This window comes from Urocampus carinirostris, chromosome 12, assembly GCF_059441175.1.
Source record: "Urocampus carinirostris isolate Australia breed hairy pipefish chromosome 12, RoL_Ucar_1.0, whole genome shotgun sequence".
Classification (NCBI taxonomy): Eukaryota; Metazoa; Chordata; class Actinopteri; order Syngnathiformes; family Syngnathidae; genus Urocampus; species Urocampus carinirostris.
The window spans coordinates 4,048,146-4,120,234 of NC_142360.1; the positions used below are offsets into that span (position 1 = coordinate 4,048,146).

The window sequence follows — 72,089 nt, forward strand, 5'->3', positions numbered from 1 at the left end:
GACCTCAGAACTGTGCCGCACACGCGCTAACCACTTCGCCGCTTTGCTGCCATATCCAGTCCGCCTGTGGTGAGAGGTAAGAGAATTCTCCCACCATGGTCCGCTGTGTGTCGTAAGAGCCGACTAAAGTGGAGGGAGCAAGGGGACTGGGGATCCTCTCCTCTCTATCTCCACTCCCTAAGAGACAGCAAGGCAAAGAAAGGGAGGCGGGAGACCGAAAGTTCTAGCAAACCCTAGTTATAGGGTCACTAAATGTGAGAGGATGTGGAAGTAAAGCGACTGAGTGGAAGAAAGAGGAGATCGGAAGGATGATGACTGAAAGGAAGGTTGATGTGTTAGCCTTGATGAAACAAAGATGAAAGGAAAGGGTGAATTACAGCTTGGAGGTATGTATGGTAGAAGGTCTGGAGTTATGGGTGGACATGCTATAGAAGGAGTGGCTGTGCTTGTGAGTGAGAAAGCAAAGGAAAAAACTGGTGGAGTGGAAAGAGATATCTTCTAGATTGATATGGGTGAGGTTGAAGTGGGGTGTAGAAGTATGGATGTTTATAAGTGCATATGGACCTGGTTCAGAAAGAAGCGCTGAGGAGAGAGAGGAGTTCTGGAAGGACTTGTCCGAATGTGTGGCAAGTGCGAAAGAAGGGTGGAAAGTGGTAATACTAGGTGACCTGAATGCTAGAGTGGGTGATGAAACGGTTGAAAATGTGGTAGATATGGAGTACCAGGAAGAAATGAGAGTGGGAAGAAATTGATTAAGTTATGTGTGGAAAAGGAGTTGGTGATTGGAAATACATTGTTCAAAAAGAGGGACGTGAATAAGTATACCTTTGTCAGAGTGGATAGTGGCAAGATGGTGGACAGAGCACTGATGGATTATGTAGTGGTTAAGAAAGGGATGTAAAGTAGATTGTTGGATGTGCATGTTTACAGAGGTGAAATGAGTGGTATGTCTGATCATTTTTATGTGGAAGGAAAACTGAGAATAGATGGAGAGTTGAATAAGGCAGAAAAGGAGAGTTTAAAGAGAGGATAAGGGAAGAGTATGAACAGATTAGTAGAAGAGAAATGGAGAGTGTGGAAATTGAATGGAAGTGGTTTAAAGAGGCAGTGTTGAGGAGTGCAAAAGAAGTGTGTAAAAGGTCGAGGTATTAGGAAAGGAAGCGAATGGTGGAATGATGAGGTATCAGAGGCTGAGGCAGAAAAGAGACGTGCCTTTGAGGAGTGTCTGCAAGATAAGAGTGGCGATGCGTATGAAAGATATAAAGTGAAGAAAAGGTTGGTAAAAGCGGCAGTGGAAGCAACGAAAAGGAAAGCAAATGATGAATGGTGTCGAAAGATAGGAGTGAACTTTGAGGAAAGGAGAAAAGTGTTCTGGAAAGAAGTGAAAAGAGTAAGAAACAGTGAGTCTGGAAAGGAAGAGAAAGTGAAAGATAAGGATGGTAGATTGCTGGTTAGCGGTAGTGCAGTCAGGACGAGATGGGCAGAGTTTTTTGAGGAGTTGCTAAAGGTGGAGTATGGGAGAGAAGTGAGAGTCGAGGTGATCGATGGTATGGAGAGAATGCCTATGTTGGGTGATTTAAATGTGAAGCTTGTGGAAACATGGGAGGTGCAAGAGGCAGTGAAAGAAATGAAAGGGGGGAAAGCACCTTGGTTGGATGGTTGTACTGCTGATTGCCTGAAAAAAGGTGGCACAGCTATGATTGACTGGTTAGTACGCTTGTTGAATGTATGCTTTTTAAGTGGTGTGGTTCCTGTTGATTGGTGTAGTGCATGTGTGATGCCATTGTATAAGGGTAAAGGTGATAAGTTTGAATGTAGCAATTCGAGATGCATCAGTTTGTTGTCTGTGCCGGGTGAGCTGTATGGAAGATTCTTGATTAAGAGAATGAGAGAAAGAATGACTGAGGTGGTGATGGAGGAGCAGAGTGGTTTCAGGAAAGGAAGAGGATGTGTGGATCAGGTGTTTGCAGTACGACAGGTGTGTGAGAAATATTTGGCAAAAGGTAAGGATGTTTATTTGGCTTTCATGGACTTGGAAAAGGCGTATGACAGAGTTGATAGAGAGGCGTTGTGGCAAGTGATGGTGATGTATGGAGTGGGTGGAAAGTTGTTGGAAGCATTGAAGAGTTTTTATATGAACAGCAGAGCATGTGTAAGAGTAAGGAGTGAGACAAGTGAGTGGTTCCCTGTGTTGACTGGTGTGAGACAGGGGCATGTGATGTCACCATGGCTGTTTAATGTGTACATGGATGGTGTGGTGAGAGAGGTGAATGCAAGAGTATTTGGCAGAGGTGTAGAGATGATGGACAAAAGTGGAACAGTGTGGCAGGTAAGTCAGTTGTTGTTTGCAGATGACACAGTGCTTGTGGCTGATTCTGAGGAAACATTGAGAAGTTTGGAAGAGTATGTGATAGGCGTAAGTTAAGTGTCAATGTTGGGAAGAGTAAGGTGATGAAGTATTCACGTGATGGAGTGGGCATGACGTTAGAAATCAGGTTGCATGGACATGTGCTGGAAGAAGTTGAAAGCTTTAGGTACTTGGGTTGTGATGTGGCTGCAGTTGGTGGAATGGAGTGCGAGTGAATCAAGGAAGCAAGGTTTTGGGTGCTCTGAGGAGAGTGATGAACAACAAGAATATGAGTATGGATGTTAAGAGGGGACCGTATGAGAGTGTGATTGTGCTGACTGTGTTGTATGGTGCAGAGACTTGGAGCCTGAACGCAGATTTAAGAAGGAATTTGAATGTTTTCAAGATAAAGTGTTTGAGGACTGTTAGGAGTGACAAGATTGGATAGATTGAGGAATGAAATTGTGAGAGAAGGAGCTGGAGTAGTCGTGGAACTGAGCAAGCGTGTTGATAAGAGAGTGCTCGGTTGGTTTGGACACATGGAGAGGATGGATGAGGAGCGAATGTTGAAGGGGATCTACAGAGCAGAAGTCAATGGAAGGAGACCAAGAGGGAGGCCGCGATTGACGTGGATGATGAGTGCACTGCAGGAAAGAGGTCTAAATATAATGGAAGCTAGAGCTCTTGTTGGTGATAGAAAAGAGTGGAGAGGTGTTGTGAATGGATAGTGGGATTGTGGACGCGTTCTTAAGGATGGGCTGGGCACCCGTATGATGCGGCAGGGGGTAAACCAGTGAAAGCTGTCGGGCCCTGCTGTTGAACAAAAGAGTGTGTTGTGTCACCCTGACCCGAGTGACATGGCCGCTTTCTGGTGTCCCATTTTATCGGGAGGGACGACAGCATGACCAACTTAGGTGCCGAGGTGCCTAACCTGTTTGGGCGTTTGGGCAATTGGTTTGGCCATAGTCCAAAAAATGTTGTGTGTGTTTTTTGCTCTTTTTTTTTTTCTTTTTTTTTCTTTTTTTTTTGTATGTTTGTCTTGCTGTCGGTCACCCCTCTTGAGGGATATGACCAAGGTAGATAGATAGATAGAACTTATTATCTTTTTTTTACCTTTTACTTTTTACTCTCCATCCCAAATAAAGGAACCGATATTCTTTTTTAATAAATCAATATTTTTTTACTTTTTTTTTTCGATAATACCTCAAAAGCATTTTAGAGTTAACAATTCTTTCTCTTATTTTTTTCTTGAGCCTCTCCATATAGCAAAAACAACACAGAATCGAAGATGCCCAAATATAGGCATTCCCTGCCCTCCTCCCTATTTATACATTCAATCGCTTTCAAAAAGTGTCATCTCTGATTGTTATTTACACTTTGATAACTGTGTGTGAGTTGGTATTAAATGAAAAATGCACTATTTTTTACATATTCCCGTCTCTGGATTATTTCTTCAAGTTTAAAAACAAGGAAGAAAAATTAGACTGGCGTATTCACCATCGAGTCCTTTATTGCATTGAAAATATTTTTTTTGTACATGCAAAATTGGCCTTCAGAAATCACACAATGCCGTGTTGCCATAGCGATTATATTGTCTTATCGTACAGCCACACACAGAGAGTATTATGTGGAGACTATCGCTAATCGCTAACCGCTAGGCACTGTTTAGGTATGCACAGTCCATAAATATAAAAATGTACCATAATCCAAAGTGTTTACAAAATAAATGTGCACGTTAAACAGGTGTTTTATTGCTGTGGTGGAAAAGTCAAGAGAAATGTTAGCTCATTTTTAGCAAGCTAGCTAGCTTTATCAACTGGGAAACATGAAAGTCACTTGGTTCAAACAAAAACATCAGTACACCATTAACAAACTAGCTATTTTAAACAACTAGGAAATAAAACAAAAAGGAGTGTTAGCTTACCATTAACAAGCTAGCTAGCTTTAGCAAGTGGCAAGAAACAGAAATGTTAGCTCACAGTTAACAAACTCCCTAGCTTCAGTAACTGAAGAGAGTATTTAAAAAAAATAATAGTAATAATTATTAAAAGAAATGTCATCTCGGCTCATTAATATCAAGTTAACTAGCTGAGCAACAGGAAAAAAGAACTGTGTTTTGGTTAAAAAAAACATAAATATTAGCTCACCATTATAAAGCTAGAGGACTATTAACAAGCTAGCTGCCTTTAGAATTCGAGAAAAATAATCATATTTTTGTTTGAAATAAGGAGGTCAGTTTACTTTCACCTGAGTATCTAGCTTTAGCGACTGGCAAGAAAACATAACAAACTATTTCGGTCCAAAATAAACAGAATGGTTAGCTTACCCTTAACAAACTAGCTTGCTTTAGCTACTAGGAAGAAAACGGTACAAACAGTAGTTTGGTTTCTCCATCCATTTTCTGCACCGCTTATCCTCAGTAGGGTCACGGGGGTGCTAGAGCTCATCCCAGCTATCTTTGGGCAAGGGGTCAGGGGACACCCTCAACTGGTTGCCAGCCAGTCGCAGGGCACACAGGGGCAGACTAGTCACTCGCTCATTCACACCTAAGGACAATTTGGGAGGAAACCGCAGTGCCCGAAGGAAACTCACGCAGGCACGGGGAGGATACGGTAGCTGGAATTGAAACCTGGGACTGCGTGCTAACTTGCCGTGCCAAATTGTTCGGTCTAAATCCAATTAAATGTCAGACCACTGCTAACGAGCTAGCTAGCTTTAGCAAGTGGGACGAACCGAAAACAAACTATATTTTGGTTCAGACCAACAAATACTTTTGGAGAGGATGTCGTTGGGCGTCGCCCCAAAACATAAACAAAGCCGAGATATGACGGAAAGTTATTTATTCAACACATTCATCAACATTCAAAGTCCGTCTGGGAGACAGTCGCCTTTTTATACTGTGTCCTCGTGGTTACTTAATGTTTTCTCTAACCAACGGTATTCTTTCTCGATATCAACAGTGTTTTTCGTTTACCTTGGTATTTCCTGTATCAACATTGTTTCATATCATCCAGATGTTTTCCATCAAGCCAACTTGCAGTTAATACACAACAATATCTTAGCTCACCGTTAACAAACTAGCTAGCTTTAGCAAATGGAAAGAATACAAAACAAAATAAACAGAAATGTTAACTCGCTATCAGCTTTAAAAAAATGTCATAGGGACGGAAAATTAAAACACTATATATAGTGGAGTTACATTTGTATTATTATTTTGTTATAATCTTAACCTAAATATTTTCATAAGATTACAAGAAAAAAACATTTTTACTAGTATATTTCAATATGTTCAAAAACGTACTGCATTGCAAATTTCTAGGGTTGATAAAAGTCCATTTTAAAGGGGGAGTAGAGTTTTTTTTTTAAATTATAAATACTGTAGTTAGCGTTTAAATAAAATGTTCAGAAGATTTTTGATTAATTTTACTACCGTCAAGTAATTAACGTAAAATGATAGAAAACCCGAATATTGCATTTAGTTACAATAATATAAGAGTGGCCAGGCTACACGAATTTGCGTTACAAGATTGTCGTTCTGTAAAAGTACAAATAGGCTCCAGCAGTAACAATTAATCGTGATTACAAAACTCAATCGTTTCTGACTAAAACGCGATCCGGAAGTCATGCAGTAGCGATCTCACATTCACCAACCGTGTTGATTGTATCCTAATATTGACTGACCTTTGAGCCGTGCTACGCTAACCCTGTAGGAAATCAAAAATCCCTTTTTTTTCCCTGTTTTCTTACTCGCTTGAACGTATTGCTAAGCGTATCACGAAAATACACTTGCGACTGCCATCTTAATATTCAGGCTTCAACAGACGGGAAGAATTTTTGTGTACAGTTCGACACAGCTATTTAATAAACCTTAAACTTCTAACTAGTGGGAAACCACAAAAATCTGTGCAGGGGCAGGTTGGACTAAGTTTTGAGGATTGGATTAATTTATGTGCTGAATCTCAAACGGTTTCACTCAGAGATGCACGATAATTATTCATTTCATATGGAAGTGGGAGCGCAACTTGGTTGTGTCTCCTCTATATCTCTTAGTAATGTGCTGGAGGCTAACGGCTAAATATGACGTAAGAATTATGAGCTCGATAGAAAAAGACCGGATTATCACAACGCAATAATCAATCCGCAGATATTACTTGTCAGAACAATTCTAAGCATTTTTGATCCTCTCCGGAAGATCTTTTTATTTTTTTTGTAGAAATACTATCACAACTTGGTCGTGTCTCCTCTTTACTTCTTCCTAATGGGTGAGGGGGCTTCAGGGAGCTACATTATGATTTTCATCCAATTGACACGACTTGTTACAAAAATTTTAAGCACTTTTCTATAAAGGTAGAAGCACTAATTGGTTGTGTCTCCTCCTGATCTCTTCCTAATGTCCCACACGCATCTGAGAGTAACTTTATGACGATCAGCTGACACTACTTGTTAGAAATATTTCGAGGATTTATGTTCCGAATTATGTTTTTATTTTTTATAGAAATAGCACGATTTGGTTGTGTCTCCTCTCTACCTTTTCATAAGGTTTGTGAGCCTTTGGAGAGCCTCAATGTGATATTCAATCAGCCAACTCTACTTACTAGAAAGATTCAAACAATTTATACTCTTCTTTATGACCTATTTTGATTTTTTTTAACAAAAGGAGTATCACCACTTGGTCGTGTCTCCCCCTTCTACCTTTTAATAAGGTTTGCGAGCCATTGGGGAGCCTCATTGTGGTATTAAATCAGCCAACACTACTTACTAGAAAGATTCGAACCACTTATGTTCTTCTATATGACATATTTAGATTTTTTTTTTTTAATAGGAGTACTACCACTTGGTCGTCTCTCCTCTCTACCTTTTTATAAGGTTTGCGAGCCTTTGGAGAGCTTTAATGTGATAGTCAATCAGCCAACACTACTTACTAAAAGAACCATTTATGTTATTCTTTATGGCATACTTTGATTCTCTGTAGAAGGACTAGCACCTCTTGGTCGTGTCTCCTCTACCTTTTCGCAATGCGCTCAAGGCATCCGACATCCACATAATGATCTTTAATAAGCCGACACTATTTATTAGAAAGATTTTGATCATTTATGGTCCTCATTAGTAAATATTTTAATTTTCTATATAAGTAGTAGCAAAACTGGTTTGTGTCTCCTCTCTACATCTTAATGATGTGCACGAAGCTCGAGCCACACTTTTATATTCGAACAGCCGAAATGACATCTTAGAAAGATGTTGAGCATTTATTGTCCTCATTAGGATTTCTTTTGATTCGTCTATAGAAGTTGTAGCACAACTTTGCCGTATCACCTCCCTACCTCTTCGTATTGTGCATGAGGCACTGAAGAGCTCGCCGTCAGCTGACTAAAAAATGCTAAGCATTTAGGTTCCTCCTTATATATTTTGATTTTCTATAAAATATAGCACGCAGTTAAAAGGAAAATTTAAGGTATCAGTCTTAAAAAGTAGGATTTTATCGGGTAGGACAAAATGGTTATCGTGCATCCCTAATTAAACTCTTAATACGTTTGATTCTTGCTATAATAATCAGGTAGCAAAAATAACATCAAAGACAATGGGCCATATTTTATTTGTACCTAGAACAAAGCGGAAACTAGTATAGGGTAGCAGAAATTTTGAAAGCTGGTTCCTCTTCTTAGTGTAATCCCCAGGCTAATAAAATTGGGTTATTAGACATATACTGTGAACGACTACACAGGAGGTGGGCGTGGTCTGCTAGGCTAACACTCTTTACTTTTACTTTGTGAGTCGGAACAACTCATGACAGAAGATTCTAATAAATACTGACCTATAGGCGTTCATCAAGTTCCCATTCACACAATCCAACCGAGGTTCTTTGTTCCTGGGAGTTCCTTACATCAAATATCTCCAATACTCCAAAAGGTTTGGATCGTGATCACAAATTGGAGGATAAACGAGATCGGACTTTAATCTGCTCAGTCTCGGGAAGGCTCACAATGGAGTCCTTTTTAGGTCGTACAAAGTCCCCTGCAGACGTCCCCAAACCGAACCCTGCCCCTGTCCCGTAGGCCCCTACTGACAGCTGATGGGGTAGGACGATCCTGTGCAGTACAGCACTGCAGACACCCGATTGGGTCTGCGCTGGTCCGATTGACGTGGATGAGACTTTCGCTGATGGGGGTGGACTTGGGACTCTAGGGTGCATCCCCTCATGCGGCAAGGAAGGCTGTGAAGCCGAGAGTGCCCTAGAGTCCTGGCTGAGGCTCTCCATTGGCAAGGAATGCATGCTTTTATGTGCGCTGAACTGGTGCCTCGGGCTCGGCGTGTGTTGTTGGACCAAAGACAATTGGGAACCCGTGGTAGAACCATGTTGAAACGACCTGGGACAGGACATGACCGGAACAAAAGCAGCAGAACCAAGGAGCTGTGACTGTAATGGCGAGCCGGGACTGGATACGTTCTGCAACACCTGTAATCCCCGCATCATTCTGGGAGACTGTGAAGCCCCACCACCTAGCGGGTTCATGGGCGGACAAAGGCTCATAGCCACAGCCTGCTGCAAGGTGCCGATGGCGGAACTTTGATAGGACCCAGACGGGGTCAAAACCTCGGTGTGCTGAGGCGGCGTTACGGACAGGGGTTGCGTTCGCGGCACGTCCACCTGCTGGACCATCTCGCGATCGTATTTGACGATCTCCTGGATCATCTCGTTCTCGCGATTGTTGAACACCCCGGAGTTGAGATCGTGCTGGACTTTGTGCATCAGGATAGAGTTCTTCTTGCCTGGAACGGGAAAGTAGTTAAGGTTATGTCACGTTAAATCACTGTTATTCGTAAAGCCCTTAATTCCAAAAAGTCTCAAAGAAATGTACTACCATTACAAATTACAGGTATATTTTGTAAAAATAAGGACTATTTTGGAGTATTGCAATTTTATTTAACTTCAGGGCACAATATATATTATTATATATTATAATCCGGGTTTCGTTAGTTCTAACTTCTTTGATCCTTTTCTCGTTCGCATTAGCTTTGTTTACATTCGTTATGTCTATTGGCTCTTCTCTCTTGGCGGTCTCATTCAGATTCTACACACGCAGCACACTCAGGATTCTGCTCTCGCTGCAGCCGCGGAGCTGCCCAAGGTGCCTGACTGCAAAACATAACTATATGACCAAAAGTGTGAAAAAAACGATAGAAAAGTTTCATGTATTTAAAGTGAGACTAAAGAGACAACATCAACAAACAAGTATGAAGAAATTAAATTAAATGATGAATGCCAAAGAGGTTGAGGATAATCCCGTGACAGGGCTCTTATGTTGATGGGATTCCCAATTGTTTATTTTTAAAGGGATCGGTCTTGGTTTCCTCATTTAACTAGAGTAAGACTGTAAGTAAGATTGAGTAACCTCTCTAAAATACCTGTCTGCTATTTGTCATATGAGATGCTGTTCTGCTATTGGTTCATGTCACGGCTTTTCAAAGATGCTGATATCAAATTAGCTGAACACCCCCCCACAATGCTCTTTTTCACTTTCTTTGATTAGTTCATAATGTAATGTCACAAACATTTGATTTGTTTAGCTATGGGTCCCAAGACTTGCAGTGATGCTAAAGGAAGAAGTAAGACGATGATAACTAAAGCACGATGGGAAAAAAAAGCATAAAATCTAGCCATAACCAACCGACAATCAATACTATTATTGAAAAAAGGTGGGAATTAAAGGAACAAATTCTTCTATAAGGGCGTGACAATCCTCACAAGTGAAAGTTTTGAAATCGGATTTAATTTGTATCCCAAGTCTCCTCCCCCCTGTGCATCCAGCCACTAACTTCACTGGACCAGCTGAAGTCACGTCATACCAAAGGTAAATTAAATAGAATTTTCCTTTGCATGTATATTTTTGGGGACATTCAATTATATACACATGAAACATACATATTAACCTTTTGATATTAAAAAGCGATAGTTATCGGTCACTATTTTTCTTTAGACATCAGTCGGCATTTTTAAGGGGAGAAAGCGGTAGTGTTGGTGAGTATGGTATATCACATTTAACCATTACTTACTGTATACCAGGGGTGGACAAACTACAGCCTGCAGGCCACATGCTGCCCATGCCTTTTTATCCGGTCAACCAAATGAAAATCGTTAGAATATAATGACAATACAAATAATTTTAAATAAAGTACTACGATTAAAAAAATATTTTGGTTGGCAACTTTTTCCCCTTGTGTCAACAAAAATACATTTCTACGATACTAAATATAAAATTTACGGCTTAAAGGGACCTAATATTTAATTTTGCTTTCATTCTTAAAAAAAATACTACAAACATACTACCACAATAACCTTACAATACAAAAATACTACTATAAAAATGCAACTACAATAATAATAATTTCGATGAAATACTACCAAAATAGTAATATGAAAATGATAAAGAAATACTACAACTACAACAGAAATAATATGACAAAATACTACAAAATTACAACTACAGTAATACTACTAAAATACCAAAGATATACTACCAGACTAGTACTATGGAAATACACAAATACTACTGCAGAAATACTACAAAAATAATACGATAAAAATATTACAAAAATACTACCAAGAAATACAACTGCAGTAGTGCTGCTAAACTAAATATCAAATTTAGTGCTTAAAAGAGGTCAAGTGACATTTATGTCTCAAAGGACTGTACAGGTTACAATGACACAATCCCCTGATCTGAAACCGACATGCCGGCAAGGTAAACCTCAAAACCTCAGTACGAGGAAAATGAGAAACCTTGAGAAGGGGCTTCACAAGTCGTAATCCCCCTATATCTATTACATATAAGTAGTTCTTACCAGATACTATTTTGCTTTTCGAATGTTTCTATCTGGGGTACCGGGGGTTCAGAACGCCTTAGCTAATTGCAGTTTCTTTCCTTACCCTGCTATATGACAATTTCATTATAAAACCCCTACTCTTGTTGTATCCTGGGGGTATACTGTGTTTTTTTTTTCTATTGGCAGGAACTCGAAGACACCGAGTACAGTTTTTTGATTTCACTCGTCAACGGCAGGAGCTTGTGAAGAAGATGACAACCATATGGATCCCCAATAAGCATCCGTGCTCACCGAAAGCTCGATTAGCCAAATCTTTGAAGCGTGCCTCCCGCCTCCAAAACAAGAATATCGGAATATCGTCAACTCGCGGGGACGCATCAATCGGCCGATTGTTTTCCCGGTCCCTTTGTTCCCGACGTCACGTTGCACGCGTGTCCCATAACACGGATTATCATCCTCGAGTGCACCTCAAAGGTGTTTTTGCGCGATCGGGGCTTTTAACGCGCTAACCTCGAACATTCCGGCTGACCGGTGACTGCATGCGTGGTTGCTATGGCAACTGGCAGGAGGCGAGCGCAGGCGGGGCTTTTGTAAATATGTCAAAGAGATATTCCGTTGAGAACACCGTTTTGTGGTATATGGACCCATGTGGGGGAGGGCAGTCACTAGAAACGGGTACTTAAAACGAAGTTAGTAATCGCAAAAACCTGGATCAGGGTTCCTTCAGCTTAAGGCAAGTAACATTGCAAGACTTTTTTTAATGCCTTGTGATATCATATTTTAGACCGAGACGGCAAAAAATAAATAAAACATTTAAAAAAAAAAGTGAAAAATTTGATGCTATCCTTAAGTAATATAAGTTTGGATCTGACCAGATGCTAACAGTTGATGCAAAGCAAAAGTAACAAAAGTATGAATCAATTATCGCGTACTGTATAAAACTAAGAAATCCGGTTGGGACCAACCAGATGCTAGAACGCTAAGCGTTGATGCTAAATAAAGACTGAATGAAGAAAGTTTGTAATGTGTTCCTTATAAAAGTACAAAATCCCATTGGAATCGACTAGATGCTAACATATATAATGGTTGATGCTACGCTAAAGTACTATGAGTGTTGGATAGAACAGATGCTAACATGCCATTGGTTGCTGGTAATCTAATAGAACATGAGTCAGAATTAATCTTGATCTGTATTGCGTACCGTATAATAGTAAGAAATCTGATTGAAGGAGAGCAGAGGCGTGTTCAGGAGAGTGAGCGATTGCTATCGCTAGCTATCGCTAGCTTCTGAACGGCCAATGATTATTGAGCGCTCGCGTGCCCGAGTAATCACGGGAGAAAGACCGCTTACTTTGATTTCCAACATGGCGTCGACAGTGCAGAAGATGGAGGATCTCACCCTGACGAGTGCTGTTGGCGATGTAATATATCGTCTTACATTGCCTGGTAATGTTTGTGAACAATGCAAGACAGGTATGACCCTTCCACTGCGTTTAGGATAACCTTAACTGTGTCAATATGCGAACTGTCGCTCATATAAGCCAACTCGCTCAAAGCAAGCTGTAGAACGAAATCCATTGTACTGTCGTCGGCCATTTTGGATCAGTAAGGCAATCACAGTGAGCGATTACAAAACGTTCAGCAGTGCGCGGCAAGCGATTAACAAGCGACTACATGTCTGATTACTCTCCTGAACACGCCTCTGATGCTAACGAGTAACGCTAACTTGAAGTGATACGAGTCTGGAATTGAGCAGATGCTAAATGTTAACTGTTGATGCTAATCTCAAGAAATGAATTTTCATCACAAATTGTGTTGTAGACTAGTATTTCCATATAAAGGTAAAAAAAATCCGATTGGAACTGACCACATGCTAACATGCTAAAGGTGTTAAGAAATACTTTGTAGTTCCTGATCAGAGCTTCCAGTTAGATATGAATCTCTAAAAAAAAAAAAAAAAAAACACGTATCGCGTTATTACTATGTAATTACTGGAAGTTAGGTTAAAATACGCCGGCACCACCCCCTCGGGGTATCGTACAAAAGTGACGTACCGATCCTGTCCAGTCTGTCGATGGCGACGGTCTCAAACGCTCTCCTCATCATGGGGTATTCCTCCAGGACTTCGTTGAAGTTATCCACTGAGAGCGAGTAGAGGCGGCAGTACGTGTCCGAGCGAACGCTAGCCGTCCGGCGACCGCGAGTCAGCAGGCAGATCTCTGGACGGCAAAAAAATCAGGGGTCCTTTCAAATGATAGCCCATGAAAATCTTAAATTTCATAGGTTCGATCTGTGACTGTGAAGCCGTATCGAGTAGGGCCTTGAATCGATACGATTAATCTGACGTTTTGACAATCAATTTTGTCCTCTCGATGAACAACTAATTGCACCACCTAGATAACTACCAAAGTACTTTTTACTGGAAAAAGTAAAAAAAAATTTTTTTTTTAAAAACTCTGACCCTTTATTATCAGTTTTGGGAATAATAACAATAACGTTCTTACTGTAGCATTATGGGGCAATTTTAAGTGAAATATTTTTACAGTTTTTTGATGGTTCAGTATACTTTAATTAAGACACACACACTAACACCACACAAACAAAAATAACTAAATTAGATGGCTGGTACCATGAATAAGTAAGGCAATTACTCCAAAACAAATTAAATCATCGATTTAGCAGCTGTTGCAAATTATTGATTTATCAGTCCAAAGGAAAAATGTGACAAACAAATGCGGAACTTGCGGTGTTGAAAACAATCAACTTATTTTGAGAACGGGGATTTCTGACATAGCATGTCAGAAATTAAATAATGCTTGCCCCTGCAGCAAAAAAGTCTGCTGCGTTTTCTTTTCTTGGTTTACCTCACGGGAAACAAAAGGCATCTTATTGGAAGAGTTGAGAAAGATGGCTGAGCAGAAGACGCAGACCTTCTTCGTGACATCGGCCCGCTCTGGTTTGTAGCCGTATGGAGTTTTTAGGAGAACAAAGGCATGTTCACCTCCTAAACCCCCCTTGCCCCCTGCCCAGAATCCCCATTTTGGTGTCTCCGGCTGGGTTACTGACCTCTACATTACGTAACGGCGATATTTTTTTCGCCGTTACAACGTTGTTACTGTTACTCACAGTCAAAGCGGTGCGTTACTTGACTTGACTTGACTTTAAAAAGCCATTTTACGCTCCCCTCAGAGTTGTTTACGTCACGTCTTTTCGGATCATGTCACCATTCAAAATAGCGACTACCATATAGATAGATAGCGATGACAAATATAGTATTTACTACGTGTTGAAAGAAAAGGCGAATGAGGGCTGAGTGATGCCTGGGTAACAGACTTGTGTCGTATGAGAACGAAACGGCTCTATGAGCCGGCTCTCAACCAATCAAGAGCCGGGTCTTTCTGTAACACTCAATATGTATTTTGGGGGGATTCTGTGTTGTAGACTTTAACTTTGTCTAGCACACAAAAGGTTTAAATTTGTTTTGTATTTTATCGTTTCTTTTTAGATTTATATTTATATTTTAGTTTTATCTCCTGCGTTTTTCAGTGTCAATGTGTTTATCCATCCATCCATTAGCTGCACCGCTTATCCTCAGTAGAGTAAAGAGCCGTTCGAAAAGTGAGCCGAGCCGAATAGTCAATTCTCTAAAAATGGTAGGAATTCCCATCCCTACAAGTTAACCATACCTGTCAACCTGTACCATTTTACCGTACAAAAGTATGTTTATTATGCATTTTAAGACGAGTACGACGTACAAGAAAATCTGTACGGAAAAACGCAAATTTGTCAATTATGGGGACAATCCGTTATACACCGACTAACACGAAACGGCAAATCAATCAAGTCAAACGAGTTCGCCGCGGTAGCCTCTATCTCGGTATGATGCTACTGTGTGAATGCGTCTGACGCCTCGGATTTCATGTGGTAGTTGTGTAGTGAAAGGAAGGCCGTCTCTTTCTAGAGAACCGGCTTTTTCGGCTCAACTCATTAAAGAGAGCCGGCTTTTTCGGCTCAACTCATTAAAGATAGCCAGCTCTCAAACGGCTCACTTTTTTGATGCATATTACGAATTATTATGTTGTATAAAGAAGAAAAAATGAAGTATAAAAGGAGAAAATGAAAAAAGACAGGTTTGTGGTTATCCCTTTAATCAGTATACTACCAACAAGGATTTAATGCAGAAAATGAATTAATAATTTGAATAAGAAAATGTATTATTCTACTTAATTATATTTGCATGTATTTTTTCTTTCTACAGTGAACGTCCAAGCTACTCAATTTTTTAACTTTTTAAAAAATAAACCTGATTCATGTCGAGCAACTCAGTATCTCACAACAAAATGTTAATTAACAATATATATGATATAACAAAACACATGTACAATATAACATGTTAAACTACATCAATAAAAACGCTTGAAAAAAAAAATATTGTGTAAGATTATTTTGTAAGGGAAAATACAACGGTTTGTAAGGGCATGGAGCCGTGAAGGTTGACAGGTATGAGTTGACTCAAGTCCAAGATGGCACCGCGGGGTTACGTATTTAGAACGCCTGCGTCAAATCGCAGTTTTCCTCCGTCCTTCGCACACAGTGGCATCCACACTTACGTCACCACCATGTTTGTCCGGCATCCAGCCGCCACGCTGTGCTCTGTAACACTGGTTCTTGCTCGCACCAGACCACACAGTGTCATCTAGCGGTCAAATATTTAACACCGGGGCTTTCCAAAAACACGGAAAAACCTCGCAAGTAAACACGGCGAATGAGCATTTTGGTTATCCCCTTACCTCCGAAGTAAGATCCGTCGACGAGTTTCATTCCCACGCTTCCTTTGGTGAGCACGGTGAGTACGCCGTGCTGTATGAAGTACATCTTTTTCCCGACGGTTCCCTCGCGAACAACGTAATCGGCTGGCTGGAAAACTTCGAAACGCAACTTGGTCAACATGGCCGTCACAAAGTTGGGATCAGCGTTGGCGAACAGCGGCATCGACGCTACTAGCTTGCGGCAGTTGAAGTTTACGATTTCCTGCAAAGAAAACGGGGGAAGTCTCCGTATTGGTGAAGCAATTTTATGACTTTTAAGTTTTTTTTTTTTTTTTTTTTTGGTCCGTTATTTCTTGTTGTTAATCAAATTAATCTAAATATTTTGTCATTATAAAAGTGCACATTTGCTAAATAAGTCAAGAGGACCCATTTTAAAGGACAGTGTGTTATAGTGGTACAAAAATGTAAATTCAGTAAAAAAATGATTTGAATACTCATCTCATTAGCCGTACCGCTTATCCTCATTAGGGTCGCGGGGGTGCTGGAGCCTATCCCAGCAATCATCGGGCAGTGGGCTGAGGACACCCTGAACTGGTTGCCAGCCAATCGCAGGGCACACTGGGACAGACAACTCATTCGCTCATTCACACCTATGGACAATTTGGACCGGCCAATTCACCTGAAATGCATGTTTTTGGAACGTGGGAGGAAACCGGAGTGCCCGGAGAAAACCCATGCAAGCACGGGGAGAACATACAAACTCCGCACAGGAAGTCTGGAGCTGGATTTGAACCCACGACAGGTTCCCATGACATGAACTGTGCCGCACAAGCGCTAACCACTGCGCCGCCGTGCTGGATTTGAATACTATTATTGTTCAGTTTTATATAAAACATTTTTAAACCCATTGGTTGAGAAAAATTATTTCTTTTAAATAGTGGAATCCCTGCCTAAGGTCGCCACCATGCTGCGCTCTGTGGCACTGATTTTCGTTCGCATGAGACAATACAGTGCCATCCAGTGGTCAAATGTAGGATTTAAGTACTCAGACTATTCCATTCAGCGATGGGCAGTTAATCAAATTAATTTGTATGACGAGTTAATCGAATGAATCCAATTGTTTCTTCATTTTATAAATCATCTATTTAGCTAAATGGTCAAATTGAGAGTATGAATTTAGGAATTTAGAGTGTACTCAATCTAGGTCTGAGCAATTAAATTAATTTCAATGATGAGTTAATCAAATGAATGCGTTGTTATTTTAGAATTCAAAATTAATATTTTTTGAACATTTTCTGAATTGTGAACTCGAGAGTTTGAATTTACAAATTTGGAATCTATTCTATCTAAGTCTGGACAATTAATGAATTTGACTTAAATGAAGCATTAATCGAATTAATCCAATTGTTTCTGCATTTTATAAATCAGCTATTTAAACGTTTTCTTAATGGTCAAATCCATAGTATGAATTTAGGAATTCTGAGTCTACTCCATCTAGGTCTGGACAATTAATCAAATTAAATTGAATGACGAGTTAATCAAATGAATGCTTTGTTTCATAATTTAAAAATCATCTTTTTGAAGATTTTCTAAATTGTGAACTCAAGTGTTTGACTTAACAAATCCGGACTCTATTCCATCTAGGTCTGGACAATTAATTAAACAAATTTGAATGACAAGTTAATCGAATGAATGCATTGTTTCTGTATTTTAGAAATCAGCTATTCAAACGTTATCTAAATGGTCGAATTGAGAGTATGAATTTAGAGTCTACTCCATCTAGGTCTGAGCAATTAATCAAGTTAATTTGAATGACGAGTATTTAAAATGAATGCATTTTTTCAGAATTTAAAAATCCTCTTTTTGAACATTTTCTAAATTATGAACTCAAGGAGTTTGAATTTACGAATTCGGAATCTATTCCACCTAGGTCTGGACAATTAATCAAATTTGTGTTAATGAAATGTTAATCGAATGAATTCAAATGTTTCTGCATTTTATAAATCAGCTATTTAATAGTTTGTTTTCTGCTAAAATCGAGAGTATGAATTTACGAATTCAGAGTCTACTCCATCTAGGTCTAGGCAATTCATCAAATTCTTTGAATGAAGCGTTAATCAATTGACTTCATTTATTCCTGCATTTTATTTTCTTAATATTTGATAAATAAATTGATAAAATAAATGCATGATAAAAAATTGTAGCCAGTTATTTGCACATTGGCAACAAAATAACGTTTTAATCAGTAGAACCTTTTAATTATATACGAGATCATTATACTTTTACCATTTTTTGAGGCAGGCTAGATTAAAAAGGTTGACAGATCATATGTGGCCCGCGGCCAGTTTGCACGTGCAGATTATAAATAGATGCCTCTCAACAAACATACAAAGGTGTGAATTATTGAATCCTTTACAAGTGAGGGATGAAGCTTCCTGATTGAACGAGATCCGGTTCGAGCTACTGTTACCTCTCTGAGAGGCTCATTGAGCTCCTCCAGGATGCTCTCCTCATCAAACATTTTTCCCTGGTAACGATGCTCGTAGTAGTCGTGAATTTTCTGCCGGAAGTCCGCCGGCAGCTTGTGGAATGACATGTACTGCTCCACTTGTTTGTACTGTAGCGGGGGAAAAAGGAAGAGGAGTAGGAAACTATGAAATTGCGTAAACGGTTATTGCAATCATCGGTTAAATTACCAAAGATACTTAAAATCCCAATTGATTCCCAGTTACTTTTAAAACTAGGTCACTGGAGTGAGGGACTTGAATATACAAGCAATAGGTAAAATACCTACAAAACAACAGGTAGCAACAAACCATAGTCTGCAGCTAAGTGGCTAACATATGCGGCTAAAGAAAAAAAACGTAGGAAAAAAAAGCCTTGTGTCTAAATCTCCACACTTAACCATGTTAGCTTGCGTGACCGACTGTAGAAAGTGAATGGCACTGAAGGACGAAGAAAGCGCAGCTCACAAAAACAATAGTGGCTACTGGTGAGCTATAGCCCTGAGCAAGTAGCTTACATGAATGGCTAGAGAAAGGAACAGTGGAAAAAGCACCAGATGCCTGAATAAATCTTGCAACTCTGCATTTGGATTACATGCCCAGCTGTCAAAAAGAATGACACTGCAGGATGGAGAAGGCACAGCTAACAATAAAATAGTGGCTAGCAGCAAACCGTAGCCTGCAGCCAGGTGGATAAAATGACTGGCTAGAAAAGGAGACTGTGGAAGGAAAAGTGCCAGACGTCTGAATCTGGCAACTTAGTGGCTTTGGCTTCAATGACCAGCAGTGGAAAGTATAACACTGAAGGACAAAGAAGATGCGGCCAACAATGACAATACCAGCTAGCTGAGAGCCATAGTCAGCAGCCAAGTGGCTAATGAGAGTGGCTAGAGAAGGAAACAGATGCCATAATAATGGGTTTCGGGGCTCAGCTGAAGGTAAGTGGTCATTCAAGGGGCCAACAATAAGTATAGCAGCTACTAGTGGAAGATGCCTGAATCATGACTCTGTAACCATTACATGCTGCCCTCATCAGTGGTAGGTAAGTGGCAGTTTAAATAGCTAACGATTACTATAGCAGCTAGAGGTGAGCCATAGCCTGCATCCAAGGGGTTAACAATTTTGGCTAGAGATGGAAACAGTGGGAAAAGGATTCAGTGACCATTACATGCAGGGCCCAGCTGTGGACGGTAAGTGGCCATTTGAGCAGCTAATTATAACAATAGTGGCAAGTCAGAGCCGGCAGTCGAGGGGCTAGTATAAGTGGCTAAAGGTGGAAACTGTGGAAAAAAAGTAATAAATGCCTGAATCACGGGACTTTAAGAACATCACATGTGGGCCTCAACTGTGGAAAGTAAGTGTCCATTAAGTGTTATAACTACCACCAGGTTGAAAAATGGTCATTTCAGGTAAGATGGCAGCCAGGCATAGCACCGGGTTTATACACCTTTTTTATGGGAAAATTCAAGTACTTTTTAAGGAATTTCAAAGCAAATTTTCCCATTTTTTCATCATCATTAAAAGAAGAAATCCAGACCCAACTTACAGCCCAAATCCTAGATCCTGAACCTACACCCAACCCTAGCATGTCAACGATTTCAAGCATCTACAGGCATTTCATTTAAAATTCAAGCACTTTTCAACCTTAAGATTCAAACATGTTCAATGTTTTCAAGCACACTAACAAACCTTTATGGCAGCTTCTTCAAATTGTGTATTATAATAACCATTTCTTAACCTACAAGTCAATGAATGATTTATATTTACACCACTAGTGGTCACTATACAGGGGTTTGTACACCGTTTTCATAACCAAATTCAAGCACTTTTCAAGTACTCTAAGTCCAATCTTAAATTTTTTTCAGTACCTTTAAAGGAAGAAATCCAGCACTGATCAATAGATTGTTTTTTTTTTTTGGTTGACTTTGATGACTAAAATGAAGTTGCTATCTTGCTGCTAGTACATACTTTGTGCTATTTTGAGTAGTCCCAATCTACAATCTAAGTTCGTTTTGAGTCAATGGGCTGTTATAAACTGACATGATTTCTGCCATTCTGCTTCAACAATTCACGCACAGCTTCAATAAATCTCACTTGTTTAGAGACACAGAAAAGGCTCTATAGGTGCCGGGTAATAATGGAATTCAATATGGCAGACAAAAAAAAAAGAAAGACAAATTGTGTGTATAAAAAGCAGAAAAGTGATCCAAATTTGGACTCATTTTTAAGATTTTGATTGCTCAGAAAGAGTAATAGAAAGAGAAATAGTTACTTTTTTGCATTTTATCATTTATTTTTAGCAATGAAGAGTTATTATTTTTCATTTTAGCTTCATTTTTTGGCATTACATGTGTGTGTGTGAGTCAGACTGCCAAGAAATATGAAAATGGCAACAATTTCAAGCATTTTCAAGCACTTCACCCAAAATTCAAGCATTTTCTTGACCTTGCAAACAAACATTTTCAAGGATTTAAAGCACCCGTACGAACCCTGTATATAATACGCACTGTGGCCTTAATGTCTTGTCAATAATTGTGTATCCACAGACGGCTCCCATCAAGCTTCTGCTGCTTGGTCAGGACAGAATAGCCCCCGGCCCCCGTTGGAAGAAGTTGTCACCCATCATCCAAACTTTTATTGACTTTTCCATTTCCGCCGCATTAGCTGGAGATTAGCGCCCGCGTCGCTCAAAAGTTGAGCGAGGTTTCCGAAAGTTGACGCAGCGGAAAAGTCGCAGGCTATGTTTTCTCTGTTCTTTATCCTGAGTGGCGTTTGGTGGCCCGGCAAAAATGAAATGATCTGCATTTATATAGCGCTTTTCAAGTCAAGACTTCCCAAAGCGCTTTACAGTGTGCTTCACATTTCCCAATAGCGGCCGTGCAGCCATGTAAGGCGCTAACCTGCTTATTGGGGGCATTAGGGGTTCAGTGTCCAAAATATATTGTATTTTAGGAAACGTTTTGCGAGTCGACATGCTAATGAGCCCCCATTTAAGTATTCTGTAATTATTTGTATTGTCTAATATGTACAGTATTCATATTGCTCTATTCTTTATAATGATTTATAATTTATAGTCATTTGTATGAATCATTTTATTGATTTTCAGTACGTATGGTAATTAATAATGTTTTCTTATTTCTATTTATTTAAGCCTTCACATTTTTCGTTCATTTTTAAAAAAAAAAATTTGAATAAATGCACTTATGTGACTTCAATTATATTTCATTATTATATTAATTATTTTCAGTCTTTCATATTTTTTTATTAATTGGAATTCGTTTTTAATATGTATTCTTGTAGCTTAAATTATTATTATCATTCAGATTTTTGTGTATTTATGTCTTTACTATTTATTCATTTATTTAATTTGGTTTAATATTTGTTTCTTATTAACTCTCTTCATTTTATGGATTTAGGTCTTGTACATTCATTTCAATGCATATTTTATATTTATCTATTAATGCAGTTATTTTTTTCTTATATCAATGTACTTATGCAGTTTTGTATTTATTTTTTATGTTATTTCTAATAAGCATTAGTTGTATTTATTCTACCTATTTTCTTATTTGTCTTTATATATTGACATTTTTTATTATTTTATCTATGTTCCCTGCAATTATACATTTATTTTAGGTTATAATTCAGTATTAATATAATGATATTGATATAGTGTTTCTGTCTTGTTCATTATTATTATTTTAATTCAAGTTTAAGTTAAAGTTAATTAATTGAAATTAAATCATTTAAGTTTTATGATCTATTCCCTTAATGTATTGATGTAATTATTATTGATTTATTGATTTTAAATTGGTTAATATTTTTATTATGAAATCATTTTTATTTATCTTTTATGTATATCTATGTATCAATGTAGTTAATTATCTATTATATTTATGCTGTTATTTATATGGTATTATTTTATTTTATAATTATTCATCTTTTTATATTTTAACAATTTTTTTCTGCTTTTTATGTATTTGTCTTTATTATATATATATTTTTGTTTGTTTATTATTAATATTGTATACTGTATTTATGTATCGGTGCAGTTATTCGTGTATTCGATTTGCATTCAGTATTTGTACTATTAATATTTTCTTAAATAATGATTTTTTTAATTGTTTTTTATTATTTATTATTCTTTCATCTATTCTGATAATTTATTACTTTCTTCCTTTTATGTATTTATCTTTATAATATTTTTTTGTTTATTATTTTTTTGTTTATTATTTATTTGTATACTGCATTTATTCTATTCGCATTCAGTAATAATATTATTAATATTTTCTAAAATATTGATGATTTTCTTCTTGTCTTTTCTTATTATTATTATTTATTGATTCATTCTATTATTATTTTTTTTTTATTTGTCTTTATTATCCATTCATTTATTCCGATAATTTAATATTGCCTTATTTTCATGTATTTATCTTTACAATATTTTTGTTTTTATAAAAAATGTTATTCATTATTTTTATGCTTTATACATTCATTTATTATATTTGCATTCAGTATTTATGTTATTAATATTTCCTTCTTAAATATTGATACATTTTTCTTGTCTTTTAATACAAAAAAAATATCTATTTATTTATTCTCTTAGGAAAAAGGTCTAAATCTAGTGAAAGCTAGAGCTATTGTTGGTGATAAGAATGAGTGGCGAGGTGTTGTAAAATGATAATGGGATGTTTGGACGCGTTCTAAGGGATGGACAGGGCACCTGTATGATGCGGCAGGGGTAAACCGGTGAAAGCTGTCGGGCCCTGCTGTTGAACAAAAGAGTGTGTTGTGTCACCCTGACCCGAGTGACATGGCCGCTTTCTTGTGTCCCGTTTCATCTGGAGGAACGAAAGCATGACCAACTTAGGTGCCGAGGTGCCTAACTTGTTTGGGTGTTCGGGCCATGGTCCAAAAATTTTTGTGTGTGTTTATTACTATTTTTTCCCTTTTATTTTCTTTGTTATTGTATGTGTTTGTCTTGCTGTCGGTCACCCTTCTTGAAAGATATGACCAAGGTAGATAGATAGATGGATAGATAGATAGATAGATAGATAGATAGATAGATAGAGAGAGAGAGAGAGAGAGAGAGAAAGAGAGGGAGAGAGAGAGAAAGAGAGGGAGAGAGAGAGAGAGAGAGATAGATAGATAGATAGATAGATAGATAGATAGATAGATAGATAGATAGATAGATAGATAGATAGATAGATAGATAGATAGATAGATAGATAGATAGATAGATAGATAGATAGATAGATAGATAGATAGATAGATAGATAGATAGATAGATAGATAGATAGATAGATAGATTTTATGTATTTGTCTTTATTGATTATTTATCTATTCCGATAATTTATTATTTTTCTTATTTTTATGGATTTATTTTTATAATCTTTTTGTTTTTAGTATTTTTTTGTTTATTGTTTATTCTTATGCTGTATTTATTTATTTATTTATTTTGTTCAGTGTTCATATTATTAATATTTTCTTCGTAAATATTGATAAATTTTTATTGTCTTTTATTATTTTTTTTAATTATGTATTTGTTTATTCTCTTATTTTGATGTATTTATATTTATAATATTTTGCTTTTGTTATTTTTTTGTTTATCAATTATTTTTATACTTTATTTATTTATATATTCTATTTGCATTCAGTATTAAGATTATTTATATTTTTTGAAATATTGATGATTTTTTTCTTGTCTTTTCTTGTTTTTATGTATTAGTATTTATTATCCATTCATTTCTTCTGATAATTTATTATTTTCTTATTTTTTGTATTTATCTTTACCATATTTTTGTTTTTATATTTTTTGTGTTTATTATTTATTTTCATGCTGTACTTCTTCATTTATTCTGTTTGCATTTTTTATTTATGTTAATTTGTATTTTCTTCTTAAATATTAATGTATTTTTTTAGTTTTTTATCATTGTTTTTTTATCATTTATATATTTATTTGTTCTTGTTTTTATGTATTTGTGTTGATTATTTATCTTTTCTGATAATTTAATATTTTCTTATTTTATGTATTTGCCTTATAATATTTGTTTTTATTATTTTTTGTTTATTATTTATTTGTATGCTGTATTTATTTATGTATTCTATTTGCAGTCAGTATTTATATTACTAATATTTTCTTAAATATTCATTTATTTTATCTCATCTCATCTCATCAGCTGCACCGCTTATCCTCAGTAGGGTCGCGGGGGTGCTGGAGCCCATCCCAGCAATCATCGGGCAGTGGGCAGGGGACACCCTGAACTGGTTGCCAGCCAATCGCAGGGCACTCAGGGTCGCTCATTCACACCTAGGGACAATTTGGACAGGCCAATTCACCTGAAATGCATGTCTTTGGAGTGTGGGAGGAAACCGGAGTGCCCAGTTTCTTTTATAATTTTTTTAAATTGTTTTTTCATTTATTTTCCTATTTTTATGTATTATTTATTTATCATTCATGCATCTATTCCGATAATTTAATATTATCTTATTTTGATGTATTTGATTGTTTTCGAACATTTTTTACGCGTATTTAGCATTGAATGAATGATGGAAACCCATTCAGGTATGTCTAAAAATGGCAAAAAAGCAAACGAAACCTCGGTAAATCGTAAAAAGAAACAGCGTCCGAAACGGAATGGGTCTCACCTTTTCCTGGTACTGTCTCCTGGACGAGTCGAGCGACTGTATGAGTGCGGTGGCGTGCCCGATGAACATGGCGTAGCAGGTGGCGCCCACGATCATGCTGAGCATGGTGAGCCAGATGTCTGACATGCTCTCGGGGGCTTGGCGGCCGTAACCGATGCACAGCATGTGACTCATGGCCTTGAACAGGGCGAATGAGTACAGCTCGCTCCACGTGTCGTTCTAGGGAACAAAGGGACGGATGGGGCCGTCAGTTTCACTCGAGGAGATTTTTGGTTATTGGGTCCAGTTCGTTTACAAGTGCGGGGTTGCTGCCGCTCCCGCATGCGTAAATCAAGCTTGAGTGTCTGTTGTCTTTGTCTTGGATTAAACAAGGGTCCGGCCGCTTGTTTTTTCCTGCGTTGCTCTGTTTGCTCGAGCCACAAGTGCGTCATATTCCTTAAAAACAAGTTGTTCTCAACGAAACCATAGACCTCCACTAGGCATGTCAAACATACAGCCCGCATGCTAGATTTGGATGAAGTATCCCGGCCCGCGATACATTTCTGAGTATTTAAAAAAGACGAAGCAAGTCTCTAGGTCATTTCTATCACAAGTTATGATTTGTTAAATAAATGGGGACCAAATGCTTCCTCCGGTCGCTAGAGGGCAGTGTTGGGTGGCATAGCGTGATGAGTTGGCTCAGGTGTAAAACTGCTAAAACAGCAGAATACTGAAAAAGATAAAATAAATAAAAGTTTAGAGTTGACACACTTTTACTGATTACTTTACTGCCTGAGAACAATAAGGCTGGAGACGAACTGTGTTTGACATCCTAGACTTACACTATAGATGAACGGATACAACTGTGGTATTTTCTATGTGGGACCGGAAAATCCAATAGAAATGTCCCTGGGAAATCAACTAATACACATGAGGCTTTTTAGCAAATGAACTGAAGATTACATGTATTATTTGTTTCTGTCCTACGGTGCTTACAGCATAAGAAGAACCAGTAGGAGGAAAACTGCATAGATGCTGTGATTTAGGGTTTATATTTATAAGAAGTGACTTTATTGTCATTGATTATGACCTAGGGTACTTTGATCCTAACAAGATTAGAAATGCCAAACTCCCCCGAACTTTCCTCGTTCTTACAATAGAACACGACTTGAATTACCTAAAACAAAAAGTGCAACGGAATTTCTACGGAGCTCTCGAATTGTAAGGTCTAGCCATTCCTGTTTTAAAGCCATCATTATTGTAAACTCATGTTACGATAAGAGCTCATCACTTCCACTTTAAAGTTCCTTTTATGCTCTCTCCCAATCACAAACAGACACGCTTAAATGATGAACTAATGTTATGATAAGAAGTCAATTTATCAGTCTCTACCTGAATGTACCTCTCTAAAACAAGTTAACTACACTCTTAAAAATAATTCTTACACTGTTCTATCAGGCTTGTCGGGACAAGTTAGCTGAGGTGCAGCTCTCCTGTTTCAGTGGCTCCGCCCCCAGCCGCTTATCCAATCAGAAGGCACGGGGTGGGTAGCAGGAAAGTGGGGAAGGGTAAGAGAGAGGTAGGAGCAAGAGAGAGAGAGAGTCCCCGCAGCAATGAAAAAAATGCTAATACCGATTACCATCAAATTCCCAAATATTGATGTCAATAATCGGAAAACCTCTAGTTGTTACTTGGCGAGAATTTACTTCATACAACCTGTTATGGGATAGATAAAAGTAGCATGGGTAATTGTTCATAGATGCTAATCATCATCATGATCAAATAAATGCAACTTTGTTTAGTGGAGGGAAGAAGCGCTAATGAGGCTAGCATACATCTGCCTGCTCCATTTTTAGTCTGTCGGAGTGAATTTTGCCAAGTTGATTAAAAAGAAACTAAGTCGGACGTTGATCAAAAGCTCTGGTGAGCAACATGGGATAAAAAGAGAATGTATCTATTTATTTTATTTCTTTCTTTATTTTTTCCAGATGTGCTAAGCATGCTGAGTAGCTCTCATGCGGTATAAACACTAGTTAGGGATGAAACTGAAAAGATAGCATTGTTTTTTTTCCCCATTTTTTATGAATATGAAAAAAACTGGATACCCATTTGTGGTCCCCATAATATCATGAGGGCCCCAAACGATGGGGCACCCAAAATGTTTGTGGTTAGTAGTGTGTGAGTACTTGTATTTGTGTCTGTCCCTTTTAGGACTTTTTAGTTTTCACACACTCAGGGTACTACTTATTTGTCAGGGCACATTTGTGGGTAAGGTATGAGTCGGTTTTCCGGTCTGTTATAGGGCCTTCAGGTCGTGCAAGGCCTTCTCTGCTGACCTAAAAAGATCTGAATCATGTGAGGTTAATAATATTTTTTATAATAAAGCATACCATGGATACTTTAATAAATAATTCCAAATGGTGTGTGAGCTCCAATTCATTGTGTTTCCCCTGGTTTTGCTACTCCCTCATGTGTGCTTTCATATTTTAACACTTAACCAATCACATTTCAGCCATTACTTAAGGCCTGGGTAGGGAATCTACCCGGAGGCCTTCACAATCAGTTTTGCAGGCCCTGAGGCATAACATACGTGTCAGCGGTCTCACAAAATATAATTAACTACGGGGCAGTAATGGAAGTAAGTCATGGAACAGACATTTAAGCCGTTAATCGAATAGAAACGTGAGCCAAAAATGGGACAGGCTCGACTTTCGACATTAGCTTCGATGCTGATGGAAGAGAACGTGGGAGAATGAGAAAGAGGAAGAGAAAGAGACAGAGAATGGAAAAAATAGAGAGTGAGAGAAAAGGAAAGAGAGGGATGGATAGAGAGAGAGAGAGACAAAAAAAGAGGGAAAGGAAAAAGTGAGAGAAAGAAACAAAGATAAAAGAAAAAAAGAAGGTAAAAAAAAGATGGGGAAAGGGACAGAGGAAGAGAAAGAGAAAAAAAGAGTGAAAGGGAGAGAAGAGTCAAAGAAAAATGAAAAAGTGAGATGATTAGAAAACATGATGAAGAGACAGAGGAAGAGAGATGAAAAAGTGAGAGAGAGAGAAATTGAGAGAAAGAGACAAAGAGAGAAAAGAGAGGAAAAAACACAGAGAAAGAAAGAAGAGACACATAGAAAAGAAAAAGAGAGAGAGAGAGAAGAGAGGGGGAATGGGCAGAGGAAGATAGAGAGAAGAGAAACAGAAAAGAAAGAGAGAAAGTAAAAAGCGAGAGGGAAGAGACAAAGGAAGAGAGAGAGGGATGAAAATGTGAGAGAGAATCTGAGAGAAAGAGAAAAAGAGAGAGAAAATAGAGAGGCAGACAGACAGCTACTGTTGCTTTAGGCGGGCCTGATTCTATTTGTTGTTGACACCCCTACTCTATAGTACATCTCAACTAGGAAAAACACAATGTGTGTGTGTGTGTGTGTGTGTGTGTGTGTGTGTGTGTGTGTGTGTGTGTGTGTGTGTGTGTGTGTGTGTGTGTGTGTGTGTTTTCATTTCCATTTTTCCACAATTAGCATTGTTAGCATTGAACGCCAGGGAGATGAATCGAGCCCAGATAAGAGCTAGAACCGTCAGTCTATAAATTCTTTTACTGAATGGACTTTTCTTTGGTAGCAGCGTGACCAAATAAAGGGCTCTTTATTCATTCTGTTGGTTCTTGTTTTTGTTTTGTTTTTGTCCTGGGGAGCTCATTTGCCGCCTAAACGCATTTCCCAATAATAGCTTTAGATACAGCGGCACAATGAGAGTATGCCAAGTGTACGATACGCCAATTCTAAAAGCGAGCGTGACGGGATACAGAACCTCCCTGACAGTCTGAAACCGACCAAGACGCTTATCTTGCTCGGCCGAAATCCATTTAGACGTTTAATACGTTAAGCGACGCGAAGAGCACACGGGGCTACGCTCCATTCTGTTTTTTCAAAGCAAAACACAACATTTTTGGTATATCAAGTTCTACGTATTTAGAGCTCAGATATTCTGGTTGCAGGGTTTGTACATCCCTTTTCCATGTCCAAATTCAAGCACTTTCAAGGACCAGTTTTCCTGTTTTTTCCAGGACCTTTAAAGGAAAATAATCCAGCGCCGATCGCTTTGATGACCAAAATGAAGTCGCTATATTGCTGCTAGCACATATTTGTGCTATTTTGGGCAGTTCCTATTTAATGATGTACGATCTGTTGGTGTCGATGGGCTCTAAACTGAGATGAGTTCTGCCATTCTTGTTTACAAACACAGAAAGGGATCTGTTGGGTAAAAAATGAGTTCAATACAAAATACAAAAACAAAGAAAGTACTGAAAAATTTGCACTCGTTCAATCTTTCAATTTTAGAGACTGCTGCTCATTTGCTTTTGGTTTTATTTTATTTTATTTTATTTTTTGGGGTCGTGTTTTTTCAAGGATCTGTGTCAAAATCGGTTAAAATAGAATTATAAATAGTTTGGATTTTTTTTTACATTTTATCATCTATTTCTACCACTGAAGAGTTATATTTTTCATTTTATTTTATTGTTTTGCTTTTTCAGGGATTTTGTGTCGTTGTTCGACTTTCATTTTGTTTGTTGTGTAAAAATCTAAAATTGTTTTGTATTTTGAGTTTTTTCTGTGAATATTTCAATTCATATTCCATGATTTTTTTGCATGGTTGACGTATGAAATGACAAATTACTAAATAATTGGTTGCATAATGTTTTTTAATTATTAACAATATTTGATTTAAAAAAAAATCTAAAGAGCCGTATGGGAGCCGAAAGAGCTGGCTCTTCTCAGTGAGCCGAGCAGAAAGAGCCGGTTCTCGAAAAAAAGCCGGAATTCCCATGACTAGTCTGATGCACCTGTCCTCTTTGATGAGAACAGTAGGGGTCGGTGACGCTTCACATGACAGCGCTATAATGACAAGACACCAGAGCAGGGGTGGTCAGCGTCATTTTCAGCCACTTTTATTAGATTTTTCGAAAATGTTGACTGACTGCCACAACATGGCATTTGCAACAATGTCAAGCATTTTCAAGCACGTCACTGCAAAATTCATGCATTTTCCTGACCTTAAAAACACAACTTTAAATATCAAGCACTTTCACGGATTTCAAGCACCCGTACGAACCATGTCTGTAAAGAATGAGTTTGAGTATACATTCAATGTTTTGATTCTTGAGTTGGATATCGAGCAAACTAGCTAACTATTTTGCTAACCAACACTTATCTAACCAACACTATCTAACTTAATGCTATCTTGAGCTAGCTGTGTATCATCATGTTTTTCTTTGTAGCTTTCAAAGCTTTGTAGCACACACTATCAATCAAGCTATCAATGTTTTGGGAAATTATCACGCTAGCTAGCTAGAAAACATCCATCTTACAAAATGGCGGCGCCCTCTATGGCTGCGGCTGGATCTGCTCCCGACAGTTTCTCACATTCTAGTCAAAAACCCCAATCTTCGACTCAGTTTATGAGGGCGAACAAAGACAACTCTAACTGCAGATTAATATACGATCGCAGTTTTTTGCTGGATATGCGAACATCCAGAAATCCAGCGCAAATTTCGACGATCACTCTGGAGTGTTTACTTAGCCTCGGAGTGCTACGTCAACAGAACACAGCGGCCAACAAAGCAGCGAATAAAAGTGGCAAGCGGAAGCGCTGTGACCGGGGAAGGAAACGAGGTTGTCGGGCCGGGCTAACGGCTCGGCTGAAGGCCAAACCCTTCAAAACGCCTCTACCATCCATTTTCCTATCCAACGTCCGCTCCCTGGACAACAAACTGGACCATTTACAAGTGGAATTTACATCGAATCGCGAGTTGACGAACTGTTGTGCTTTAATTCTGACGGAGACATGGCTAAACTCATCTATCCCGAATGACGCTGTTAGCATTGTGGGGCTAACTGCTTTCCGCGCTGATAGAAGCGGCGAGCTCACCGGCAAAAGCAGGGGTGGCGGTCTATGCATTTATACCAACAACAACTGGTGTAGAAATGCGAAGATAATCTCGAAACACTGCTCACGAGACATTGAACTTTTGACGGTGATCTGCAGACCCTTCTACCTACCGAGGGAGTTTAGCGCGACCATCATTACTGCCGTGTACGTGCCCCCCAGCGCTAATACGAAGGAGGCAATGGACGTTCTCTACCGAACTGTGAGTGAACTGCAGCATGCTTCCTCCGAGTGCATTTTTATTGCGGCGGGGGACTTTAACCAGGCCAATATGAAAACAGTTCTCCCGCATTTCCATCAGCATGTAAACTTTGCTACAAGAGGTAGAAACACATTAGACCTGGCCTACACAAACATCAAAGGTGCATATAAAGCAGCCCCCCGCCCCCACCTTGGCTCATCAGATCACCTTTCTATTATGCTAATTCCAGCATACAAGCCCCTGCTGACCAGAGAAAAACCTACAGTGAAGCAGGTGAGGGTGTGGTCTGAGGGGGCAATGGAGGCACTATAGGACTGCTTTGATTGCACTGATTGGGACATGTTTAAATCGGCTGCCACTTACAACAACAAAATAAATATAGATGAGTACGCCATTTCTGTGTCAGCCTACATCAGTAAATGCGCAGAAGACGTCAGCAATAACCAAACTATATGCACCCGTGCCAATCAGAAGCCCTGGATGACTGCTGAAATACGCAAACAACTAAAAGTACGGAACCTTGCCTTTAGATCTGGTGACAAGGAGGCACTGTTATCAGCGAGGGCTAACCTGAACCGGGCTATCAGACTAGCAAAGCGAACGCACAGTCAAAAAATCCAGGAACGTTTCCTCAGCACAACCAACACCAGGGATATGTGGAAAGGCATTCAGGCCATCACCAGTTACAAGCCAACCACCGCCCCAGTGCAGAACACTAGCATGGACTTTCTGAATGACCTCAACAAATTCTTTGGAAGGTTCGAGGCACAAAACGGCACCCCTGCAGCGAAAGCGGTTCCAAATCAGGACGAAAGAGCACTCCACCTGGACTCATCTGACGTGAGGAAGACCCTGAGAAGGGTCAACACAAGGAAGGCTCCAGGCCCGGACAACATTCCGGGGCGGGTACTTAGGGAGTGCGCCGATCAGCTGGCTTGTGTACTAACAGACATTTTCAACACCTCGCTAGACCAAGCCAAAGTACCATCATGCTTCAAATTTGCCAACATCATCCCAGTGCCAAAGAAACCCCAGATCTTATCATTCAACGATTACCGGCCCGTTGCACTGACTCCTATCATAATGAAGTGCTTTGAGAGACTGGTTAAAGAGCACATCACCTCCAGTCTCCCCTCCTCATTCGACCCCTTTCAGTTTGCCTACAGGACAAACCGCTCCACCAGGGATGCCATCTCCTCTGCGCTTCACCTGAGCCTGACACATCTAGAGGAGAAGAACACCCATGTGCGGATGCTGTTCCTGGACTTCAGTTCAGCATTCAACACCATCATCCCACAACATCTGGTAGACAAAATGAGACTCCTGGGTTTCAACACCCCCCTGCGGAACTGGCTGCTGGACTTCCTCTGTGACAGACCCCAATCAGTGCGGATAGGTCAGAACAGTTCAGATGTCATCTACCTCAGCACGGGCTCCCCCCAAGGCTGCGTCCTAAGCCCCTTGCTGTTCACCTTGATGACACACGACTGCGTCCCTAGGTCCGCCACAAACCACATCGTGAAGTATGCTGACGACACAACAGTGGTGGGCCTCATCAGGGATGACAACGACCTGGCCTACAGAGAGGAGGTGGAGCAGTTGGTGGGCTGGTGCAGGGACAACAGCCTGGTCCTGAATGTTGACAAAACTAAAGAGATCATTGTCGACTTTAGGAAAAACCAGCCCAACCATGCCCCACTTTGCATCAACAACAAGGCTGTGGAGGTTGTCAGCAGTATCAAGTTCCTAGGGGTGCACATTACAAACAAACTCACCTGGTCCGTGAACACTGCATCACTGGTTAAGAGGGCACAGCAGCGCCTGTACTTCCTGCGGAGGATGAGGAGAGCCCACCTGCCCCCACCCTCCCTCATCACATTCTACAGGGGCACCATAGAGAGTATCCTGACCAGCTGTATCTCTGTGTGGTGTGGAGGCTGCAGCGCTACCGACTGGGGTAGTGTGAGGAGGGTAACGAGGACAGCGGAGAAAATAATCGGGACTACACTTCCCTCCATTCAGGACATTGGCCAGAAGCGCTGCCTATCCCATGCTAAGAACATTACCGGGGACCCCTCTCACCCCCATCATGGACTGTTCACTCTGCTAGCCTCTGGGAAGAGGTACTGCAGTGTGCGGTGCAGGACCACCAGGCTCCGCAATAGTCTAGTCCCCCTGGCCATTAGACTGTTAAATGGTCAATCTAACATATAGTTAACTTAAATCTATACGGCTGCTAATCTGACTTTTTGCACTACTGGCAGTTTTTTTTATAGCTTGCCACTCCTTGCACATTGCTCTCTGCACTATTGTAATTACAGCGTTATTGTTACAGTGTTAATGTTACTGTGTACCTGACTTGTCAACCTGACTGCCCATTTTGCACATCTGGTTAGCTACTCTTCTTGCACTATCGGCACTATGGTAAAATACTATACGTAGCCATAATACAATACAACTTTATTTATATCTGTACATTCAAGGAAACTGTGGGGGTCAGATGTATCGACATTTCGTTCTGTATACACGTGTACTAGAATGACAATAAAGTAGATCTGAATCTGAATCTGAATCTGAATCTGAATCTTTTTCTCTATGTTTTTCTCTTTCTGCTTTTTTTCTTTCTCATTCTCGTTTTCTCTCTTGTTTTCTTTGTCTCTTGTTTCTTTCTCTTTCTATGTTTCTTTCTCTATCTTTTACTCATTCTTTCTCATTGTCTCTCTTTTTTCTTCCTTTCTCTCTTTCCCTTTCTTTCTCTCCTTCTTTATTTTTCTTTCTAGCTTTCTTTCACTCTTTTTCTCTATTGCTCCTTTTATCTCTCTTTAATTTTCTCTCTTATTTCACCTTTCTCTTCCACTCTTTCTTTCTTTTGCTTTTTTGCCTTTTTCATTCTCATTCTCTCCGTCTTTATCTCTTGTGTTTTACTTTTTCTATCTTTCTTTCTCTATCGTTTATTCTCTTTCACTCACTTCTTCTCATTGTCACTCTCTTTCTATCTTTCCTTCTTTCCTTATTTCTTTCTCTTTCTATCGTTCTTTCTTTCACTACTTTTCTCTTTGTTGCAATTTTATTTTTAGCATTTTCTTTTTCTCTCTTTTTCTATCTTTTTCTTTCTTTTTCTTTTACTTTGTTTCTCTTTCTGCCTCTTTTCTTACTTTCTCATTCTCTCTATTTTTTTCTATATCTTGTTTATTTTTCTTTCTTTCTTGAGTTCCCCTTCCATCTTTATCAGTCATTCTCTTTCACCCTTCCTTTCTTGTTCTCTCTCTTTTCCTTACTTTCTTTATCAGTGTTTGTCTTCTTCTTGTATATTTCTTTCCCTCCTTTCTTTCTTTTTTCTCTTCTACTCTTTCTTGTTCTCCGTCTTTCTCTCCCACCTTCCTCTTTCTCTCCATCTCTTTCTGTTTTTATCTTTTTCTTTAACTTTATGTTTATCTTTCTGCCTCTTTTGTTTCTTTCTAATTCTCTCTCTCTCTCTCTCTATTTCTTTCCATATCTTGTTTATTTTTCTATCTACCCGTTTTCTTCTCGTTCTCTCTCTTTTTTTTACTTTCTTTATCACTTATTTCTCTAATTGTTTCTTTCTTTCTCTCCTTTCTATCTCTTCTCTCTTTCACTCTTTCATTCTTGTCTTTATGTCCTATCTTCCTCCTTCTCTCCATCTTTCTCTTTTTTATCCCTCCCTCTTTCTTTCTATCTTTCTCTTTCTCTCTTTTTTATTTCTCTTTTTTTCTCTTGGTCATTTTAACAAGATAAGCGCACAAGTGTTTGTGTGGAGTTTTTTGGGCTTGCATTTTTTGGGTGTGTGTCTTTTCATACAATTGTTTTGCACAAAAGACCCACAATCCACCACCTACAGTATGAACAAATACCGATAAATATATTACTATCCTTTCCTACAAATGATGTCAAACCGCATCCTTTGGAGAACTGATATTTAGAAGCAAAAAAGTGCAACTCACTCTAAGTTAAAATGATTCAATTTTTGATTTTTCCTTAAACATAAAAAAAAATTTTGCAAACACGACACCGGAACACCCTCAAAACTGTTTTTGTGTGTAATAGGAATCAGGACAAAGGCAGAAAAGCAACATCTAATCGGTTAAAGCCAGCAAAAGTTGGCTCCCAAACGCGGAGAACGCAGGCCTATCATCACGCTTAATAACAGCTGCCAAGCTCCAACTCTTTCTAAATGAGCTTGGATTCCAGGGAATATCGTGTCGGTCCTAAAATCAAGCTTATTGTAATGTGCAGGTGTCCAATGTAGGGGCCAAGAGTGGCCCCTACGTTGTTAAACCCAGTTTTATATGCATTTAATGCATTTAATGCATGTAATCCAAAATGGCGGCGCGCGCAAGTGCAGCGGCTTCACGGGCTCCAGTTCGTCTTTTGTTTTTCAGTGTCCTTTTATCCCTCATATTTTCCCTTCGACTCCTTTCGCAAATACAATAATATCCACTACATCCCGAGGGATATACAGAGACCACCGGATCTCCCTGGGTGATCTGCCTGCCGACAACGACGGAGCAAAAGAAAAATGCTGCCAGTCGGGTCTGGGCTAAGAAGGTGACCACACAGACCAGCGCTCCCAAGCATGTTCCTAACCAACGCCAGATCCATCGTCCACAAAATGAGCTAATTTGAGCTGCGGATCGCCACCAACAGCGTCCGGAATTGGAGTATTTTTGTCATCACGGAGTCTTGGCTTTTCCGCCGCCGCATTACAACTAGCAGGACAGCAGGACGCACGCTTCACCGGCACGAACGAGACGGAGACTCCGGTAAAAACATGGGTTTGGGACTATGCGCTACAATAACAGCCGAATCATTGACACACACTGCTCACTCGATATAGAGTTTCTAGCAGTATCGTGTAGACCCTTCTATCTACCAAGAGAGCTAACTTTGCTCATTGTGCTTGCTGTTTACGTTCCACCAGATGCTAACGTTCCACCGGATGCTAACGTTAGCATAGCGCTAAATCTCCTGCCCGCTGCTATCAATAAATAGCAGCTTGCACACCCCAACGGAGCTTTTATCGTCGCCGGCGACTTTAATCGGGCATGTTTATGGACTGTACTTCCCAAATCCATTCAATACTGAGAATGAGCAATTAGGGAAAAAAACACTGGACCGTGTGTACAGTAAGATCAAACATCCAGTTGGATCCGCCCATCTCTGTCTGTCCCTCACCCTCTCATACACCCCCCCCCCTTCCGGAGGAAACAAAGCCTATACAACAAAGACAGTTAAAACATCTTCGTTGTTCCTTTATCTCTTTGTTTTCCTTATCCTCACTGTAAAATGTGGAACTGGAGTCGTCCAATTTCGTTGTATATCCCATGTTGTCACAATGACAATAAAGGTATATTCTATTCTATTTCTAAAACAACTTATCACGTTGTCCAGACAAGTTTTTACTATGTTATTTACGGATTCCTTCACCACCAAGGTGTTTGGGGACCACTACCTTAGGTGTGTCTTGGCAGCAACCATCCCTTGACGGGCTGTTTTTTTTAAAGCTGGGGTTTGACTCAGATACACCACCTTCATCATCTGGTCGCTGTTGAGGGATGGAAGGTGCGTGGTTGTGGTCATACATTTTCTGGGCTAATTTCAACATATTACATATTGTTTTCTTTTATTGATGTTCACTATGTATTGTGTATTGTTATGCTAAATCTATTACACCCTGGTCATCCTGGAAGGGGGGATAACCGCTTGTGAGGCCCCTTCTCGAGGTTTCTTATTTTCCTCATGTTGAGGTTTTTGAGTTTTTCCTTGCTCGCAAGTTGGTTTCAGATCAGGGGATGGTGTCATTGTAACCTGTGCAGTCCTTTGAGACATTTTGGGTTTAAGGGCGTCACAAATAAATGTGACTTGATTTTGTATGTTTTAAGGTTATTACTATTTATGTGTTTGTTATTTATTCTTGAGTATTATCCTTTTTTTTAAATTTATTTGTCTATACCAGTGTCTGAAACTCATGACAAAAGGTTACCGGACACCAGGGCAGACAGCTCTGAAAAGTTGCCTGCCCCATTTTTCCCAACTTGAAACACAATAAGACAACTCATCGTAAAAAAAACAACAACAACATTGCAAAGTATTAAGGATTGATAATCAGAATATATAACAGAACAACACTTTACAATTAAGTTTATTATAAATCTACTTATAACATTCATTGCATGTATATGACATCATGATATCGCTGTTATCCATTCGCCATCAGTATGTACCTGTATTTACTCATCTTCATTCATGCAATGTTTGCATTGCGTCATCTGCTACAAGCCACGTGAACTCCTCTTTCCACGATGCTTTTAATGTACGTTTACGTTTTGTAGCGTCATCAATTTTGTTAGCTTCTTTTGAATTATCAATTTTTTTTGTGCGTATACTTTAGAAAATGATATGCAAATGCACGATCTTATAATGCTCGGAAAAGTCCCGAAGCAGGCTTCTGATTCCTATTTTCTTATTGAATATTTATGTGTCGTGATTGTACCCAATGGTCGAGATTGAAGCTTGTGCCTCTGAAAATGATATTGTAACGAGTCATTGGGACTGTTGCGCTTTACACCGACCATCTGAGAATAACCGATGACTGGGGAAATTTCCACTCATTGGAAGGTTACAAAAATCAATCGTCATTTCTGCAAGTTTCCCCAAAGACGTCAATGAAATGACATGGTCAACGTTAGAGTATCTTGATGTCTTACCACCATCTTGTTGAGGGAAACCCAGCAGTCGGACGGGAAGTCTTGCAGCATGGGCACCAGGAACTGCAGGCAGCCGTCCCAGTGGCACAGCAGCAGCATCATGCCGATCAGGTTGAAGATACGCATCACCGCGCTGGCCAGGTCGTACGTCATGTGGAAGATCTGGGAAAGGTCATTTACATTGGGTTCAAAAGTCAAGTGCGAAACTGGGTGGGGGTTAGAAGTTGGCATTAAGGTTAGAAGATTAGGCTTAAAGTGATGGTTAGATGGTTTTGTGTTGTAGTTAGGCGTAATGTTAGGGGGTATGAGAGTTAGGGTTGTGTAGTTGTAGGGATATGATAAGAAGATTACGATAGGGTAGAGTGGTTAGGGTCGGCGAGTTAGGGTTTAGATGTTTGGGTATGGTTAGGGTGTTGTGGGTAGGGGGTTGAGGTTAGGGTCAGATGTTTAGGGTAATGGTAGGGGAGGGTAAGAGAGATAGTGTTAGAGTGGTTAGGGTTGTGGGGTTTGGGTATGGTTAGGATTTCAAGTTAGGGGGTTGCAGTTAGGGTCAAAAGCTTTAGGGTAATGGTAGAGTAAGGTAAGAGGGATAGGGTTATAGATTGGTTAGGGTCAGAGAGGTAGGGTTATGAGTTTTGGGTATGGTTAGGGGTAGGGGGTGACGTTAGGGTCAGATGTTTAGGGTGAGGCTAGGGTAGGGTAACAGGGATAGGCTTATAAGGGTTAAGGTTAGAGGGCTTATGTTAGTATTAGTGGGGTTAGTGTTAATGTTGGAGAGTTATACAAGAGTTAGAGAGAGAGTTAAGCCAGGAATATGGTTAGAGGGTTAGTGATAGAGGGTGTTAAAAAGTTAAGAGTTAGGGTCAAGGGTTTAGGGTTGTCAGGTTAGGGTAAGAAGGGTTAAGAGGTTAGGGTATGGTTAAGGTTTAGGGGTTTCAGTTAGGGTTAAGGTCAGAGCTTTAAGATAAGGGTTAGTGGGGTTAGGGTTAGAGGGTTAGAGGGTTCGTGTAGGGTTAGGGTTAATGTTAGAGGTTTGGGGAGTTACGGTAGGATTAGGGTTTAGGGTTAGTTTTACAATGTTAGGGTAGGGAGTTAAGGTTAAAGGGATTAGGGTTAGGTTAAGAGGGTCAGGCTGAGGAGGCTAGGGTAAGGTAAGAGGATTAGGGTGTCTGGGTTGGGGTCTTAGGTTAAGGGTAGGAGTAGCATAAAAGGGTTAGGGTTAAAGGGATATGGTAAGAGGGGTTAGTGTTAGAGATTTTGTGTTAGTGTTTAGGGTTAGAGGGTTTAGGGGTATATGATTGGGTTAGGTTTAGAGGTTTAAGTGATTAGGGTTTATGGCTAGGATTTGTGGGCTTTGTTTAATGTTAGACTCTAGGTTTAGGGTTTGAGTTAGGCTCAACCCTAAGCTTAAGTAATACAATTATTCTAATGACGGCACAGGCTAAAATCAGAATTTCCTGTAGTTGTTTTATTTACGTACAGTGAACATCAATGCTTAACTCGACTTCTATTTCCAAACAAGGTCCTTCAGGAGAAGTTAGCCAAGCGGCATCCCCTTACATGATTAATCTTTCACAAATGGATCCCCGCCACCTTCTACCACCCCACCAACAGAAAGTCAGGCGCTGCAATCTGGGTCAACGTTCACACACTACAAAAACTGGGAACCATGAGACAAAGAGCAACCACATGCTCTTTCACCGACACGTTATCTGCTCATGTGTAGCAGACGCTGGATGTTCTCCAGAACAATTAACGCACACCCATTCCCTTGCGCCACCCTGAGACAAAAGCATGCGAGACGAGAGCTTCCTGCCCCGGGAAAATCGTTACACTTATTCCCGACAATGCCGATCTGCGCCCCCGTGTGTCACCCGATACGAGTCGTGCTTAAGTCCAAATTTGGTGCTGCTATTTTGACCAAAGGTCAGCATAGTTTTATCACACTTGGACAGTTTTGGGGGGGTTTAAAGTGAAAGTATGACATTTTATGTATGTGCTGCTTTAACTCTTTAATTAAAACGGCTTAAATGGTAAATGGTCTGCATTTATATAGCGCTTTTTCAAGTCAAGGAAGACCTCCCAAAGCGCTTTACAATGTGCTTCACACTTACCCATTCACACACACACACTCACACACCAATAGCGGCCATGCAGCCATTCAAGGCGCCTACCTGCTTATTGGGGGCATTAGGGATTCACTGTCTTGCCCAAGGACATTTCGACATATAAGCGGGGAATCGAACCTGGGATCTCCCAAGACGAGCGCCTCCTGAGCCAATGCCGCCCTTAAACGCTCTTTCCTTCTAGTGTTACTGTAACTTTTGACTCAAAGCTTTGAGTCAGATTTTAACACTTAGATTAAACCACATTTAACTCAAACGGTTGTCTTTAAAGGTGCTTTAACTCTTAAATTAAAATGATTAAAATAGTTAACTCTGCCCTGCGACTGGCTGGCAACCAGTCCAGGGTGTCCCCTGCCCACTGCCCGAAGATAGCTGGGATGGGCTCCAGCACCCCCGCGACCCTACTGAGGATAAGCGGTGCAGATAATGGATGGATGGATAGGTAAGTATTTTTAAATGCTGCTGTAAGTAAATTTTAAGCTCAAGCTTTTATGAAATGAAATGATCTGCGTTTATATAGTGCTTTTCAAGTCAAGACTTCCCAAAGCGCTTTACAGTGTGCTTCACATTTCCCAATAGCGGCCATGCAGCCATGTAAGGCGCTAACCTGCTTATTGGGGGTATTAGGGGTTCAGTGTCTTACCCAAGGACACTTCGACATGTGCTGCTCTAACTCAAGTTAAATTTGGGGTTGAACCTGCTTTAAAGTTTTAAAGATCCGTCAAATTACAAGTTAAAACTGCTATAAAGGTTAAACCTTTGTTAAAATGTTGTTGCAGTTCTTGAGTTAAACCATTGACGCTATTACTGAGTTAAAGCTTTAAAGCTGCTTGAAGTGAAGAGTTACAGCAGGTTTGAGATTTACCCATCCTTTAACTACAACCTTAAATCTTTAATCAAAGCTTTAATGTTATGTTAACTCGAGATAACTTTTGCGCATTAACGCTTTAGAGCTGCTTTCACTCTTAGGTGAAAAATAAAAATAAAGGTTTAAGACTTTTGGTGCTGCTGTAACTCAAGTTAAAACTTTTAAAGATTTACTGATTGTTTTAACTATTGCTTTAACTTTTAAATTAAAGCTTTTCAAGTCGTGTTAACGCGAGTTAAAGCAGGTTCGACCCAAAAGTTTAAATCTTCTTGAACTCTAACGTTGATATGCTTAAAATTTTTAACAGTTTTTAAAATGCTGCTGTAGCTCTTAATTTCCATCCATCCATCCATTATCTGCGTCGCTTTTCCTCAGTAGGATCGCAGGGGTGCTGGAGCCCATCCCAGCTATCTTCAGGCAGTGGGCAGGGGACACCCTGAATTGGTTGCCAGCCAAAGCTCTTGATTTCATTTTTTAAAATACGTCAACACTTGAATTAAAGGGTTAATTATTGTTTTGACATCAACTTTAACTCTTGAGTCAAAGTGGGTAAACAGCTACTCTGACATCGCTCACATTTTTCTAATTTAAATCTTGGCGTTTGTATCGCGGGTAAAATTTTGGGGTTTTTTTTTGCCCGTGGTTGCCCGCGATGGAAAATGCGCAAAATTGGCCAACCCGCTGTTCATCGGTGGTATGCCCGCAAAACAGACGCCGGCGACTGTTCCGCTTCCTCATCGCGTCATTTCCGCGTCATTTTCTTGTGTGGACCACGGGTATAAAAGCTGACGAGCCGGCGTTATGCCGAGAAATGCACCCTTGCCGAGATTTGCATCCCCTTGCTACTACAACCACTTTTACCTCGTTTTATCACACTTTTATATCACTTTTAGGGAATTTAATGGCGAACATATAACCAAAACCATTTCGTCTTGCATTTGTTGGGAATGTAATACAACTTAAACCATTCCGTCTTTGTATTTGTTGTGAATGTGATCGAACGGTAATGCACGCCGTATACAAATCACTTTTGAGCAGGTAACATGTTTATTTTGCCTTTTTCTATTCAAATCGCTCGTATTGAAACTGTTATGCACTCTACCATAAAGCTTATTTCTGCATAATAAGCTTTACGGTAGAGTGCATAACAGTTCTCAAAAGTGATTTATATACGGTGTGCATTACTGTTCGATTACGTTCACAACAAAAACAAAGACGGAATGGTTTATGTTGTATTACATTCCCAACAAATGCAAGACAAAGTGGATTTGGTTATATGTTCGCCATTACATTCCCTAAAAGTGAGATAAAACGAGGTAAAAGTGGTTGTAGTAGCGAGGGGATGCAAATCTCGCCAGGGATGCATTTCTCGGCATAACACCGGGCTGTAGAAATCATAACCGCTCAAGACACAGTCCCGTGAAGATCAATATTTCAAGCTATGGCACCAAAGAAGCCTATATGTTATAATTGTAATAGTTTTTCATTTTTATTTTATTATCTTGTTATGAAATGAAAAGAAATGTCAAGAAATAAAAATGGATTAAGACAAGGTCACTACGGTGACGGGGATCCATGTCCACCCCTTGACGTCTCGAGCACAACTGACGTGTGCTCGGCAAATCGTGCTGTATATACGCGGAGAAAGGCGTTTGACCGTCACACGCGTAACACGCTAATTTCACGTAATAACACCGCGATACAGGCGCAGAACATGCTATTACCATGCTCCACCCACGATTACCCGCTGAAATTTCGCGTCCTACCCACGTGTAACCACGCCCTGGCCGCGGCCATAGCACGTCGTTCTGCGTCATTTCTGCGTCATTACCTCGTGTGCCGCCCGCGGTTAACACGTGGTCTAAAGTTTTGAGCAGCGCAAAACTTTTTCGCGCAGCCAACCGCGTGTGAATTTCCGACCGCGAGTAAAGCACTGCTGTATCTCGTCTATATGGCGATCTCAAAGCGTCCAACAGCGTCTGCTTCATGAGCAGAAATTTCTGGCCGTAATTCAGCCTTGATACGCCCGTGAAAGGCTGTGTGACTGGGCCCTAAAAGTTTTGAGCAGCGCAACGCGTGTGAATTTCCGACCACGAGTAAAGCACTGCTGTATCTCGTCTGTATGGCAATCTCAAAGCGTTCAATAGCGTCCGCTTCACAGGCAGAAATTTCTGGCCGTGATTCAGCCTCGATACAGACGCAAACGGCTGTGTGACCGGGCCCTTAATCACAAAAAGTCTCAAAGGACTGCACAGAACACCATTACGCCATCCCATGATCTGAAACCTACATGAGGGCAAGGAAAAACTCAAAAACCTCAACATGAGGAAAATGAACTTGAGAAGGGACTGCACATGAGGTGACCCCCCTTCCATGATCACCAGGCTGCAACAGATGTTTCAATAACAAAAAATAAAATTCAAAATAACATAATTAAAGTATGACATAAAATAACGAATAAAAAATGAATTTAAAAAATATAGACAAATTTTCCGTCATAACAGATTTTTGTCATCGAATATAAAAATGTACATATCGTAGTATAAACCCAGAATAAATACATTGCATGACAATTTTTCCCTCCAAGAATCACTAGACGTCATTGTCAAATGTCAATGCTTTTGTTTAACATAATTGCGGTGCAACCACACGGCACCGATTCCGTGTAGTTGTTTACGTGGAACGGAAACAGTAATTAAGCTTCTCCCTGAGTGCAAATTACCACTAGGTAATTAAAAGAGGGTGCGCTTGTTTTCGGTGATTCACGGCAGCTGGGAAAAAAAACAAGTCTACCGTCGGTGGTGCGATGTACACAAACACGACACGACGGGGTTGATTAGGTTTATTTAGTATAAGAACGTATCGAGCTACTAGAGCAGCGGTGTCGAGCTCGTTTTGGCCACATTATAGAAGAAAAACATTCTCGTGGGGGGGCACTAATAGATTAGAGATGGAGAGAGAAAAAGAAAGAAAGAGTCAGAGAATGATAGAGATAGAAAGATAAAGAGAATTGGGGAGTGGGGAGATAGAGAGATGAAAAGATAAAGAGAGGGGGAGAGGGGGAGATGGAGAGATAGAGTGACAGATAGAGAGAATAAGAGAGAGAGGGGGAAAGAGAGAGATGGAGAGATAAAGAGATAGAAATATGATGAGATGGAAAGAGAGAGAAAGAGAGAAATAGAGAAAAAAAGCGGAAGATGAGATGTAGAGGTAGATGGAGATAGAGAGAGACATACACAGACAGAGAGACAGAGAAAAAGAGAATAAGATGGAGAAAAAGAGAATAAGAAAAGGGGATAAAGAGAAAGATAAAGAGATGGAAAGATGGTAAGAATGAGAGATAGAGTGAGAGAGAGAGAAAGATGGTGACAGAGAGAGAGACAGATACAGAAAGAGAGGGACAGAAAAATGGTGAGAATAAGAGATAGAGATATACAGAGAGAAATAGAGGGATGGAGTGAGAGTAAAAGAGGGAGACAAAGAGAGCGAGAGAAAGAAAGAAAGAGAGAGGAATAGAAATAGAGGGATAGAGAAAGAAAACGAGAGAAAGAGAGAAAGCCAGAGATAGATATAGAGAGACAGAGAGATGGAGAGAGTTAAAGAGATGGAGGGATAGAGAAAGATAGATAGGTAGATAGAGAAAGAAAGAAACCAGGAGATGAATAGAGAAAAATAGACGGATAGCGAGGAGGAGAAAGAGAGGGGGAGAGAGAAAGAAAGCAAGAAAGAGAAATGGAGTAAGATAGAGGGATAGAGAGAAAAAGAGAGAGGGAGAAAGTAAGCCAAAGATAGACATAGGGAGACAGAGAGATAGAGGGAGAGAGTTAAAGGGATGGAGAGATAGAGAGGTAGACAGAGATAGAGAGAAAGAAATAATGAGATAGAGGGATAGAGAGAAAGAGAGAGAGAGAAAAAGAGATGAGGATGGAGAAAGATAGAGACGTGGGGAGAGATGGCCTGAGAAAGCAAGAGATTGATAGAGATTGAGATATCCTGTATATAGTCTTAGAGAGATATCTCGTTAAACGCATAAATACTGCAAACTTTGACTTTTATACGTTTTTGGGTACACCAAATAATTTGTTGTCGATGTCGTATAGTAGGGAAAATGCTGTGAAAAGGGTTTCTGTACCATAAAGTGAAAACGGTGTAATGTGAGGACGGCCTACTACTACTGTATTGGTACCCTGCTCATCCCTACCTAATAGTATATATTTTTGGGCAGGAAATTCCTACCTCTTCCCATTGGTGGATGTAGCGGATGAGCCTGGAGAGGCGGAGCAATCTCAGCAAACTGAGAATTTTGGTGAAGCGCACGATTCGAAGCGCCCTGGCCGTTTTATAAACTTCCGAGTCGATCCCTTTCTCCACGATGAGGAAGATGTAATCCACCGGGATGGAGGAGACAAAGTCCACCACGAACCAGCTCTGCAGGTACTTCTTCTTGATCTTCCTTGGGTCCAGGATGATCTCGGTGTTGTCCTCGAAGACGATACCCGTGCGGAAGTTGAGCACCAGGTCCATGAGGAAGAAAGTATCGGAGACCACGTTGAAGATGATCCAAGGCGTGGTGGTCTCGTCCTTGAAGAAGGTGATGCCCACCGGGATGATGATTAGGTTGCCCACCATGAACAAGAGCATGGTGAAGTCCCAGTAGAACCTGGGACAAAAATTGTCCGAACGTCACCACGGCAACCAAATAATCGATTCTAATCATGGTTTGTACTATTTTTCGTGGCTGAATTCAAGCACTGTTTAAGAACTTTCCAGGCCAGTTTTCCCGGTATAATTTTAAGAAAAAATCCAACACCAAGCAAAATTACAGGAGCTTAAACCTTAGCTGCAAACCCTAACTCTAACCCCAACATTATTTTGAAATCGCAAAATCAGTTTAAAACCCTAACTTGCAGCCCAAACCCTAGCTCCTAACCCTAGCCCTAAACATGTTTCAATTTATAACCCTAGCACTAAACATATTTTGGAACCCTACATTCAGTTTAGAACAATAATATGGAGCTCAAATTCTAGTTCCTAACCTTAAACCTACACCTAACTCTAGCAGTAAACCTAGCCCGAGTCATATTTCAGAAATCTAAATTCAGTTTAATACCCTGATAAGGAGCCAAAACCTTAGTTTCTAGCCCTAGCCCCAATCATATTTGGGAACTATAAAACAAATTTAAAACCCTTATTGAAGGCCAAACCTCCCTAGCTATAACCCTGTTATAAATGGTTACCCTAGCTCGAAACATATTTTGTAAGCCTACATTCCGTTTGGACCTTAATATGGAGCCCAAACCCAAGCTCCTAACCCTAGCCCTAAACCTGTTTCAAATTATAACCCTAGCTCTAAACATATTTTGGAAGACTACATTCAGATTAGAAACCTAACATGGAGCTCATACCCCAATTCCTAACCCTAAGCCTAACTCTAGCAGTAAATCTAGCCCCAACCCTATTTCAGAATCCTATATTCATTTTAATAGCATAATACAGAGCTTAAACCTTAGTTTCTAACCCTAGCCCCAATCCTATTTTGGAATCATAAAATACGTTTAAAACCCTTATTTGAAGCCCAAGCGCTAGCACCTAACCTAAGAAACATGGCAACAATTTTAAACATTTTGAAGCAAACAACCTAAAATTCAAGCACTTTTCAAACCTTAAAAACACAACATTAAAATTCAAGCAATTTTAAGGAATTCAACAACCCAATAAAACCCGTTTAATAAAGGAAAATGGTGAAATTAACCCCAACACTAAAACTCAGTAATTATTGATAATAAATAGCTAATTTTTGATCACTGATTAAATTATTGAGTACATTTTTTGTAATGTTAAATATGTCTTATTACTGATAGATCTCGAGCAGGTATATCTATACTGATACCATGAGTACCGGTACATAAACATCCCTAATGTTCTGCAGAAAAAAATATTGTTTTTAAAGGGTCGGGGTTTATTATTCGAAATGGGGCGGCAGTGGCTCAGGAGGTAGAGCGCTCAACTTGGGATCAAAAGATCGCAGTTCAAATCCCGGGCTCCTCCGTGTTACATGTCGAAGTGTCCTTGGGTAAGACACTGTACCCCTAATGCCCCCGATAAGCAGGTCAGCGCCTTACATGGCTGCAAGGCCGCTACTGGGAAATGTGAAGCACATTGTAAAGCGCTTTGAGAAGTCTTCATTGACTTGAAAAGCGCTATATAAATGCAGAATGCAGATCCTTTCATCATTATCTTCTGCCCCCTAGAGATAGAAAACGTTAATTATTTGAACAATATTGATTTGAATAAATGGAAATATTTTTGGAACATAAACATTTTTTTTAAACTTATTGGTCAAGAAATTTGTAAATATTACACATAACATGAGGCTCACCTAACTCACCTAGCTGACATACTGTAATTGTCCACCATTTTGCTGCTAAGGGTAACCCCAAAAACCTTGTAAAAGTGCAAAGAAATTAGAAGAAAAATTGTGCTTTTGGTTCACGTAGTTTCTCTTCTTCCTTGTGCTTCTTTCCAAACTCAATACAAGTAACATTTGGAGGGTAAACAATACACACTGTCCCTTAAGGAAATGGATTTATAATACTCCATTTTTCAGATCTATACCCAAATCTTGTGTGGTCACTGATACCGGTACCACACCCCAATTCCATTTGTCCCTAACCTTTGCGAAATGACCAAAACCCAGTATTGGTAATTTTCTAACAAAGTTGGGCAACAATGTATCAAATTTCCCTAGCTTTTCAAAATCTGATTATATTTGTGATAGAATCGCTATTAGACCAATACCTGGGATGATTCTAAAGTATGGGTAATAATGTTAGCCCGATACCCAACATTATTGCAAAGTATCAATACTTGTAATCCCTACAATTCAGGTCTAAATGGAACCGACACATTTTAGTTTTTTTACTTGGTTGAAAAAGGGTATTATTTAAAACCTTGAATAGACCACTTTTTGAGGGGTACATGGGGACCAAATTAGATGAGGTAAACACAAAACTACTATTTTGGACTCAATTTGCTCCGTATTGAATGAGATAAACATGACCCAATTTTAGATATGTTGGACTAAATCCGCATCAAGATGTCTTTATTTGGTTGAAAAAAGGTATTTCTAAGGACATTCTAAAGATAACATTTTGGGGGCCACTAAGGCTATATTTGTACTAATTTTGCCTCCACGCAATTTTAGACATTTTGGACTAAATCGTGTCCAAACCAGATTTAGACCCAATCCGACGCCAAGACGTCTTTATTTGGTTGAAAAAAAAAGGTATTTTAAAGATCATCTGAAGAAAACTTTTTGGGGGGCCACAAAAGCTATTTTTGGACTCATTTTGCCAACACCTAATTTCAGACATTTTGGACTAAATCATGTCCAAACCAGATTTAGACGCAAATTCGACACAAAGACGTCTTTATTTGGTTGTAAAAAGGTATTTTTAAAGACCTTCTGAATACAACTTTTTGGGTCCACAAAAGCTATCTTTGGACTTATTTTGCCAACACCTAATTTCAGGCTACATTTGGACCAAATTAGACAAGGTAAACACAAAAAGTGCTATATTTAGACAGCATTTGCCCCATGCTGAATGGGCAAAACACAACCCATCTTGAGACATTTTGGACAAAATCCTGTTTCGATTCAATTTTGACTAAAATTTGACGTCCAAAAGCCGTCCGGTGCAAAATGGGAAGGCATTAAAAGTTGTTGGGCGTGTGCGCATACCTAAAGTCGCTGTAAGGATGGATGATCCAGTTCCCTGCCGACTTGACCCTCTCCTGCTCCTTCTCAACCGCCTTCTGGCTGCCGAACATCCGCAGGGAAAACTTGTTCACCCCGGGCTGCAGCATGGAGCTGAACTGCCGCTGCATGAAGGTCTGACCCCGGCTTGGCTCGCCATCATCCCCCGCGGACAGAGACCCGTCGTCGGCCACCGCCGCCGCCGCTTTCGTGGATGACTTCCTGGGTAGAAGAGTCGGAGTGTGCCCTCGACCCCCGGACCCGGTGGAGAAAGACACCCGGGAGTCTTTCTTGTCGGTCCCCGCGGCGGTTTTGACCTCCGCCCCGGGTGCGTCCGAGAGCGCCAAGCCGTCCATGCTCGGAGCGTTGCCGCCCTCGGGTGCTTCTACTCCTCCCTGCCAGGAGATGAGTGAGGAGAGGCTGCCGGAGCTGGTGGGCTCCCTCCGGCAGTCGCCGTTCTTGTTGCAGATCATGCCGCCGGTCGTGCGTCTTAGCGGGGGAGCTTCCGCCGCGACCCGGGCATCCTTTTGAGGGTGCCGAGTCGAGCTTACGCCGGAGTTCTGGTGATCTTGATCGGCGTCGAGGAGCAGCAGCTCCGTGGCGGCGGCGGCGGTGGGTTTCTTGGACTTTTGGGGGGCCCCGCCTCCTCCCAGCGGGAGCCGCTTCATGGTGCAGGTGCCTCCGCCAAGGCGAACAGACCCGGAAGTATGCGGGGGGCGGTGCGAAGTGGACTTCTCCACTGGGACGCAGACGCACGTGAACGCAACACTTTCAAGACAAGTCGGATTTTTAATAAAGTTCTGTAGTTTTTGTAGTGTTACTGTACTTTTGTACTATTTATGTAGTATTTCTGAAGTCATTTCTATGTAGCATTTCCATAGTAGTATTTTTTAGCATTTCGAAAGTAGATTTTGTTGTTGTGTACGTGTAGTATTTTCATCATATTATTAAAGTAGTTTTATGATGCTAGTATTTTTGTAGTATTACTGTAGGTTTTTCTTTGGTACTATTTCTGTTGTATTTAGTAGTATTTCCATATAAGAATGTTTGTTGTATATCTGTTGTATTTCTGTAGTATTTTAAGTATTTCGAAAGTGGATTTTTTTGCTGTGTACGTGTAGTATTTTCATCGTATTTTTGTATTATTAAAGTAGTTTTATGATGATAGTATTTTTGTAGTATTATTGTAGTTTTTTTAACTATTTCCGTTGTATTTTGTAGTATTTCCATGTAAGAATCTTTGTTGTATATCTGTAGTATTTCTGTAGTACTTTTGTTGTATTTCGAAAGTAGATTTTTTTTCTTGTTTATCTGTACTGTTTTCTGTACTGTAGGTTTTTTTGTACTACAGTAAGACCTCGGTTATCGCGGTTAATGGGGACCAAAACCACCCACGATAAGTGAAAATCCGCGAAGTACCTTCAAAAAAAATAAAAATATATATTTTTTTATTATTATTTTTTAGACCCGGTTAATGGGGACCAAAACCACTCGCAAAAACTGAAAATCTGCGAAGTAGCGACGCCCCTTCAAAAAGAAAAAAAAAATCTCATCTCATCTCATTATCTGCACCGCTTATCCTTATTATTCGCGAGCGAGCCCCTAACCCGCGGCGCGGGTACTTTCGAAGGCGATACGCACAACACCGCGACAAGCCGAGCGGGTCGGGCTCTCCGCACGGGGGCCGGCCTGTCGGAAGCGCAGATTTTGTACGGGAGTCGGATTTGGGCACAACACCGGCGCGCGGTTTTGGTGCGGCTTCCGCTTCACCGCCGTAATGCATAATAGTCTTTGAGATCCCGTCAGCAAACACGAGCTTTAACTTGCGCCACGAGCACCATGCTCTCGACTTACTCTGGCCGTACTGAGTGTACTGGTAGCCCACGGCTGCCACTGCTGGGTCCACGCGGCTTCCGCTTCACCGCCCCTTTTTCATCCGCGTTAACAAACGCATTTCGTAGAATACGATCGCGCTTTATTGTTTAAATAAACGCGTTATATAGACTATGATCGCCCAATTATTTTAATTAGCTCGCTTTATGGTTTCAATAAGCGTATTATATAGAATACGATCGCTTTTGTCGGAAGCGCAGCAGAATGCGCGTTCACGCGAGGGGGGGAGGATTCTGTACGGGAGTCGGATTTGGGCACAACACCGGGAAACAGGAATGGCGCGCCGTGCTAGGGTCGTCGGCCGAGGGGGATTCCGCAAAAAGTAACGACGCCCCTTAAAAAAAAAAAAAAAAAATTACCATTTTTTTACCAAACAGACCGCGAAGCTCTGAATCCGCGAACGTCGAACCGCGAAGTAGCGAGGTCTCACTGTATATCTGTTGTATTTTGTAGTATTTCCATATAATAATGTTTCTTGTATATCTGTAGTATTTCTGTAGTACTTTTGTTGTATTTTGAAAGTAGATTTTTGTTGTTGTGTACGTGTAGTATTTTCATTGTATTTTTGTATTGTCAAAGTAGTTTTATGATGATAGTATTTTTGTAGTATTACTGTAGTATTATTCTTTTCATATTTTTGTACTATCTCTGTTGTATTTTGTAGTATTTCCATAAAAGATTGTTTGTTGTATATCTGTAGTATTTCTGTAGTACTTTTGTTGTATTTCAAAAGTATATTTTTTCTTGTGTATCGGTAGTATTTTCTTATTTTTTTGTATTATTAAAGTAGTTTTATGATCATAGCATTCATGTAGTATTACTGTAGTATTATTTTTGTAGTATTTTGTACTATATCCGTTGTATTTTGTAATATTTGCATATAAGTATTTCTGTAGTCCAGTGTTACTAAAGTTTTATTTTTGTAGTATTTTTGTGATGATTTCCCATAGGAGAATTGTCTTAGTATCGCTATGAGTGCAATTTGCACTCATTTGTATTTCTGTTGTAAACCTCTTGAAGTAGTATTTTTGTCGTAGTATTCCTCTAGTAGTTTTAATAATTATGTATTGGTATTTTTCTTGTATTTCCGTAGAAGAATAATTGGTGTATTTCCAAAGAAGTATTTTAGTAGTATTTTTGTAGCATTTTTGTAGTATGTCCATAATATTTTTGACATATTTCTTTAGTATTTTTGTAATAGTCTTTTTGTAGTATTTTTGGAGTAAATTATTCAGTAGTAGTATGTAGTATCACTGAAGTAGTATTTTTGTAGTAATTCTATACATTCTATCTAAATGAAAGCAAAATAATATATGAGGTCCCTGTTTTTAAGCACTTTATTCGATATTCAGTTTTGTAGTTATTGTGTAGTATTTTTGTTGTATTTCTGTACAAGTATTTTGGAGTGGACACACAAAGTGACAATGGATACCAAAAAGGTTAACTACCATTGGGAGCCTCCTAGTGGTTGCGGGGCCCCAAGCTGCCTCTTAGCTCACTTATGCCTTGGACTGCCTCTGGTTGGAGGTTAGGGTTAGAGCAGGGGTGTCAAACAGGTGACCCACGTGCCAGATCAGGCCCGCTAAGGGATTGAATCCGGCCTGCGAGACAATGCTCAGAGTAAGAGAAAAACGAGCTGCAGGTTGAAATATGTCCACTTGATGTTGCCGAAGCCAAGTGCAACTCACAAAGACGCTGTAGTTGTATCTCTCTCTCGTTTTATTTCCCTCCTTCTTTCTCTCGACTCTCTCCTTACCCTCGCTTTCTCTCACTTTACCTCGTTCTCTCCTGACTCTCACTCGGTCTGTCTATCGTTCCCTCTAAACTCATTTCCTTTTTCTTTCTCTCCTTACTTTCTTTCTGTCCTTACCCTCTCTCACTCTATCTGTCTCTGTCGCTCTTGCATCTACTAGGGTTAATCCGAACTACTCGCAATATCAAAATTGGTATTAATGCAAGACCGACACCCACTGTTATTCCAATGTATCAGTGTTGCCTACAATATCATGCAAACTTTGGGAGAAAAAGAGTCAAGACAAGTCATGTTTATTTGTCAAGTCAAGTCATTTTTATTTGTATAGCCCTAAATCACGAAGAGTCTCAAAGGGCTTTACAGATAATTACACTATATTACACAGACTATTTTTCAGAATATTATCATACATTCCCCTGCTCTGGAGCCGACAAAAAGAGTAGGTTATTCATATGCTATAGAGTAGAAGTGAGTTTTAAGCTTAGATTTAAACATTTCCACTGAGGTTGCAGATCGGATCTCAGGGGGAAGAGCATTCCACAGCACCGGTGCCCGGATGGAGAACGCTCTCGAACCAGCAGAACACTTCTTTGCTCTTGGGATCACCAGCAGACCGGCACTCTCAGAACGTAGGCTTCGGACCGGGACATAGGGGGAAATCAGATCTGAAAAATGCCCTTAATCACAAAGAGTCTCAAAGGGCTGCGCAGAACAAAGACTATTGCAAACTACAGACTGTTATGACACCATGCCCTATATTAAAACCTACATGGGGGCAAATAATACACATATTATCAACATAAAATATAGGTTATTCATATGCTATAGAGTAGAAGTGTGTTTTAAGCTTAGATTTAAACATTTCCACTGAGGTTGCAGATGGTATCTCTGGGGGAAGAGCATTCCACAGCACCGGGGCCCGAATGGAGAACGCCCCCGAACCTGCGGATCTCTTCTTGGCTCTTGGGATCACGAGTAGACCAGCGTTTTCAGAGCGAAGGCTCCGGACCCTAACATAGGGGGAAATTAAATCTGTAAGATATGAGGGAGCAAGTCTATGCATGATTTTGTATACTACCAACAGAACCTTAAAATCACATCTTAAGCTAACAGAGAGCCAATGCATGTTAGCTAAAAGAAAGCTAAAAAAACAACAACATAAAAACAATCAAAATAGGACATTTGGTAATAAATAAATTATAAAATAGTTTTCCTGATTTCTTTATGAGGAAAAAGCATTCCCTTTTGGGAAATACTTGTGAAATCGGAATTGGTCTGATATCCTTAAAAAGAAACATGGTATGTTTGTGCTTTTTTGTAGTCTGTTATTTTGTGTACCTGTACACAATTATTTCCTAGTACTAGTTCAGAAATGTTTTTACAATAAAATTCTGTATGAAATAAAAATGTATTTTTGACTCGCCTAAATGTGTCATTTATTTTTTTCCCCCCACAAAAATTTGTATATATTTAGGCAGAATAGTCTGGAAGAACCGATTATTTCCAGTAAACAAAAGGTGTCCAACAAACTTCTACGGATAAATGTGGCCATCTGGTGGAGACCATCTATAATTACAATAATCATTTTAGGAAGGAGTTAGGGTTATATAATAATAATAATAATAATTTCCTTGTATTGTCATTCTGTGTAACAATGTACACAGAACGAAATGTCGATTGCACCTGACCCGTTGTAGCGAGCCAATGCAGCCGCAGCCAACAGAGGGCGCCGCCGACCACTTTTTAAGTCTTAGGAATGACTCGGCCGGGGCGCGAACCACCGACCTCCCAGTCTCAAAGCGGGCGCCTTACCATCTAGGCTACTGAGCTGGTTAAAGATAACCTAGATATTAAGAAAAAAAATAGAAGTTAGGAAGTTTGATACCTCTTGAATCTTTTTATTTCAGATATTTGATTTTTTCCAAATTCCAACATATTCCCATGACCAGCTAGGTAGCCGAGATGGTAGGGCGCCGCCCCGAGACTGGGAGGTCGCTGGTTCAAGCCTCAGCCGAGTCATGCTTACAACATCGGTACTCATTGCCTCCCTGCTTAGCGCTCCGCTTTAAGGGTTGGAATTGGGGGGGTTGGTCACCTAATGACTGCCAAGACAGCAGTTGGGTCTAAAATGGCGGTGCCCTGTTTCGCTGCGGCTGCATCAGCTCGCTACAGTTTAACTGTACGGGTCAGGTGTATCGACATTTCGTTCTGTGTGCATGGTTACAAAGAATGACAATAAAAGTAAATTCCATTCTATTTAGTCAATCTTCATTCATAATTCCTTTAATTATAGTTCTTGATTGTTAATTATCTGATAAAAGGCAGACTGATGATAATGGATCTTTAGTACTGTTGTGGCTTCTGAAATATGTTAGTATTTCAAAAAGCATTTTAAAAACAAATGAAACATGTTTTATATGATGGTATATTTTGCTAATTAGATGTTTCCAAAAGCCAGTTTCTGTAGCCGGGGATCGTCGCGCCAGCCTCCAGGCCTGGTTCCAGAGGGGAGCCCCGGTAACCCGCATCCGGGCGAGGGAAATTGTGGCTCAATGTTCTTTATCTTCACAAAGGGTCTTCCGATCTGCATTTTGTCTGGCCCCTCGCCTAGAACCTGTTTACCATGGGTGACCCTACCAGGGGCTTAAAGCCCCCGACAACATGGCTCCTAGGATCATTGGGACACACAAACCCCTCCACCACAATAAGGTAGCAGATCATAAAGGAGCAGCATCCGCCGTCATTCGGACCCTGTACCGGTCCGTCGTGGTGAAGAGGGAGCTGAGCCGAAAGGCAAAGCTCTTGATCTACCGCTCGATCTACGTTCCTACCCTCACCTATGGTCATGAACTGTGGGTTATGACCGAAAGAACGCGATACCGGATAGAAGTCGCTGAACTGAGCTTCCTCCGCAGGGTGTCTGGGTTCTCCCTTAGAGATAAGGTAAGAGATAAGGATGCCTCCTGGACGCCTCCCTCGGGAGGTGTTCCGGGCATGACCCACTGGCAGGAGGCCCCGGGGGCGACCCAGGACATGCTGGAGAGACTGTCTCTGGGCTGGCCTGGGAACGCCTCGGGATCCCGTCGGGTGAGCTGGAGGAGGTGGCTGGGGATAGGGACGTCTGGGCTCCCCTTTTAAGGCTGCTGCCCCCGTGACCCAACCCCAGATAAGCGGAAGACAATCGATCGAATTGATATTTTACAAATACAGTATGTGAAAAATGTATGAAACATTAAAAAAAGTGACAAGGGTGTAAAATTAGATCACTTTATTCAGTTTGTGCAAATTATACAACAGAAGTTAACGTTTTGGCTAACTCACAAAAATCTGGCTAAAATCTTTTTGTACGTGTAACTTCGAAACGGCGATATCCAATCACGACATTTCGCGCATATCGTTTCTCTTTTTAAAAAAGACATGATTTGTCCCCACTCAAGTGTTTAAATATAGATCAATGAAGCTAAAATTAAATCTGAATTATACTAAAAAGGCAACCGCGGGATACTTTCCTTTTCTTTGCAGTTGGTCCTTTATATCGTAGCTATATATATATATTTCTACTGAACAAACGAGTGTAAAATAAAAAAGTCATTCGACTCTTTTCTACGGTGGGAAAAATAAAATGCAAGCAAATTGGTTTTCTAGAAACAATCCGTGTTAAAACATGGCAACAATGTGCACAGTTTGAAAAATGTTCGGGATTACGAGCACAAACTCCTCGTTTTGTGGCGATTACTCTTATTTTTTTTCTTGTTACGAGAAGACTCATGCAACAGCGGCCTCAGGCGGAAATGCACACACAAAAAAGCTCTCTGGGGTGAAGAAGAGAAGAGAAGAGAAGAGGAAATCAGCCAGAGGAACAGTAACACTCGAGCACAGAACAAAATTAGTTTTTCCCAACAGTGTACGGAGTCTGGGCAGCTTTGGAAACGAGCGCCGCCGTCCCGACTCTCCTGGCAAATAATCAAAAGAACAAGACAAAAAATGTCGATCATTTTCTACAAATTGGTAAAACGGCATGTAGCTACATGCAGGCAGTGGTCCAATTGGAAACGGAATACTGCCGGTACAGCAATCCTTCGTTCGGGCGGAGAATGAAAAATTCGCTCTTATCATAACATTAGTTTGTCAATCAAGCGTGTCTGTTTATGATTGAAAGCATAAAAAGCATGCTTAAGTGGAAACGATTAGCTCTTATCATAACATTTGTTCGTCAATCTTGCTCTATAACAGCAGTGCCAACACTTTACAATTTGAGAGCTGTTAAAATTTCCTTGTACTTTAAAAAAAATGTTAATTTAAGTCATGTTGGTTGTATTGTACTCTATTCATTTAGGTTACTGTAAAAAAATTATTTAGGTTTTTGTGTACCTTTGTACGCTAAGCGTAATTTTATTTCCTGCACGGTTAGTTTTTGTTTTAAGCAAATGATTAGTCATTTTAGTTATGTTAATATTTTTATTTTTTTACTGATTCAAGAGAGTTATTCTAGTTTTATCTGAATTTATAACAAATATTCATTGTTTATTTTGCATAATAGATAGAGATAGAGAGATAGAGAGATTAGATCGATTATATTGATTAGATCGATACTTTATTTATCACCGTAGGGAAATTCACATCATTAACAATTTCTTACGCCAATTTTTAAACTTTTACAGCAAACAAATATCGGCTCTCGGCCTCCTCTTAACACCAATAATCCGTACCGGTCGATCTGTATTCTGCCTTGTCAAATTCCAAAAAGTATGTTGCCGCTCTATTGCACAACTGTAAAGGACACAATCCAGTTTATTTTACATGATTTGTTGTCACCATCATGTGGATGTTATGGAAAACCGGATTAACTTTCTGGTCGGCAATCCAAACTTTTGGAAGAGCCATATTGCCCTTTTACAGAAAACGTATATTTTTCCATTATCAAACATTTTAGAAAAAACAGCAGGGAGTAACTAGGGGAGTGCCAAAGAGGCGCATGTGGCTCCAGAGCAAGTTAAATAAATTCGTTTTGTCAAATTGGTTTAGAAACACTGCAAATTACAGCAAAATAATATATTATGTCCCTGTTTAAAGCACTTAATTTGATATTTACTTTTTTAGTATTTTTGTAGCATTACTGCGGTAAGATTTTTGTAGTACTTCTCTCGTAGTATTTTTTTTTATTATGGTATTACTGTAGTAGTATTTCTTGTCAGAATTAAAGCAAAATAATATATTTTAGCTTCCAGATTTTAAGCACTAAATTGTATTTTTAGTTTGTAGTAATTTTGTAGTATGTTTTATGTATTTCTGTAGTATTTTTCTAGGAGACACAAAGGAACAATGGGGACAAAGCTAGCACCAGGATTTTTTTAAAATAAGTATTACTTTGTAGAGTATTATATTCTCATATAGTTACCATTGTTACCAGGCTACTTTCCGATTAGTCATGTATGTTTACACGTTTGACTAATCCAATTGCTTGTGCATATGCCAATATCCTTTTTCCAGGATATTTTCATTCCCCAGAGCACTGTGGGACTTTTAGTAGCAGAACGATGACACTAAAACTGTAAAGCAAATGGAAAGCTTTATGTATTTATTGATTACTCCAGGACATTTAATTTTAGAAAATACCACCTACATTCAATGGCTGTCAAAGTATATCCGTCCATATATAATGTAAGTCTATGCTTTCAGCCATCTATGTACGAGCACATATTAACAAACAAGATGCAGCAATGGAGCGCACTTTTGGGATCTATATTTAATGTCAAAAGTCAAATGGGGAAACGTTGATTTGCTCGACTTTGCTCGTGCTTGCCCCCGTTGTTCTGCTCCAAGGAAAAGTTCATTTTAAGTTTATTTAGTTTCCATATTTTATTTTGAAAAAACTCTCGAACTGGAAGCGATGTCACATTATGAGTCATATTACTTCAGTATCTAAACGTCCTCATTGACAAATGGCATCCTCACCATTAACAGCAGTCTTTTTCTGTTGTGTGATCAACCCCATTGTCTTTAAGTTTCCATCGATATTCTTTTGTAGACAGATATTTTTCATTCGTTTTGCTGAAACTGCTAATTAAGTTTAGGGTTTTGTCAATCGTTTGTGGTGTGGTGTCAGACTCACTGCGTTGTGCTTGGATGTTTCAGTTTTACTGTTTTAGAATAAAGTGGAGCTAGGACTCGACTCTTGACTGTGCATTTTCTAAGAGTTAAGCTGCTGCTAAAATTGTGTACCACACTGTAGGTTGTTTGAGCCACTGAACTCCTAATGCCCCCAATAGGCAGGTAGGCACCTTGCATGGCTGCCTCTGGGTGTGTGAGTGAATGGGTAAAGTGTAAAGTACGCTGTGAAGCGCTTTAGAGGACTTTGGTGATTGATTAAAAATGCTATACAAATGGGGTCCATTTACCACTATTGCCTGCATGTAAACAGAATCACTGACACATTCATTGACATACCTCCTAGTTGGAATTCCTTTGCCTCACGTTCTTGTCTTGGTGGTTGGCATTGGAGTTGCTCTTCCTGCATCGACAAAATTCCCACGTAAGCTCTGCTCTGGACACAATTTTGGCGCGTGCCGAAGGGTACTTACAAAGGAGCCGAGCCTGAGTCGTCGTCTGGGCGGCACGAGGGGGAAAAAAAGCAGACAGAGAGAGCAGTCAATTAACTTTTATGTGCTCGTATGTCAAGTGCATGCCACGCCGAGCTTTGTTTTCTCCGTTGACTCGAAAGTTCGAGCTAAAGACCCAAATGTTACATATGCCTTCTTGTTGAAGCGGACAAACCTGCATATACCGTATGTGTACATTTAAGCATAGCGACGCACTGATGAAAGGAAAAAGATGGAAAATGCAGCACAGAGGCTCATGCATTCAAGCGGCAAAAGACTGCAGGTGGGATCTTGATGCCGGGACGGTAAAAATGTGCCAAAAACCAGCGTGGCCTGATGACATCACAGCTATGTAATGCAGACGGCTTTTCAGTAGGGAAAAGAGGCCAGAATCTTCAGTAAATGACAATGGTACAGCTAAAGGCCTTCAAGTCCAGTTTAGAATCATAACCACCTTTACTATCATAGTATTGCTGCAACAAAATTAGGGTTGCACTCCAGTTAGCAAAGTATACAATAGAAAAAATATTAATAAATAGAAATATATCAAGTATGCACCTCTAATATAAAAACCAGCATGTATCACTTTAAACCAGGGTCTTGCACTTACAACTGGGACACTGCAGATAAAACTATGTTTCACGTCTGCGGTTAAGTGTCTTATAGCTTTGGGGAAGAAGCTATCCCTTAGTCTGTTCGTTTTGGCCTAGTGGGATCTGAACCGTCGGCCCGATGGTAACAGTTCGAAAAGACGGTTGATGGGCCGAATGAGTCTTTTCGTAATTAATTTGATTAACTTCTAGGGCGACACCGAGTTCATAATTTATGGTGAAAATGACCGCGAGTGCTGACAGAAAACAAAAAAAACACAACATGCTTCCTAAAGAACGATTTGCAACAATGTCTTGTTTCTAAGGACAAAGCTGGCATTCACTTGGGGGGAGGAAAGAAATGCCAAGCTTATAACGGGACATTTTCTCAATAGTTTGTGTGTGCCTCTTCTTACACATTTTTATTAGAGTTTAGCTCCAGTTTACATACCTACACTACAGAGCGACAGTTAAGCTGTTTTAATTCATAAGCATAAAGTGTGTGTGTGTGTGTGTTAAATTCAATGAGAACATCCCTAATGTTGATTGGCAGTCACTTAGCTATGTACGACAAGTTTAATTTACTACTATTATTTTACCTTGGCGACGACCCCAGTCATCATTAATTCCCTCCTACTCTTGTTTTCTCGTCACTATTCTCTGTCCTGTCCATTAAATTATTATGCCCCCAAAACATGCAAGACAACAAGATAGTGCTGTGTAGCAGATACAAGCCATTTCTTTATTATAACCAGCCCTTTTACTCAAAGTACTACATTTCAGTATTAACTTGCTTGAGTTATTTTTATATTAGATCTTTCAACAGTCTTGCTTGTCCTGTTGCACGTTGTTGTCAGACAGGACTTTTTTTAAAGCACTTAAATGCATTTTTTTGCCTTATGAGATGTAAATTGAATATTTATAATGGGCATTTAAGTCATATGACTTTAACTTATCACTTTATATTGAACCATTCTAGCAAGTCAGTGCAAAATAATTTTTTCGTTGTTTAATTTTCAAGTGTTTCACATCTTCAGTTTTTGGTTTCTCCTCCATATTTTATTTTTGCTTCATCCCTTCTAATGTCTCATATTGCATTCAGTTTGAAACCTGGGTGCTTCACTTGACCTCACAGTATCTAGCATCAGAGGATTAATGCAGCCCTATGGTTTAAAAAGGGCTAGCGAGCCAAGATCACGGTAAGACGCTTACTCCATACTTAAACCTAAATTGGCACGGTAAACAAAAGGACTACAATGTGGCTCTATTGTTACATACAATGTAGACAGGATGAATTACAGACACACAGACCCAGGTACAACCAAAATGTAATGCTATTATAACTTTGTACCAACCACTTTCCAAGCTCAAGAAACTTTTAAAATTCGACCTTCAAGGTACCACTGTGCCAGCCTTAACATGCACTGAGAGCAAGATGCAGAATTCATGCAAGCAATGCCGCCACTATTCCTCATCTCCATGTTTCAAGTCTTTGTTGGTCTGGTTTCAACTCTTTCTCTGGCTCAGGCATGCATTTGCAAAGAATTTAAGGGGGCTCGTTACTGACTAAAAAAAAGAAGGCTGTCTTTGTTCTAAAGGGCCAGTGAAAGAGTGAGCGCATCTTTTGGCGCATTCCTTTCGGGAGGTGGTGACTGAGAGAGAAATGCTCATTCCAGTTCATCACGGCGTCACCTCAGCTCAACCACTTCAGTCTGTCATGCAGTTTTATTCACTTACCAAATGCAAAATCAGCAGCGAACAGAGAAGTACAAATGTAAAGAATACAAAAATAAAAGAAAGGATCGTTGTATACAGAAGCCCAACGGTGAAAAATTCAACCACAAAAGGCAAATTAAGACAACCAATCAAAAATGTACGGGATTTTACACATGCAACTGCGTTGTGAATATGCAATTGTGATGAAAATTCTTGGTCTCGTACACCTTCACTACCCCTACATAAAATATGAAGGATATTTAAATCACGTAGTGCAAAATGGATGAGTTATAATTGAGCATCTGCATCAAAGATGAAAAAAAGAGAAGGCCTATTAAAATAATAAATTGCAAAGTTAACTGCGTGCTTACATGTAGTTCCGTTTTTACGATTGGACACCTGCAAAGGAGATTGCATAGAACGCAGGGGTATTTTTTATTTAACTATTATGCTCACAATTATTTGTTATTTTGACTATTATAGACTGCTAACAATCATATTGCTATTCCTCAATTTCCAAACCTTTTACGGATTATTTGCTTTTTGTAACCCTTAAGATTTAATTAAAAGAAAGGGCTCAGGGGAGGACCTTTAACACAAATTGTAATATTGCATTTTTGTACAGTGCTCTCCTATTCTCTTTGCAAGTTCAAAATCAATTGATGCCTTTTCTCCTTACTTTGAGTGTCTACTAAACCAGTGGTCCCCAAACTTTTCTGAACCACGGACTGCTTTAATGGCTATCAATAGTCACGGGGCCCGGCCGAATAAAACAATGGCATTAATTACAATAACAATGAGAAAAATAATAATGAAAAGACAATTCAATAAATTCCCTGTAAAATCATTAAACAATTAGGGATTTAGATAACACAGGAAATGGCATTAGATAAGATGTCATCATTGCAGTATTTTTACTCACGGTATCATGTTGTTGAATGCACAATCAGACTTTGAAGGACATCAAATAAATAAATTGCATACATATAAATAAATTGCATATATACAAATAAACACATCGGTATTGTGTTCATAGTTACTTTGTTAATAATCACGGCCCCACGTATTCAATAATGTGGAACTGTGAATGAAAACAGTGTCATGATGAGATAAAATTGAATGCCTTTTCCTATGTCATCGACATTGTTAGTGGACTAGTTGTTAGGATTTGGTGCTAGGACCTTGACTCAGCCTCTTGGCTGAGAGCAAGTGTTTCGGCCCCTTGGCTTTGTAGCGTATTATGATTTGACCGATAACGGATAATTGATAAAGAATATAGAACAATAAACCTTACAAAATCCCCCCCGCTTGCATTATGGCCACATTAACAAAATAAAGAAAAAGTGCCTGTCAATAAATGTTATATTTGTAAATGCAAAAATATTTGCAAAACAGCTTATCCTATATATTGAATTAAGTGTCACATACCGTCAGTGACCTCATCGGGCTTTCTCCTCTTCTCGTAGATGAGAATGATGGTCACCAGGATGATGACTTCGGCCACAATGCCGAGGAAGGGCCACAGGGCGGCCAGGCGGCTGCGGACGCGGAGGTGGATTTGGTCCGTGTTGGTCCCGAGCTCGCTGGTGCCCGAGCAAACGTAGTCTCCCACATCGTCCTCGATGCTCAGGTCATTGACAGTCAGTGTAGTCTTCTCCGGGATGCTTTTAATCTCGTATTTGGTGCTGGTGCCGTTGATGATGGGCTGGGAGCAATAACGGACGTCATGATCAGGCATGAAAATTGGACGGGTTAAAAAAGTGAGAATAAAAAAAAAATGTTCCAGTACACTGTACTACAAAATATTAAGGTCTGTCAACCCGCACTGTGTTTCAGTGACCTGTCTTTTCTTGCACTTTTCTTTCGTGGACGACCAGCCTTCCTGGGCGACTTGAACGAGTGTCGTTTTGATTCGATATTTTCTATTTTTGAAATCACACATTTGGAGCAGTCAACATGTCTTGCAGTGGCTGGTTTTAGATGAGGGGATGGTGTCATAATAGTCTGTAGTTTGCAATAGTCTGATCTGTGCAGCCCTTTGAGACTCTTTGTGATTAAGGGCTATACAAATAAACATGACTTGACTTAATTTTGATCACTGCATTTTTGAATACAGGTTTTTGTTGAAATGCCTAATCCATTTTTGAAAAGGTCTTGTAGCATTGTATAAACATAACAAAATGGCATTTTTACATAATTAATCAATTGTTTGTAAATTGTTCTCTAATTTTCCTCTCCAATGTACACAATTCAGATAGGCAACTTATTTTATTTTATTTCAAAACGAAATTGTTTTGCCGAAAAGTGAGGGATTTTCATGCATTATATCTCTGCCATGGTTTGAAAGGTGTCAATGTTTGTGCTTACTGTTTGGGCGCCATCTTCAATCTTGAACCAAGTCCAGTCTGTAGGGAGCGGGTAGCCGTGGCTCACGCACACCATCACGCCTTTGTCTTTCTCGTTGCCGTGTTCAGAGTGCTTGTAAGCTGCCACATGTGGGATGGCTGCAAATGTCAGGGCAAAAGTGGAAGAGTCTTGTGAGACCTTTTCAAATGACTAATCTAGTTGCCTGATTGCTATTATTAGCAAGGCCATTCATGGGATCTAATCCCTGTCTTACTTTTGACTTCAATCGTTTGCTTCACTGGTGGCTCAGTCAGGAAGACGCACTCGTACGCGCCACCAGAGGTGTGGGTGATCTTGTCCAGTCTGCATATGGAGAAGGGAAAAAAAAAAGTTTTTTGTGAAGTATGTTTTTTTTTTTCAACATACTTCTGAGCCAAGGCAAATGAATTTCATGAGATAAATATTTAAGCGCAATACCCGTAGAAAACGTATACAAATTAAAACAATTTAAATTCATGAATATATTTTAAAATTAATTAAAATTAATTCCTTGTTTGTGTTAAAGAAAAACTAATTTAATATAGTTGGAAATAAAAAAAAAATTCCACAAAAAAATGTTCATCCCAATTTTTTCCCAGCAAACTAAGAAAATTAATAAGACATTTTTTCCCAATAGTAGTACTTTAATTATTATTGTTGAATTTAAACTTAAGTGGACACTCATTATAAGGCCGAGTAGACATCAATGGAATTTAAACTTGCAAAGAAGACATGGAATGAGGACTTCAGATTAGAAATTCCCATTCCTGTTCTAAGGCCCTCCCCTGAGCCCTCTTTTTTTTATTACATTCAAGGTTATAAAAAGCGGATCATCCTTGGTTGATAGTGACAATGATTTAATAGTCAAAACAATGAACTGACATCCTATTAAATCTGCCACAGGTGTCCAATAATAAAACTTAATAAACTTAAATCATTCATATATCTTAAAAAGTTTTCATAAAGTGATGTTGTAATGTTTAAGGCAAACCACTAAACCATTTCCTTAGGAAATTAAACAAAATGTTTATTTAAAAAAAAAGCGTAACATTTTTTACCAGTGGAACATTATTCCCATATTATCATTTATTGTATTTACTTGTAGTATCTGCTCAGCATATAATTCAGCGAAATGGTAATGCACCAGATAATGAGCTACATTGTCATTTGTCAAATAATTATCATACTTATTCATGTCTAACACACACTCGTGTATAACACGCACCACTTTTGAATAGATATTAATCAAAAATTTTGTTTCATTTTTTTTCTTTTGCTCAAACTTTGCAGTTAAATACAACGGAAAAGGAATCCAGGGTGCGGCAGTGAGAGCCCCATTTTAACCACTGGACCACCAGCGGTTGCATACGAAAAGGCATTAAAGTCTCTCATTATCACACTATCACGGTACCAGAGACAAAGGTTACCGTATTTTCTGCACTATAAGGCGCACCTAAAAGTCTTAATTTTTTTCAAAAGCTGACCATGCGCCTTATAATACAGTGAGTCTTATTTATGGATCAACATTAAATCACAAGGTCTCGCAACTTACGCAACAGCCGCCGACTCGATTTCCCCCCCAACGTGGAGTAGTCTGCGGTGTATGCTGGGATTTATATACCGGCATTTCATTGGCTAACCAATGTGTCAATCATCATTTGAATCGATCACTATTGGCTGAAGTTATTCGGAGCCTCGGATTGGCTAGAGCGCCAAAACAAACCCTGCAATTGGCCGAAAAAGATGTATCAATCATCCGTTGAATCGATCGCTATTGGCTGAAGTTATTCAGAGCCTCGGATTGGCTAGAGGGCCAAAACAAACCCTGCAATTGGCCGAAAAAGATGTGTCAATCATCCGTTAAATCGATCGCTATTGGCTGAAGTTATTCGGAGCCTCGGATTGGCTAGATGGCCAAAACAAACCCTGCAATTGGCCGAGTTTAGCAATGGCGTAGCAAGCTTGCTAAAGTACACCATAAAGAAACATGTTTTATTAGTCTGTATTTGCAAATAATATACTCTCCTGGATTTACTTCACTCACGGTTGTAAGAAAACCATGATTGCGTATCATTATTGAACGTGAGAACTTAGGTGAGCTATGCGGCTTTATATTTTCCCGGTATCTTGTTTTAGAACGATCTTGATGTTGCTGTGATGAGTTGAGTGAATTAAACTCAATTCTAAGTGTTTATTGTCATATGCACAGTAAAGTTGCGAGCGAAAAAGAAAATAGAAACTAAGGAATAGTTGGCATTTCTTGAATCCCAAGACTTTAACCTTCCGAATGATATTTGAAATGATGCATTTGAGTGACATCGTACGGACACCGCATCCGCACGTGTCTACGACACATATTTGCTTCTTTGCAACCTTTGGGAATGTTAAGGGGGTAATCAGTTGGACTGAATCATCTGACTGTTTTGTCGACGTTCCCATTGTAGCGCCTTATAATCCGGTGCGCCTTATCTATGGAAGATATAGGACCAAAAACTATTTTTTGGGGGTGCGCCCTATAACCCGGTGCGCCCTTTAGTGCGGAAAATACGGTAATTTAACTGTGCGTTCCACGCGTCACAATGACAATAAATTACATTTTTCTATTCTAAGCATTGTGAGGGATACATTTACTGTTATTGTAACATTTACAACAGAAATAATATTTGTCTCTGGAATTAGTGACTAAAGATAGCATGATAATGAGATAAAACCCAATGCCTTTTAGCAACTCATATGCATAACTGGTGGTCCAGTGGAATTCGGCATTTTCACCGCAGCAACCGATGCGGTAATACCTTGTGTATAACGCACACCCAAACTGAGTTATTTTTTGCGTAAAACAAAATCTGCATTAAACACGAATAAATACAGTAAGCACATATTGCTCAATTTTCTTATCCTAGGACAATTTGCAGTTTTCATGGCAAACTGGTTGAGAATTGTCGACTTTATATCAGTGGAAATATTCTAATCTAAGGTTAAAACACACTTCTATTCTATAGCATATAAATAACCTATATTTTATGTTGACAATATCCGTGTATTATTTGTTATTGCAACATCCATTGCAGGCTAGACATCCTGGAAGGGGGATTACTTCATGTGCGGTCCCTTCTCAAGGTTTCTTCATTTTCACCATGTTGAGGTTTTGAGTTTTCTTTGCCCTCATGTAGGTTCTAGATCACGGGATGGTGTAATAATCTGTGGTCTGTGAAGCCCTTTGAGATTTCCTGTGATTAAGGGCTATACAAATAAACATGACTTGACTATAATTCAAATGCACACTCATAATATGTAAACACTAACAAATTAACCTGAAAATTTAAATACATTTAATAAATAAATGATGGATATTCAGTGCAGAAGTTATTACAACATTACTTTGGTTTTGCCATTTGCCTGCTTCTTGTCTAACAGCAAATTAAGGTCAGAGTGAGCGTGCAACACGACGAGTGCTGCTTATTCATGCAAGTCAATCAGCACGGTTGTTCTTTGGTCTCAGGAGCGGTCGCATGTGACTGGTAAAGCTAAGGGAGGCATCGGTGCAGGACGTGTCCCAACCAAGCACCCCTTTGTTGGGGTATAAACTAAGGCTGCAGCGATTAGTTGACATTTTCGACATAAAAACGATAATAGAAGTAGTCGACAAAGGAATTCTTTGTCGACTACTGCGGTAGCTCGCTGGCACAAAAAGATAGTACATCAGTAGTTGAACGGAATGGAGTGTGACTCGCCTCGCTAGGATTCAAGTAACGTTCAACCCAATACAGTTTTTACAACATGCATTGTGCATTTTGTACACATATATTTGGTTGTAAAAAAAAAGCTTAGTCGTTATGTCAGACTAAGTTGTTAAAACGTTAAAAACGACAATTGTCGGTAGTTAAAACTGTTTGATTTCAAACTTTTGAGAATCTTAGTTATTTTGCTACATAACTTGCAGTTGACCACTGAATGTACAAAATCCACATTTGTGTTTTGTTTCCAGTTCTGCTGCTGCTAATGAGCCCGGTTTTGTTTTACAGGGATAGAAAATGTTAACTTGATATTAATTTATTATTTATTTGCATGTCCCTTTAAAGACTTATTAATGGATTTAGGCTCTACTGACAGAACTAATTGAATTTAGACTTTAATTAATTTTTTGTACAAATCCGCAGAATTTTCAATAAAGGGTGCATTTTTCATCGTACCATTTTTCTTGTGTTTATCATCTTTTTCAACAATTAAATTAAACCCATGCTAAATTTAAGAAAAAAATCGAAATCATCCGATTATTATGTGACTAGTTGTGTATTTAAATAGTCGATCATTGCAGCCCTAAAATAAACGCTCCAGAATGAATGCCAGAGAAACAAACTCACTTAAGGACCATGCTACGGTCCGAGGACGTGGACTTTGATGACTCAATGACTTTGCCATTGTGCTTCCAATGTGAGCCCTTGACTGCGAAAGTTGTGTCGGTCAAATTGCATCGGAGCTCGGCGGAGGTCTGGTTGTTAACCTCTGAGGGCTCCGTGAGGATGGTTGGTGCTTGAGATGGATAAGGAAAATACATTCATCACGCAATGATATAAACTCTCACAAATTACAATGAGGTAGGTTTTTAAATTGACATACAAATATTTGAATGCATTGTTGAAAACAATTGCAAGAGTACTTCTAACTCTCTCACAAAAAAAAAAAAAAAACAAGGTCAGTTTCACAAATATTATGCTCTATGATACCGGACTACTGGAAGTGGAGTCCAGTTATTGTGTATACAGGGAAGAACTAAAAAGGAAAGATGAAAAAGGAGCGTGCAGTAGAACAACAGGATGGAAAAGACACCTAATCAAATGAGGGAGACAAGAATTGGTCAAGAGCTTCAGTCGGACAATCATACTTGTTGCAGACTAAAGTAATACGAGTCCACAAAGAGGGGGAAGCGGCTTCACTATACACACAACTCCCAAAAAGTAATAATTTATGTTGAACTTTGCTTAATATACAAGACGCCAACTAGATTGATATAGAAAATTGCTAACTGCTAAGTTATTGGTTCTCATCTTGCTTCAATTAGCTTACTGAAATCACAATTTCAAACAGAGTTGGTAATCAATTTAATAAACCGATTTGGACTGGTGTTTTGAAATTCCTTCCTATCCATTGAGACGTCCAGTGTGAATGCATGGACAATCAGCTTTTACTGTACAAGGCACTAAAGCCTGGAACCGTTTACCCACTGATCTAAAGGAAGAGTCAAACTGTGTCCTCTTTAAACATAAATTTGAAGACTTTTTAATCAGAGGTCAGGTAAGTGACCACCTGTAGCCTCTGCTATTGGGTTGTTTTACAATATTGTGTATTTTGTGTATGTTTTTTTTTCTGTGAAAGCCCTTCTGGGGACAGACATTGATAATTAGCTTAGCCTAAAATGTTATGGTATCATGACACGAGTTTATGGAGCGTACTTTCCCCTTTTCAAATAAACAAAACTTAAAACTTGAAGGCTCAGTTATTTACCTGGAAAGGTGCAAGTTTTTGTCCTACCTATCATATGAGCCTTTGAAAGTGATGATACATGATTGACATTTTAATTGTTTTCAACTGATCATCAGATAAAAGTAACAATTAATTCAAAATCAAAAGCTTTACTAAACAATTGACGAAACAGACAAAAAAAGGGCCAACGGAAAAAAGCCAGAGCTTATCTTGTTCCTGTCCCCTTGACAATATAAACTGTTTTCACATTAGTTAAAAGCTGTGAGTACTTACGATTTTAGTTTTTAGTTTTATTTAACCTTTTCACTTCTAAAAATACGTTTCGGTAGACCCGGCTGTCAGATCACTCTATATAGTAGGACGTCTCGAGTGGGTAGGACGTTTCAGTAGAACACCGGACCATATATTTAGGGTTTTGTTTTCAAATTGTTTTACCATGCCAAATTTTGGTTCGTGTAAAATGGCACTTCAAAAAAAAACAATACATAGTGGTGAGAAAAATACTGCAGACGAGGAAAGCTAAAATCGGGAAAAAACAAACAAAAAAACAACAACAACCACTTCTTTTGTTACTGATTAGCGCAAAAGGCAATGAGGTTGATATGCATTTCTAAAATGACAACTTGTAGAATTGCTATGTTGTTACAATGTTATTATAATGTTATTACCATGTTGCAATTATTAGAAGTGGGGTTAAAATTGGCTCAGTCAAACACTAAAACATTTGCCTTGTATGGGGCGACTGACTGTTTTACATATAAGCTAATTCTAAAAATAATTTTGGAAGTATAGATCATTTATATAAAGACAATTACCCTGCCAGTGATTTATTTTGCCAGTCAGAAATCAAATTTCCCAGAAAATCGCAGTAACCCATCACAGCTCTGGCTTTAGCCTATTAGCTTGAGCCTACTCCCTGTGAGGCACATGTTTAAGTATTGTAATATTGTATTGTACAGCTGTTTGTGTGCAAGTAGTTTGTTTCCTTTTGTCGATCAATGATTGATGTTCTTTTTGTGCGGTGCCCAAGTAAAAAAGCCACAAACATACAAACAGACTAAGCTATTTTCAGAACCGGTCTACAGGTTATTCAGGCATTCTTAAGGGGCTACCTGGTGACCACAGGTACCACTTTGGAGGCCCTTTGTTGCAATATTTATAAATTTGTCAGATTGTCTTATTGATCCTGACGATCAAACTTAAAAAATAAAAAAAGAAACATTGCAGTATTTAAATGTGAGGCCACCAGTTTCTAAGACTTCTAGTAGCTTTTTCCAGGAACCCAGCCTTAGGACCCGTATTATGTACAACACTACCTACTTCAGAACATGGGAAAGATAGAGGGCTTTAATCCCATAAGATGAAGTTGGGGTGTGATTCACTACAAGGCATATAGAGGAAAGGTGGGTTTCAACGAGGAGTAAAATTCCTGGGGCTCCGCTACTGGGGGAAAACCAGAGTTTCTTTGGGATTCCTCGACCACTCACTTTCAATCACAATAACGTTTGCCTGTGAGCGAATCCACTTGATTTTTGGAGTCTTCCACAGCTCATTGCGGTCGGGGTCATTGGAGGCCCGGCACTCGTAAGTGCCCGAATCGTCCAGGGTGAGGCTGGTGAGTTGAACGGTGCTGGTGGCGTGTGTGATGTACGTAGCATTTATTTGCACGCGGTCGTCGCGAGCCCCGTCAAAAAGCTGCACGGCCGTTTCGTTGGGCCAGGAGCCCTCTAAAAACCACCATTGCACCTCGGGGATGGGGATGCCTATCACCTCGCAATGCAGCTCGGCACTGTCGTCGAGCAGCTTGGTGACTGAGAGGGGCGACTTGATGAAGCCCGCTGAGTTGTGCGTTAACAGATTTTCGGGGATGTGGCAGAAGTGGGAGTTTTCGAGCAAAGCCGGATAAATTCATGGATGCGTGAGTGAGAAAAAAAAAGACAGTGACAGAAGAAAAACAGGCAAGAAAGAGAAATAATAATTAATAAAACAAATGAAATGGAAATGTGCAAGTAGACAAAACATATGAGTTCTGCCCTCATAATTTTCAAATTTTTTGTATCGAATGCCCATTATAGCAAACAAAAGAACAGAATGCTTTGATTTGAAACAAAGTATGAAATGCAAAGCAAATGAAGCAGATATGCAATACAGAATGAAATGAGTTTTACTGTACATGCGTGTACTATTTAAAATCATCTATGCATTTGCATAATCAAATGTACATAATTCACACATACAAGCATAGAGATCGTTTCGTGTCAAATCATCCTTAATTCTGTCTTTTATAAGCATACTGGCCTCCTGCTACTGCTCCTGTTATGTGATTGCAGAAACATTAGCCCTTGTCCCAAAAAGGAAATAAATGATTGTGCACACTTGATTTGTGTCACAACATCATGAAAAAGCAGATAAGCTATCGGCTGAACTACCTCCCACAAAGCATTTCTGTCTCTTTGTTACGTTCAGGATTTAATTGTGGTCAGTAATTAGCTAAATACCATAGGTTTCGTATCCGCGCTATACATACGAATATTCTACTTTGCCTCAAAACGTATAAATGTCGTTTCCCAAGGGTTTACTGTATATGGCATTTAAAATTTGATTAAATAGCAGATGAAATTAAATTGCATAAGTTTATTTCATTTTTTAAAAAGGTCTAACAAGATCGCAACCCCTAATTGGAATTGAGGTTTATACACCAAGTCAAAAAGCCATGCATTCTTAATTTTGGCAAACAGTAAAAACTTGGGGTTACTTCACTTTTTAGAGAGAAAAAAGAAATCCCGATCCTGAGGCAATATTTGCAAATATTGACATTTCTCATTGAACTAGAAAGGCGAGTACAACGTAATGGTTGCAAACAATAGAAAACGGTCACATGCAGTTGGAGCACGGGGAAAGAATGGAAATCATTGAGATACACTGAAGCCATTTGATCCCAACAGGAAGGTGGTCAACTCCCTGCTCCCTTGAGTCCATATACAGAACATTCAA

General features: G+C 39.5%; 2 protein-coding genes across 3 annotated transcripts in view; both read right to left on the bottom strand.

Moving 5' to 3' along the window:
* Nucleotides 1-3,837: 3,837 nt before the first annotated feature.
* hcn2b (hyperpolarization activated cyclic nucleotide-gated potassium channel 2b) lies at nt 3,838-49,355 on the bottom strand. Its single transcript, XM_088349409.1, has 8 exons — nt 48,661-49,355; nt 45,156-45,579; nt 37,926-38,087; nt 25,089-25,307; nt 18,410-18,556; nt 15,961-16,201; nt 13,225-13,389; nt 3,838-9,115 (listed from the first exon to the last, which is right to left on the bottom strand). Exons 1-8 carry the CDS (start codon nt 49,341-49,343, stop codon nt 8,268-8,270), a joined length of 2,889 nt encoding a protein of 962 aa, XP_088205535.1. The 5' UTR covers nt 49,344-49,355; the 3' UTR covers nt 3,838-8,267.
* Nucleotides 49,356-55,574: 6,219 nt separating this feature from the next.
* Nucleotides 55,575-72,089, bottom strand: part of bsg (basigin) — a 19,263-nt gene continuing 2,748 nt past the window's right edge. The window contains exons 2-9 of one of the 2 annotated variants that reach the window (XM_088348955.1): nt 70,583-70,933; nt 67,976-68,144; nt 63,847-63,935; nt 63,594-63,730; nt 62,655-62,931; nt 58,903-58,915; nt 58,769-58,832; nt 55,575-56,274 (exon numbers count right to left, since the gene is read on the bottom strand). In XM_088348955.1, coding sequence (XP_088205081.1) covers nt 58,772-58,832; nt 58,903-58,915; nt 62,655-62,931; nt 63,594-63,730; nt 63,847-63,935; nt 67,976-68,144; nt 70,583-70,933 — 1,097 coding nt within the window. In that variant the 3' untranslated portion in view covers nt 55,575-56,274; nt 58,769-58,771. Of the gene's footprint in view, nt 56,275-58,768; nt 58,833-58,902; nt 58,928-62,654; nt 62,932-63,593; nt 63,731-63,846; nt 63,936-67,975; nt 68,145-70,582; nt 70,934-72,089 lie in introns of both variants that reach the window. The other variant, XM_088348954.1, reaches the window with a different exon arrangement.

Bases quoted from the DNA above. Each gene is read 5' to 3' on its own strand.
- hcn2b (XM_088349409.1), bottom strand. From the start codon at position 49,343: ATGAAGCGGCTCCCGCTGGGAGGAGGCGGGGCCCCCCAAAAGTCCAAG. The intron at 18,557-25,088 runs GTGAGACCCATT...CCCCCGCTACAG, and splicing joins GGAGACAGTACCAGGAAAAG to TACAAACAAGTGGAGCAGTA. The intron at 16,202-18,409 runs GTAACAGTAGCT...TTTTCTTTGCAG, and splicing joins TCAATGAGCCTCTCAGAGAG to GAAATCGTAAACTTCAACTG.